This window comes from Bidens hawaiensis, unplaced genomic scaffold (genome assembly GCF_021521415.1).
Source record: "Bidens hawaiensis isolate Kalapana, Puna unplaced genomic scaffold, B.hawaiensis_p1.1 tig00006365_1, whole genome shotgun sequence".
Taxonomy (NCBI): Eukaryota; Viridiplantae; Streptophyta; class Magnoliopsida; order Asterales; family Asteraceae; genus Bidens; species Bidens hawaiensis.
In genome coordinates this window covers 1235020-1307108 of record NW_027491425.1, presented here as the reverse complement: position 1 = coordinate 1307108, position 72089 = coordinate 1235020, and the positions used below count along the sequence as shown (strand labels likewise).

At 35.5% G+C, this 72089-nt stretch overlaps 2 protein-coding genes across 2 annotated transcripts; both read left to right on the top strand.

Annotated features, from left to right (window-relative positions):
• The first annotated feature begins 47792 nt into the window (after positions 1-47792).
• Positions 47793-49944, top strand: LOC143632164 (large ribosomal subunit protein eL18x-like). The gene is made up of 5 exons (XM_077100740.1): positions 47793-47864; positions 48275-48364; positions 48431-48559; positions 49347-49529; positions 49648-49944. Exons 1-5 carry the CDS (start codon positions 47793-47795, stop codon positions 49801-49803), a joined length of 630 nt encoding a protein of 209 aa, XP_076956855.1. The 3' UTR covers positions 49804-49944.
• A 9394-nt stretch (positions 49945-59338) lies between these two features.
• On the top strand, positions 59339-62545 carry LOC143632163 (protein FAR1-RELATED SEQUENCE 5-like). Its single transcript, XM_077100739.1, has 3 exons — positions 59339-61056; positions 61149-61221; positions 62372-62545. The coding sequence occupies exons 1-3, from the start codon at positions 59339-59341 to the stop codon at positions 62543-62545; spliced, it is 1965 nt and encodes a 654-aa protein (XP_076956854.1).
• The last annotated feature ends 9544 nt before the right edge of the window (positions 62546-72089 follow it).

Genomic DNA, 72089 nt, shown 5'->3' with positions numbered 1-72089 from the left:
CCCCTCTGGTCCAAGATCTCTTGGAGCTTTTTGGCGTCTTCCATCGCCAAGGCATCATGAGCCTGCTGGAGAGCCTCTAATTTGGCTTTAAGTTCTTCATTCTCCACGCGTAAAGGCTCAGCAACAGCTTCAGCCTTGGTGGCCTTTTCAGTTGCGTTCCTAGCAGTTTCCTTAGCCAGCCGAAGCTGTTCATTAACAGCTTGGGCAGCCTTGGAACGGGCCTCGAGACGGGCCTGAACCTCAACTTCAAGGGCCTTGAACGCCTTCTCCTTCTCCGCAGCCGCGGCGGAGAGCCTCCTATTCTCCTCCCGGACAGCCCGCGCCTGAGCTACTTCTTGAATACGAGCTGCTTTTAACTTGTCGTTTTCACGACAAAGCAGCTCGACGCGCGGCTGCATCCGGGCCAGGAGAACCCGAAGCTCATTGCTTAGCCTACCCTCCTGGTAGCTAGCCATGGCTTCCCCCAACGCACCACTGGGAGCAGCGTGACGAGCCCACTCCACGCACTCCACAGGTGTGCGAAGGGTTGTTCCTCGGCGGATGTTCCATCGTGGAACATACACTTCATTGGAATCCGACATTGCAAAAAACATAAAGCAGTTAGGAAAAGATGATAAAAAAATGAAAAGGGCCAAAAGAACCCTACGCACCTGTAGGGTCAACAACAGGCCGATAGCCGCCAAACCCATCACCTGAACCCAAGGGAAATCCATCCAAGAGGTCAGGCAGATGGGAAGGAGGCAGAGGTTGGCGATAAGCCCCATGCATACCTGAAGGATCGGCCGTCGTTGCCGATGACGGAGGAGGCATGGTAACAGCCGCCGCGGTCGCCGCTGCGGAATCCGCAGCAAAAGTAACCGCCGGCTCAGTGAAAGATGCGGTAAAAATGGCACTGACAGCCGGCGGTGAGGTCATCACAGCTGGAACAGTCGGCTCAACGGAGTGAGCAACTGAACCAGCGGAAGCAGGCGCAGGCGCAGCCGCCTGGGTCGTCGCCTCAGGTAGGCTGACCAAGCCTACCGTCATGGGCGGAGGGGTACTCCTCTGCGCTCCACCCTGGAATGCGTTAACATCCACGCCTGCACAAAGAAGATAAAGTTTTAATGACGAAAAGCTATGAAGTTAAAGATAAATAAAGTTTGTACTTACGGGTTTTCTTCAGCCTAAATGTACGGACAGGCGAGGATGAACCCGATGGAGCCGGCCTCTTCACGCCGCTCACCATTGTCATCCTGGGCTCTCCGGAGGTGACAGTTGTCGCAGCCTCCGGAGCGGTGGTCTTATCACTACCGGGATTCCCCGCCACCTCTTCGCTCTCGGTCTCCGAATCAGACCGAGGCACCAGATCGGCAGTGGAGGCCACCTTCTCCTTCCCCTTCCCGCCGGCAGCCTTCTTCTTCCGCACCAACGGAGGACCATCTGCGGATTCCCCATCAGAACATAAGATTAGAGGAATTCCAGCAGAGGTTTCAACATTGAGGGGTCGAGGGTTGAATAGCGCCTTACCTGGCCGCCTGGCGCTAAGGCTCTCGTGGCCTAACGGGTAGACCTCCACGAACCGATCCGCCGTTTGTTCTAGGATGGGCAACTCGTTCTCGTCTAGAGCGCGAGTACCCATCCGAGCGGGACCGTCAGCCTCCCGGGGGTACATGAGCGACTGCAAGTCGTTCCCCTCTGAAATAAACAGGAAAGAAGTTAGAAGAGATTCTAAATTAACAAAAAGAAACAGAGCATACCGTAAGGAACAGAGTTCGAACCGTATTCAAGGACGATTGGGATCTTTTGCGCATCCGCATCCTTCCACACCCGGCTCATCCCCAGCATCACCATCCCGGACTCCGCAAACCGGTAAACCGGAGATTGGACTCGGGATATCTTCGAGAACCATTCCGCCTCCTGGTAGTTGGAGGCGTGAAGGCTGGGAAGTGCTTGCCCATTCTTGAATTTCATGGCAAGGGGGATGGCGCGATCGGAGATGTAGAAGAACTCTCGCTTCCACGAGCGAAGACTGCGCTCGGTTGCGCAAATCTTCAAACCCTTAATCCGGGTTATCAGCGTATACCACCCCTGGATGCACCTCCAAGAGTAGAAGGTCATCAGGCGGTCGACGAAGGGCTCAATGCCCAGAATCCGGCACACCCACTCGAAGTGGCGAATCTTCGCGATCGCCGTCGGGTGCACCTCGGTCAGGTGTACACCGTGCCTCTCAAGGACACGGTAAACAAACTTTGTCAATTGGAACCTAAGATTCCCATAAACAAAGAATGCAGCATATACCCCGATCTTGCCTCTGGGGGCATCATACATCGTCTGATGGGGTTCAGAAAACTCAGGCTCGAGAGACTCGAGCATGAACTTCCTGACAATGTACTGATACAGATCGACAGGCAGTGCACACTGGCACTCGCCAGCAGTACTCTTGTCATCAGCGAACACCCCAGCCTCCTGGGCTGTAGATTCGAGATCATGAGAAGACATCTTGCAGATGAAAGAAGAAAACGATTTCAAGAGAATGCTCGACTGAAAGGTGAGTATTCGCCGGAAATCGTTTTGAAGATGAAGAGAAGAGTGAAAGTGTGGATTACAAAGAACCCTCTCCCCCTTTATATACTAATCGCAATTAATGCGATGAATTTAATGCGGAGGAGAGAGAAATCGAAGGTGCAATGAAACTATGACACGTGGCAAAAAGCAAGCTGGCAACAGCTGTTGAAAGGACGCGTACCATTAATTTCGCGGCCACGCGCCCGAAAAATCGCGCCCACGCGCCTGAAAAAGCGTCTGGAATGACCATGTACTGTCACGTCACCATAACTTCCTGCACGTCCTGACACAGTCAGAAGAAACCGTCGCACGACGTTTCAGAGGTTTGGACTGTTCTTATCCTTTCACCAACTCTTCGAATTTCAAAAAAAATCAAAAAGATTCAAAAGTAAGCGGGAAAATACCCCTTACCTTGGCAACCAAGTAACCATAAGACGGGTGCGGGTACAGTGTTAAGGCAAAACCCTTCACATACTTAGCACCTGCAGGGAATTGAAGCCAAGAATACCTCGGCAACCAAGTAACTATAAGACGGGTGCGGGTACAGTGTTAAGGCAAAACCCTTCACATACCTAGCACCCGCAGGGAATTGACGCCAGGAATACCTTGGCAACCAAGTAACCATAAGACGGGTGCGGGTACAGTGTTAAGGCAAAACCCTTCACATACCTAGCACCCGCAGGGAATTGAAGCCAGGAATACCTTGGCAACAAAGTAACCATAAGACGGGTGCGGGTACAGTGTTAAGGCAAAACCCTTCACATACCTAGCACCCGCAGGGAATTGACGCCAGGAATACCTTGGAAGTAAAGTAACCGTAAGACGAGCGCGGGTACAGTGTTAAGGCAAAACCCTTCACATACCTAGCGCTCCGCAGGGAATTGAAACCAAGAAGGATCTTCTGGGCAATGCTTGCGGAAACAGAAATAACATCCCCGCATAGCGGGAACGTCGAGAACTACATTGTTTGAAGCTCCAGGATGGAATTGGTGGTTTTAACATAATTGATCACTATGTTCAAAACTACCAAAACCTCATGGAGAATCCACACAAGTGAGACTCAACGCTCCTGACTTGCGAGGAGGTTACAGACCTACCCGCATCATACCCAAAGATCAAGCAGGAAAGTCGGGAATTTCTGCAAGTGACAAGGACTTCCGCGGGAAGAATCCCCATGGAAAACCTTAAAACTAAACCCTTTTCAAAACCCTTTGCTTAAGTCCAAAAGTTCACCTCACTTTATTAAACATTCATGAGAAGAACATTGGACTGGGGGACTTGAAGAGGTAGGTCCCAGCAGAGCCCAGTTGGACCCGCAAGACTCACCTTGAAGAGGGACGTCTGCGCAGAAACCAACTGGATCCGCAGGACCAACCATGCTCAGAGACGTGACGTCCTTACGCGCAGTACGCAAGTTGTTCCCGCAGGAAATGCCTCCCAATGGTGAAGTAATCTGCCTGTTCCCGCAGCTGCGGATACAAGCCGTCAGGGAAGGCCACCCGCGCAGCAAGGCTACACGCACAAGGCACTTAGCTCTCAATCACTCAGTGTCACCTGAAGGAATGAGCAAAGCCGGGAACAATCCCGCACAAAGGCGGGAGGGGGAATACTCCCGCCCAACTAAGCCAGTCCGTACGATACGGGAAGATCTTCTGTACTGTACCTGACGAGGTATGGGCAAAAGATCTGACCAAAGATACGACAGCTTATTGACAACAGTATGGCGAGCAGCATGCTCTTGTACTGAATGTCACTATTAGCCGCTGCCTACTCACCAACTTCTGTCATACCACGTGCATAGCCGGCAGTTGGTGGAAAAGGAATAGTACACAGCAGGCCTGGTCACTGTCAGCCGCTGCCTACCCACCAACTACCAGCAGGGCACGTGCGTAGGCCACAGTTGGTAGAACAGGAATACTATTCAGCCGGCCACACCTCCCTGGAAACCTACCTTCGGCTATAAATACCCCAAATGGTATGATCATCTCATCTTATCATATTATCATCATATTATGCCTGATATCTGCTCTAGCAATCTCTTAATATACATTTATATTTAAAGAGCAATCTAGTCTGATTCTCACGCCGGAGGGTGGTCACAAGGAGGAACCCCCCCTTCTCAGTGACAAGCTCACGGTGTCTGTTTTGCTGGTTATCAGAAGAACCATCTTTACCGGGTCTAACCCCTCGTGGGAAACATCTATCTAACCCCCAGGTTATCCATAATCTGCCCGGGGTCCGGTTAGTGTTTCTTCATTTACGTACATTATTAATGGTCTAGACTCGAGGATGTTAGTAGACTTGGTAGTAATTGAATATGAGTAGACCTAATTACTTAGTTCCCGTATGGGATGATATATATATAGATATATATGTATGTATGTATGGATGTATGTATGTATGTATGTATGTATGTATGGGTATGTGTTACCTTATAGCCTACGGTTGTGTGATGATATTTAGTTCCTCGCGACTAAGAATGATGTGAGTAGGCTTATTGATGTGTGTGTGCACGGTGATTCACGGCCGGGTCAAATATATTACTCGGGTTGTACCCGTGGTGGAGAGGCCCGTGTGACGTGATCATCATTTTGGCGGGTCAAATATATTATTCGGGTTTTAAAATCCCGTGGTGAAGAGGCCCGTTGGATGTTGAGCCGTGATCGGGTCAAATATATTACTCGGGTTGTACCCGTGGTGGAGAGGCCCGTATCACATGCTTGGATGTGTGAGCCGAGATCGGGTCAAATATATTACTCGGGTTGTACCCGTGGTGGAGAGGCCCGTATCTCTTGCTTGGATGTGTAAGCTGTGACCGAGTCAAATATATTACTCGGGTTTGACTCGTGGTGGAGAGGCTCGTGTCACATGCTTAGGTCTTACCGCGTCCGGGTTAAATATATTACTCGAGTCTTGACTTGTGGTGGAGAGGCCCGTGTACGTGTGTTCGACGATGAATGTATTACTTGGTGAATTATATTATTTATTTTATTTTATCCTCTCTATTGTTTATAACTATAACTTTGAAAACAAGTATGAATTATTGTTTATGAAAACTTGAACTCACTCAGCTCAAGCTGACTTTGTGTGTATGTTAGATTGACTTTCAAGTTAAGAAGTGGATGCTACCGCTTGGACGTGCTGGATGCTACTCGGGAGGTTGAAGGCATTTCTGGTCGAGGAATTCAAATAAAACAAATATTTTATTTACATTTGATTTGGTCACCTGTACCCGTGTTTGGGATTTTTATTACTTAAATTTTTTCCGCTGTTATTCACTCTGAACTGGTTTTAAATACAAAGAATCGTTTGGTTTTAAATTTTTGTGAAATTGTGGATGTGATTACCAACTGTAGGATTCCCGGGATTCGGGGTCTTACAGATAGCTCCTCTTTATACTTCCGGTTCCATCCGAGCTCGCATTTTTACAATAAATTATTTTGAATAATAAATATCCATGGGAATTCAAATACAATTACAAAATAGATTGTAATTATCTCGTTAGTCAACATTGTAATCTCTAAATATTATTATGTACATTTTCAATTAAATAATTTTCACTAACGAGTTACTTTTTCCTTAATGAGATAATATAACGATTGGTCAATTAATATGAACGAAATAAATTATTAACTGAACTTGTTTTAAGTGTTGGGTTGATCTTCACTTAATTATAAACTATTTAATTCCTTCACCCTTCTTTCATACTATATAAGTTCTTACTTTATTTCTTACATTCTATTTCAAACAAACAACATTGCGTATTAGTATCAAATCCCAATCAAAACAATAATTGTTTATGAGTTTGTTACAAAAGATTAAATGCTAATTTTTATGTTCTGTAAACCGCGTTAGCGTGAGATAAGTACATGCATATAAAAAAAAATCAAAAATTATATATATGGTAACTTATAAAATTAAAAACGTAGCGTATTACATTAAATAAAGAGGAATTTAATTTACACTTATAATTTATAAATTATAAACAAATCATAAATCTTTAAAAGTTTCCTTAAAAAATACACTACAAAATGAATGGAACAACATTAGGTACCTAGATATTGGGATTGTTATGATAAACCTAGTGGATTATGTAAGGTCCCGAAATCCTGGGAGTCCCACAGTTGGTACTCATACATAATACTTATAAAAATACTTAAACTTGAAAACAGTTCATCCCATTGAAACAACCAATTCAGTGTATAATTCAGTGGAAAATCATAATTAATAACACAAGTTCTCAAAACCCGGGAATTATGCCCAAAACTAATTTAAATATATATTTGATAAAACTATTAAAAAGAAATGTTTAATATTTAAATCTTTCATCCAAGTATGCCCTTCGCCGTCCAAGTAGCTTCAAACACGTCCAAGCGATAAGACATCCTCCTCCTAACCTGAAACTCACACTAACATGCATAAAAAGTCAGCTTGAGCTGAGTGAGTTCAAGTTTTATGTACATTTTCAATTAAATAATTTTCACTAACGAGTTATTTTCCTTAATGAGATAATATAACGATTGGTCAATTAATATGAACGAAATAAATTATTAACTGAACTTGTTTTAAGTGTTGGGTTGATCTTCACTTAATTATAAACTATTTAATTCCTTCACCCTTCTTTCATACTATATAAGTTCTTACTTTATTTCTTACATTCTATTTCAAACAAACAACATTGCGTATTAGTATCAAATCCCAATCAAAACAATAATTGTTTATGAGTTTGTTACAAAAGATTAAATGCTAATTTTTATGTTCTGTAAACCGCGTTAGCGTGAGATAAGTACATGCATATAAAAAAAAATCAAAAATTATATATATGGTAACTTATAAAATTAAAAACGTAGCGTATTACATTAAATAAAGAGGAATTTAATTTACACTTATAATTTATAAATTATAAACAAATCATAAATCTTTAAAAGTTTCCTTAAAAAATACACTACAAAATGAATGGAACAACATTAGGTACCTAGATATTGGGATTGTTATGATAAACCTAGTGGATTATGTAAGGTCTCGAAATCCTGGGAGTCCCACAGTTGGTACTCATACATAATACTTATAAAAATACTTAAACTTGAAAACAGTTCATCCCATTGAAACAACCAATTCAGTGTATAATTCAGTGGAAAATCATAATTAATAACACAAGTTCTCAAAACCCGGGAATTATGCCCAAAACTAATTTAAATATATATTTGATAAAAGTATTAAAAAGAAATGTTTAATATTTAAATCTTTCATCCAAGTATGCCCTTCGCCGTCCAAGTAGCTTCAAACACGTCCAAGCGATAAGACATCCTCCTCCTAACCTGAAACTCACACTAACATGCATAAAAAGTCAGCTTGAGCTGAGTGAGTTCAAGTTTTATGTACATTTTCAATTAAATAATTTTCACTAACGAGTTATTTTCCTTAATGAGATAATATAACGATTGGTCAATTAATATGAACGAAATAAATTATTAACTGAACTTGTTTTAAGTGTTGGGTTGATCTTCACTTAATTATAAACTATTTAATTCCTTCACCCTTCTTTCATACTATATAAGTTCTTACTTTATTTCTTACATTCTATTTCAAACAAACAACATTGCGTATTAGTATCAAATCCCAATCAAAACAATAATTGTTTATGAGTTTGTTACAAAAGATTAAATGCTAATTTTTATGTTCTGTAAACCGCGTTAGCATGAGATAAGTACATGCATATAAAAAAAACAAAAATTATATAAATGGTAACTTATAAAAATAAAAACGTAGCGTATTACATTAAATAAAGAGGAATTTAATTTACACTTATAATTTATAAATTATAAACAAATCATAAATCTTTAAAAGTTTCCTTAAAAAATACACTACAAAATGAATGGAACAACATTAGGTACCTAGATATTGGGATTGTTATGATAAACCTAGTGGATTATGTAAGGTCCCGAAATCCTGGGAGTCCCACAATTGGTACTCATACATAATACTTATAAAAATACTTAAACTTGAAAACAGTTCATCCCATTGAAACAACCAATTCAGTGTATAATTCAGTGGAAAATCATAATTAATAACACAAGTTCTCAAAACCCGGGAATTATGCCCAAAACTAATTTAAATATATATTTGATAAAAGTATTAAAAAGAAATGTTTAATATTTAAATCTTTCATCCAAGTATGCCCTTCGCCGTCCAAGTAGCTTCAAACACGTCCAAGCGATAAGACATCCTCCTTCTAACCTGAAACTCACACTAACATGCATAAAAAGTCAGCTTGAGCTGAATGAGTTCAAGTTTTAATAAATAACATCAATAATTAATAACTGATGTGCTAAAAGTAGTTTAATAATTATTAACTAAATTAACTAAAAATAAACACTAAGTAATACTCTAGACTCTCTAAAACTTGACTAAACTACTAACCGGCAAGCGACTCGATCGACTCTAGTAAAGCTAAGTAAGTCCGGATATCGAACCCACTAGACTCTCTAAATTACTCGACTACAAACACGACTTATTAATTTATATTTGTTTGGGGGGGTTTTATTTAAAATACTAATTTAATACTATAACTAAAAACTAATTAAGAAGACAAGTAATTTAAACGAAAACAAAGTTTGTTGTGAAAATAAGATGATGATGAGAAAACTACCTATGCTAGAATCCCCTAAATTTCAGTAATGAATTAACCCGGGAAAATATTTAGTTATGGACTGGGATCGTAAATAGACACTTAAAAGAAAAATCGAACAGGACCCCTGATCCTTCTCAAGAGACACCTATGGATTTCTAACAAGTTTTAACGCACACCAGTATTAAAAATCAAGTTCCCTTACGGTCACCTAATTAATTATGATATAGTTCGTTTATACGAAATCCTACCTTACAGTGCGGAAATCAAAGGCAATTTAAAATATTTAATTGATTCAATAGACAATAATAAATAATTAACCCTAGACGGACTCCTTACGAAGAACTAAATCTAGCAAGATTAAAAAATAAAGATATATCAATAACCTAGCACTTTACAGATTTTAGGTTAGCAGCACACTTAGGTTTATTTGACAATATTATTCCTATGATCTTATCATGAAATCAACCATAAAATAATCAAAACACGAAGTAATTGACCTAATAGCAATCCTATCATATAACAAACAATAATCAAGGAAAGCTATGGAACAAAACTCATCAAACAATCCTAAGCATCCATATGCATCAATTTAATATAAATAAATCTTTTACTAAAACATAAAAACCATAACGATAAATAATCCCAAGTCAAATCAAAACATCAAAGTAGGTTCATCATAACCTAGGCAGTATAAGGGTTTAGCCAACAACCATACTCAAGACCAAAAGATAATAAATAGGTTTAAACAATAAATTCATGACGAAAATAATATATTCAAACCAAATAATAATGATTCTTGGATGAGTCGGTGTTAAACCCGGACATTATCTGGTTAAACAAAAGGCTTTCTATCTTCTCTCTAAATCACCAGTAGAAGCCTTCTTTCGTACGTGGGGATTTTTTCTCTTTTTTTTCGTCTGAAAGCTTCCCTTCTGACTTCAAAGCCCCTCCAATATATAATGATGTCGTGGACTTGTTTCTTTTGTGGTTTCCACTGATGCGGCTCCTAACCTTCTAGATCCCCCCAAGATGGCGGCTGCTATCTTTTCAATTTTTTATATTTTAGGTTTCCACCAACAAACAAAATAAAAGTAACAATGATTTCTTCTTGACCTTATTGGTGGGCCCTGCCCAATTACAACATAAACGTAAAAAACCTAAACATGATACATAACTTAATTATTGTTATTATTATATATTATTATTATTACATATTATGAGACGACTTTCTTTATATATATATATATATATATATATATATATATATTTCTTTTTATTTTCATATCATTACTAATATTTTTAGTACTACTATTATTAGATAAATTATGTTAAACTTTTCAATCGTTGGTCTCGTAGTGAAATTACCGTATTTTAGTTCATTTTCTCTTGAAACCATTAAAACCCACATATGAGCCAACTGATAATATTATTCACTAATATCTAGCTCAAAAGTACTTACAAGTGTAGGATATATTTATATAATAATATGTATACTTTAGATCACATCAATAATCATAATAGTCATTCCAAGGATTTCAAAATATAAAAGGGATACATCAGTTAGGCCATCGTCATCAATAAATAATCATCCTTATATATATATATATACACACACATACATATAAACATCTTTATATATATATACACATACATATAAACATCTTTATATATATATATAACATCAAAGTAATAACATCAGGGTCGAACAAACGTACAACCCAAACACGTAACATCTTATCCAACGTATGCAAACACAAAGTAGGCATACGTAACATCCGTAGTCGACAACGAATACTAACATTGCCAAATATTGGCCATACAATAATACATACATACGATAATATCATCTCAAGACCTACCTTATACAAGTAAGACCATCCAAAATAATTTTAAATAATACATCAAGCAAAATCGCTTAGGTGTGCATGCTAGCCCAAAATCTTAAAAGAGTAAAAAGGGGCGTCATGAACTCACCTGACACAAGAAACGTATTCACCATGAGCTAGAGAATCCCTAAGTAATCCCAAAACTCAAACACCTGTCGGTTTACATCCAAACATTACTAACGACATCGAAAGGACTCGTTTATCCTACGAGATGTCCTAACATGATTCGAGTTACCTAAAGCCTCGACCTCATCGAACTCAATCATAACAGCCCCCGGGGCCTTACATTCACCAACACGACCCTTAGATACTCCCGGGAATAAAGAATTCCCAATTTACCCCTGGAAGCACTAGGTGACGCTAACACACGCATTTAAGAGTCGTTTAGGCCGTTAACATCCAACTCAGCCCCGTGTGGACTCAATATGATAAAATCACAGCCAACAAGTCCACACGATGCTACACGAGTCAAATGGGTCGGTAACTCGCAAATACAACGCACCAACTATTCAATAAACGCAATTGCGCGTTGTACCGACCCGTTTGAGTAACCGACAACCAATTCAGCCCCATAACTTATAAAAATGATTTTTCAACAGACCGTACATCAAACCAAGTTCCCCCGAGCTGAATTGGTCGTTAATCACTTCAACCCTCGCGTTAAACGCACCAAACTACAATTCTAGTCAACCGAATACAATCTTTCAAACTACAAGTAGTTGACCAACCTAACGAACACCAATGAACATGATTTTTTGTATGATATACTAGACATACCTAGGAGGATTTTGGTGCAAAAGCCTCAACCAAAACAGTCCCGAAAAGGTTAGAGTTGACAGCCACCCGGTAAGCCTACAACACGCACTTTAATGATCAATACGCGTGATATAACGATCAATTAAGGTGTAAAAGACTTGGGGAACATAAAACTAACCTTGAATTGAAGTTTTATGGCTTGACTTTGGCTGCACAGAAGAAAATCGCAAGAGGGGGGGTTCTTTGGTTCGATCGGCTATGGAATGGGGCTAGGGTTTAGGTTTTATTTTTTTATGATATAAATAAACATGTTACACTCAAGCCCTTCTAATTTAAGGGATATGGCAACTTGAGAGGAAAGATTAGATGACTTAACGTACCGGGAAGATGATAGGGTCAATATGCCGGATAACTCCCGAGAAGTATACATACTTTACATGATTTAAATCCTTAAACCAGAAATTAAAGTGCGTTACAAGTCCACCCCCTTACAATGGGATTCGTCCCCGAATCTCGATACGACAGGAACAACTGCGTATAGAGTTTCCTCATCTCGTCTTCGGACTCCCAAGTAGCCTCGGAGCCCCAACGGTGCCTCCACTGCACCTTCACCTGCCTAACCACCTTATTCCTCAAACGTCTTTCCTGACGATCAATTATAGCAACCGGTTCTTCAACGTAGTTCAACTTACTATCGAGTTCAATGTCATCAAGAGGCACATGGGCCTCTTCATAAGCTAAACATTTCCTCAAATGGGACACGTGGAAAGTAGGATGAATCCCCGCGAGCTCATCGGGCAACTCCAGTCTATACGCCACCTCACCAACACGGGACAATATACAAAACGGACCAATGAACCTCGGACTAAGCTTCCCCCTCTTACGGAAACGAATAATACCCTTCCAAGGAGAAACTTTCAACATAACTCGATCTCCGGCCTCAAACACAATAGGTCTTCGCCTTTTATCCGCATAGGACTTTTGACGATCCTGAGCGGCCTTCATAAAAGCCTTAATATTATCGAGCTTCTCAGTCGTAGCCTCCAAACTACCCAACTGTTTCTGACCAATGGAACCCCAATAAACTGGAGTCCTACACCTCCTACCATACAACATCTCAAACGGTGGCATTCCAATCGTGGCGTGATAACTGTTATTATACGAGAACTCGACTAACGGTAAGTGACGATCCCAACTACCACCAAAGTCGATAACACAAGCCCGCAACATATCCTCAAGAGTCTGTATGGTCCTCTCGGACTGACCATCTGTTTGCGGGTGATAAGCGGTACTGATGAGAAGTTTGGTACCCATCTCCTCATGAAACTTCTTCCAAAACCTGGAGGTAAAACGCGTATCCCTATCCAAAACAACAGATACCAGCACCCCGTGCCTAGAAACGATCTCACGAATAAACACATCGGCTAGCTGCTCAGAATTAAATGTTTCTCGAATTGGCAAGAAATGAGCGCTCTTGGTCAATCTATCAGCGATTACCCAAATGGTGTCATAACTACCCCTAGGAGTACGAGGCAATTTAGTCACAAAATCCATCGTAAGATGTTCCCACTTCCACTCAGGTATTTCCAGGGGTTGAAGTTTCCCGAACGGCTTCTGATGCTCGGCCTTAACTTGCAGACACGTCAAACACTTACTCACGTACTGAGCCACCTCATACTTCATCGCAGGCCACCAATAATTCTTCTTTAGGTCCTGGTACATCTTGGTCGCACCCGGATGAATGGAATAGCGCGACTTATGTGCCTCATCCAATATTTTACCCCGGAATCCCCTATACCTGGGTACCCATAAACGCCCATCTTTATACTTCACCCTATCACCGACGTCTTCCAACAACTTCTCTTGACCCCAAATACGCTCTGACATAATCCATTCCACCTGTAAAGCTTCATTATCGACGTTGGCTATCTGTCTCAAAATATCGGGTTTAAGAATAAGCTGATAAGATTTCACACTAATAGGTTTCGGTCTCTCCTTCCGGCTCAACGCGTCGGCTACCACGTTAGCCTTACCGGGATGGTACATAATCTCCAGATTATAATCCTTAATCAACTCCAACCACCAACGCTGTCGCATATTCAGTTCCTTTTGTTTGAAGAAATACTTTAAGCTCTTATGATCGGTATAGATAATGCAAGGAACACCGTACAAATAACTCCTCCACAACTTAAGCGCAAACACAACCGTCGCCAGCTCCAAATCGCGAGTAGGATAATTCGCCTCATGAGGCTTCAACTGCCGTGAGGCATAGGCGATGACTCGGCCTCGCTGCATCAGAACACACCCAAGCCCCTGGTAAGAGGCATCAGAATAAACCACCAAATCATCAGTGCCATCGGGTAAAGCTAGAATCGGGGCATGCGTCAACTTGTTCTTCAACTCGAGAAAAGCCTCCTCCTGCTCAGTACCCCAAGCAAACTTAACGCTCTTCTTAGTCAACTTGGTCAATGATGAAGCAATTTTCGAAAAGTCAGGAATGAAGCGGCGGTAATACCCCTCCAAGCCCAGAAAACTACGAATTTCGGACGGAGACTTAAGAGATTCCCACTCGTTCACGGCTTCCACCTTCGCAGGGCCAACCAGAATACCACTCGGGTTAATAACATGATCCAAGAACTGAACCTCGCGTAACTAAAAGGAACACTTAGAAAATTTCGCATACAACTTGTTCTTTCGCAGAGCTTCCAAAACTTCCGTGAGATGACCGGCGTGATCGGATTCGCTTTTGGAATACACAAGAATGTCGTCGATGAACACAATAACCGAACGATCGAGCATCGGCCTACACACCCGGTTCATAAGATCCATGAACGCAGTCGGTGCATTGGTCAAACCGAAAGACATCACTAGGAACTCATAATGCCTATAACGAGTGCGGAAGGCAGTCTTAGGAATATCTTCCTCCCGAATTTTCAACTGATGATACCCGGACCTAAGGTCGATCTTCGAGAACCAACTAGCTCCTTGGAGCTGATCAAATAAGTCGTCGATCATTGGGAGGGGGTACCGATTTTTAACAGTGATTTTATTCAATTCACGATAGTCAATGCACATCCGCATGCTACCGTCCTTCTTCTTAACGAATAGGACCGGGGCACCCCAAGGTGAGATGCTCGGTCGAATGAAGCCCTTGTCGAGCAAGTCTTCCAATTGAGCCATAAGTTCTTTCATTTCATTTGGTGCTAGACGGTAAGGGGCTCGAGCAACGGGTTTGGCGCCCGGTACAAGGTCTCTCTGGAACTCGACCTCGCGATCCGGCGGCACCTCTGACAAATCATCTGGAAATACATCCGGGAAATCCCGAACAATAGGAACATCACCGACGGTAGCCACCGCGGTATTCACGTTTATAGCATGCGCCAGATACGCCCCGCACCCCCGCTGCATCAACTTTCCCGCCTTAAGCATGGATATGATATGTGGCGTCGCACCATTCCGATCACCGAAGACCGTAATTCGGGTCCCATCCGGGGCCCTTAGACCTCCAAGTTTCTGACCACAAACGATCTGAGCATCAACACTTGCGAGCCAATCCATCCCAAGCACCACATCGAAACAGCCAAGCGGCATCAAGTACAACCGCACCGGAAATCTATACCCAGACAACTCGATGGAACAACCCTGAATAACCCTAGAAACGGAAATGGACTTTCCTACGGCAACCTCAACCTCAAACACATTGACTATGCACTCAGGTGATTTATTTAGCGAGGAACAGAAAGCGGTAGACACAAAACTTCTACTGGCACCCGAATCAAATAAGACCGATGCTTGTAGTTCATCAAGTAAAAAGGTACCTGGGATAACATTACACTACTACTTAGCTACACGATCATACATACGATCCCGAAGGAATGAGAAATTGTAACGTCAGAATATAAGAATAGATAAGGAGAAAGTACCTGAAACAACATCCGCATCATCTTTCGCCTCTCTCTTGGAGATGTTGAAGGCCCTCGCCCTGGCCTTCGGCTTCTCTTCCACCTTCCCCCTCGAGGAAGTCCCCTGACCGGACCCCCCCCCCCCCCGCCTTGGTAATAGGACAGTTCGATGCCAAGTGGCCGACACCCTTACAGCGGAAACAAGTCAACGTCGGACACTCGAAATGGGGGTGTCCAACCTTATCACATCGAAAACAAGAACCAGATCCACTCTTACATTCCCCCTTGTGCGGTCTCCCGCACTTCTTGCAATTTCCAAACGCCGCATCCCTCTTAACATCAGAAGTCTCGGTCTTTACCCTCTTCTCAGACGAATTAAAATTGCTTCCCCTGGGTCGCTTACCGTACGAATTTGTGTTCCACGTCTTCCTAGTCTCGGTCGGCGGTAATTTCTCCCTCTGATCATATAATGTACCTGCTAGGGTAACCACCGAGTGAAAAGAGTTCACGTCGGTGGTCACCACACCCTACGAATATCTGCCAGAAGCCTCTTCACATACTTTTTAATCCTCTTGGCTTCGGGAGTAACCAAATCGGGACATAAACGGTCCATCTGGTTAAACTTTGTGGTATACTCCCGATGCGTCAAACTACCCGCCTCCAAGGTCAAGAATTCCTGTTCCATCTTATCCAATTCATGCGGAGGACAAAACTGATCAAGAACCAATTTCTTCAGCTCAACCCATGTCATCCTCCTAATCGAAAGATCACCCATTGCCTGCGCCAGATTATCCCACCAACATAGCGCCTCGGAACGAAACGAGGCAGTATCATAGATCACCATGTCATCCCCCTGCACTTACTAACTCTCAGAACTGCCTCCATCTCCCTCACCCACTGATGTGCTGCCAACGCGTCCTTAGTACCATCGAAAGAAGGAGGGTCACACTTCTTAAAGTCTCCATAAGAGCAACCCCTGGTAGATACACTAATAGTCCGCACCTCATCTTCATCCCCATTCGGCACATACACTTCCTCTTCCTCTTCGACCTGCACCTCCTTACTCTTCCTTCCCTTATCCGAACCTTTACCAACCAATGACTCCTCCATGGCCCTAACGGCCTCAGCAACGATCTCGGGAATGGCGCTATGAAGCACCTGGTAAACCTCATCCTCGATTTCCGCGGGCATAGTAAGATCTAAGGCGGGGTTATCCCCCTCCTCATGAATCAGGGTTTCCTGCAGGGGAGTAGGGATTTCACGCTCGGCTTCGGCACGTGGCTTACGACCACGACCACGAACACTAGGACGGCCTCTCTTAGCTGCTCGAGTATTAACCATGACTTATCCCTACAAAGACAGAATTTTAACACGGTCAAGAACAAGTGGCATTTAGAACATGTAAGGTAAGGGTAAACTGCTAATGACATTGATCAAGTGTAATTAGTCGTTTACTTTACCCGCCCGTCCTAATCACCCCTGCCCCTAACCCCATTAGCATTCTATCTAACACTTAAACAATTAATCACATACTGGAAACTTTAAAATTCAAAGGGATGACTAAAAAATTTAAAGTTACCTCTTGGCATGCAGATACTCCCAGTGGGTATACTAGTTTTTCTCTTACAGTTCGAGTCCAAGCATTCGGAGATGCTCGGATCCCTCGAACCATGGCTCTGATACCAACATGTAAGGCCCCGAAATCCCAGGAGTCCCACAGTTGGTACTCATACATAATACTTATAAAAATACTTACACTTGAAAATAGTTCATCCCATTGAAACAACCAATTCAGAGTATAATTCAGCGGAAAATCATAATTAATAACGCAAGTTCCCAAAACCCGGGAATTATGCCCAAAACCAATTTAAATATATATTTGATAAAACTATTAAAAAGAAATGTTTAATATTTAAATCTTTCACCCAAGTATGCCCTTCACCGTCTAAGTAGCTTCAAACACGTCCAAGCGATAAGGCATCCTCCTCCTAACCTGAAACTCACACTAACATGCACACAAAGTCAGCTTGAGCCGAGTGAGTTCAAGTTTTAATAAATAACATCAATAATTAATAATCATAATAGTCATTCCAAAGATTTTAAAATATAAAAGGGATACATCAGTTAGGCCATCATCATCAATAAATAATCATCTTTATATATATATATATAACATCCAAGTAATAACATCAGGGTCGAGCAAACGTACAACCCAAACACGTAACATCTCATCCAACGTATGCAAACACAAAGTAGGCATACGTAACATTCGTAGTCGATAACGACTACTAACATCGCCAAATATTGGCCATACAATAATACCTACATACATACGATAATATCATCTCAAGGCCTACCCTATACAAGTAAGACCATCCAAAATAATTTTAAACAATACATCAAGCAAAATCGCTTAGGTGTGCATGCTAGCCCAAAATCTTAAAAGAGTAAAAAGGGGCGTCATGAACTCACCTGACACAAGACACGTATTCCTCACGAGCTAGAGAATCCCTAAGTAATCCCAAAACTCAAACACCTGTCGGTATACATCCAAACATTACTAACGACATCGAAAGGACTCGTTTATCCTACGAGATGTCCTAACATGGTTGGAGTTACCTAAAGCCTCGACCTCATAGAACTCAATCATAACAGCCCCCGGGGCCTTACATTCACCAACACGACCCTTAGATACTTCCGGGAATAAAGAATTCCCAATTTACCCCCGGAAGCACTAGGTAACGCTAACATGCGGGATTAAGAGTCGTTTAGGCCGTTAACATCCAACTCAGCCCCGTGTGGACCCAATATGATAAAATCACAGCCAACAAGTCCACACGACGCTACACGAGTCAAATTGGTCAGTAACTCGCAAATACAACGCACCAACTATTCAATAAACGCAATTGCGTGTTGTACCAACCCGTTTGTGTAACCGACAACCAATTCAGCCCCATAACTTATAAAAATGAGTTTTCAATAGACCGTACATCAAACCAAGTTCCCCCGAGCTGAATTGGTCGTTAATCACTTCAACCCTCGCGTTAAACGCACCAAACTACAATTCTAGTCAACCGAATGCAATCTTTCAAACTACAACTAGTTGACCAACCTAACGAACACCAATGAACATGATTTTTTTGTATGATATACTAGACATACCTAGGAGGATTTTGGTGCAAAAGCCTCAACCAAAACAGTCCCGAAAAGGTTAGAGTTGACAGCCACCCGATAAGCCTGCAACACGCACTTTAATGATTATACGTGTGATATAACGATCAATTAAGGTGTAAAAGACTTGGGAAAACATAAAGCTAACCTTGAATTGAAGTTTTATGGCTTGACTTGGCTGCACAGAGGAAAATCGCAAGGGGGGGAGGGTTCTTTGGTCCGATCGGCTATGGAACGGGGCTAGGGTTTAGGTTTTATTTTTTTATGATATAAATAAACATGTTACACTCAAGCCCTTCTAATTTAAGGGATATGGCAACTTGAGAGGAAAGATTAGATGACTTAACGTACCAGAAAGATGATAGGGTCAACGAAATATGCCAGATAACTCCCGAGAAGTATACATACTTTACATGATTTAAATCCTTAAACTAGAAATTAACAGGCGTTACAGATTAGCACAAAACATATGATTCAAAACGAGTTAACGTTTAAGTGAGTGCATTATATTTATAACATGATGGAGCTTATAAAATGTTATGAATTTTGTTTACATTAATTCTTTTCAAAAATAAGCTTCAACTATTTAGAGGAGAGATTAAAATGTACATGGAAAATGATTAAAGTGTAGAGAAAAATAAGAGCTTTACAAAGTAAATTATTAATTTAATTTTCAATTAATAAATTGCTAAGAAATTTTAAGAATCCTAGTTATTTTTAGAAAGCAGTAAAATTAACCAATAGAAAGATTGTATTTATTTAATAGTATATATATAAATTTAATGACATTTGGTTAATATTTATATAATGCACTTGATGCTTTATGTTCATACTATTGAATGCTACCTAAAGATGGTAGTTTCAAGTTTTATGATCAGTATATTAAGTAACTAATTAGTTATTAGATTATGGCCAATATATTATACATGTGATATATGAACTTTTCAAATGGATTTCTCGTATTGAAATAATGCATAACCACATTATATGGCACGAGCATCACAAGATGTTTGTTTAGATTATTTACATAATATAGTTGTTATGGTATTTATTAGATAAAAATGATATAGTTATGACACTTGCTAAATTGCTATATAAATGAAATGTCTCGTAACTTGATTATTTAATATCTACATAAATAAATTATTGTGTTAATTTGTTTAATTGTTTTTTATAAAAGCAAATTGTAACATAAAGATAATGAATGGGTGTTAAATTGATATATTAATTTATATAAGTTGTAATTAACGTTGAATAGATTTTATTAAATTTATGAGTTGTAAAAATATTAAAAGATGTCAACTTATTATCGTATATCAAATTATTGTCATTTCCATCAAATTTATAAGTTGTAATTGATGGTTGGGTAAAACTTAATTAGTTTTATATATTAAATAGTTATATTTAGGTTAATAAATGAATGAACATTGGTACTTCAAGCGTTGTTTACGTGTTTTCAGGATATTGGAACCTATGGAGCTTAACGAGGATATTTACGGGCTTGGAACGAATATCGAGAAGTGAGAGATTGGACGTGCATGCATCACGAGGCATTCAAGAAAAGAAAAAATGAAAAATCTGAAGTTTTACATCTTCGCGATACGCGAAGATGCAAAGAAGGTCAACTTCATGATACGCGAAGTTGCAGAATTACGGCCGCGACTATTTTGTCCTTCGCGATACGCAAAGAAGCACCTCTTACATCTTCGCGATACGCGAAGATGCTTAAGTCGGCCAAAAATTTAGGTTTTGCCTTATATAAACCCCTTAACCTACCCATTCGGCTAATAACGATTTCCAGGGGCAAAAGAGGCTGTGTTAGACGACTTCTCACTATTCCAAGGCTTCCGGTTCATCTTGGGTTTGCATGTTCATCAAAGATAAGTGTTTTGACATTATGATTATGTTCGACTAAGTCCTTTGTTCATTCTAGGCTAAGGTTTTGTGTAATTCCTCTTGAGACCAGATTTGCTATGCTTAAAATTATGAACTTGATTTGAGTTATTGATTTTGTTTAATTGATTGCTTGGTTGTTTAAACAATTTATATTTGCGATTATTGATTGGTGCATCACTTGTTTGGTTTTGTTCATCAACACTTAGGGTTAGGCTCTTGTGTCATTGAACTTATAATCATCGGTTCATGTTACTTAATTAGTTGTCATAAAACATAAATTGGTAATTGTGTAGATCGAGTTCAACTGTGTCAACAATTCGGTTAGGGTATCGTTTGTCATCACAATCAAACTACTAGGTCTAGTAATTACTGTACAATCAAGACAAGTAAATCTGTGATTAAGTTGAATGTCACATTACCCGAACCTGGAGTGAATGCTTTTTAATTAATATTTTTTACAACTATTTTCAAGTAATAATTAATTTTAATTAATCTTTTTCTACAGACTGCTTGACATCGTCTGTTCGCCTTAGTTAATTAATTAATTTAGTCATATTAAATTAGCACTTTCCTTGAGTCATTGTGGAGACGACCTTACTTACCCGTACTAGTTATAGGTATTTAAGTCCTTAATTAATTGTTTTTGAGTAGACCGCGACAGCCTACGTCAGTAATTAGCATTTTTTAATTATTATTGCACTAACAGTACTAGACTAGACTGTGCCGATCTTAGAGTAGTATCCAAGTAAATATCTTTTTTTATTGGCAAAATACGATTACAAACCTTTTCTACTCTACGACAATGAAAAACTGGAAACTTTATTTAAACGGTTATGTTTGCAAAGTACCTTTTTTTATAAATGCTTTAAAAGTGTTGTTTGTGTTTATAAAAATTTTAGAAGTGGTTATTGTAAACTAAGTTGTAAATAAAATATAAAATACTTTATTTTTATCATAAACTAGTAACAAACTTTTTCTTATCAAATACTGTGATCGTACTTGAGTCAAAAGAAACTGACAATGATACTAATTAAAATAAAATTTGTATGGAATATCCATTTATTTATATAAAACCCTATTTTTTAACGTATAATTTATTATTATTTTATGTAGCAAAAATTCACATATTACAAAAATATGTTCATGAAAAGAAGTCGAGAAGTAAACATTGTATTCTTATAAAGATTAAAATATATAATTTTGAATATTAGATTGTTATATTTTTTTTAATAAAAATAGGTTTTGATTTATTTAAAATTTAATCGATGGTATTCCAATGATGACTCGTGTAGATTCATCTAAGCGTCGATGTCTGGATTGGGTAACACGAAAAAAAATAATTATAGGCATTGCGAAGGGACTTTTTTTTATCTTCATGAAGACTCCGTCTTCAATATTGTCCATCGTGATTTGAAATCATCTAACATATTGTTGGATGGCCAATTAAATCCCAAGATTGTAGATTTTGGTACTACAAGGCTGTTTAATCTTGAGGAAACTCACGAGAATACAGTACGTGGTGCTGGAACCATGTAACTATTATATGTGTTTGCCAAAAAAATATAGGAGTCTAGGTTATTTTATTAAATTTATTTATACTTTAGATAGCTCATATATTGCCAATGCTTACACTTTTTTTTTCTTGAATAGTGGATATAGGGCTCCAGAATATAACATGTATGGTGAATTTTTAGTAAAATCGGATGTATTTAATTTTGGGGTAATAATGTTGGAGATGATAACAGGTCAAAAAAACGTGCATTTTCATATAGGAGGGAACTCAGAACACTTGATTAGCTTTGTAAATAACCACCTTCCATTTTTAAATTATATAATATTTGTAATATATATATATATATATATATATATATGATTAAAAATGAATTTCTTTTCTCACTTGTAGGCATGGAAATGTTGGCAAGATAGGACAACGGCTAGACTGATTGACCCTTTAATTAAGAATATGGCATCATCCTCGTTGCACAACATTCGTAAAAGCATCTACATTGTATTGTTATATTTATAAGAAAATGTTGTTGATAGACCAACTGCGAGCTCGGTTGTTAAAATGCTTGATAGCTCCTCATTTGTACTTCCGGTTCCATCCGAGCCCGCGTTTTTACAAAAAATTATAACGAATAAGAAATATAAATGGGAATTCAAATACAATTACATAATAGATTGAATTATCTCGTTAGTCAACATTGTAATCTCTAAATATTATTATGTACATTTTCAAATAAATAATTCAAGTAAGTAATTTTCCCTAATGAGTTATTTTTTCCCCTATTGATATAATATAACGATTGGTCGATTAATAGGGAACGGCATAAATTATTAAATGAACTTGCTTTAAGTGTTGGGTTGATCTTTACTTAAATATAAACTATTTAATTCCTTCACCCTTCTCTCATACTATATAAGTTCTTACTTTATTTCAAGCAATTTATTTCAAACTAACAACATTGCATATTAGTATCTTATCCCAATCTAAACAAATAATTGTATGTGAGTTTGTTATAAAAGATCAAATGCTAATTTTTATGTTCTATAAACCGCGTTAGTGTGAGTTAATTACATGCATATAAAAAAATTCAAAAAATATTAATTACTCATGTCTTAGGTTAAAAGAATAAATATCACATCTATTATACATGACACACCGCCATAAGATCACAGTTGTCAATCCGCTTCTTGAATTTTTAACTCATTTAGATCTTATCGATCTTGTTGTTGCGTTTAGCCATCATCTGACCAGAGTCAAGCCGTCGCCCATTTGTAGGACTACAGTCCTCCGTTGCGCCCCTTGCAAAATTATGAGATTAATGACGTTGAAGAATATGAGTTATTCTGATGAACTCAAGAAAAGTATAGATTTTTGACAGATTTTTGTACTAATAATAAGAACAGAGATTCAGAATATTTATTTTATATAATTGTTCTTCTTTTATGTATTTTTTATTGTTTTACTGTCTATGCATATGATCTTAGACCAAATGTATATGAGCATCGAGGTTTATTAGTATTGAGCTTACAGACCCGGTTTACATATCTATATATTTTAAGATGCCCCGAAACCTAGTGGTTTGCAATGCACAATGTTTATTGTAAATATAAGACATTAGAAACAGTAGTTACTTAAATGTCTTTTTAAATTATGTTATACGCATAATTAAAAGGTTATTTTTTTTATCAAAAAGAATTATTTATTGGTTTTAACATTTTAAAATGAAATTGATACCACACCTTCTGTATAAGTTGTTGGAGATGTCACTTTTGACATCTCCTAACAAATATCAAGAATTTTAGTTGCAAACTTTTTACCATAAAAAGGAAACTAATATGCATACGTTTAAACTAACATAAAACCAAATGTGTTATATTCCATTTTAAACTTCTACGAAATGATAATTATCATAAATTAGTAACTTAGGTTCATGTCAACTTTTGACGAACTCAATAATTTTCTTCTGTCTCTCTCATATTAAATAACTCTCGCTTCTACTAAAGTAATAATTCTTAAATTGATAAATATATAAGTTTATTTATATTAATATTTTATAAAAACTTACTAAATCATAAGAACATTTCAATTTTATATATATATCTTACTTCAAATATAATTAACTTTAGAATTTTTAAATTTTCAATAATTTTTATTTCACAAATGACTTATGGCATCTAAATACAAATCTGCATAAAACTAATGATTTGCAACATGTTGGATTCATTCAATATGCATAATACAAAGGTGTCTAACCTAGTACGATAATTAATATATATTGGTTTATGGAAAGACTCACATTCCAAAATCTAGATGCACAATTTTTAATAGATTCACATATCATACACAAAGCAAGTCCTAAAGAAAAAATATAAACTTAAGACCGTACGTTGTGGGGAGGTGAACATGGGCACGAGTCCCTTCCCACGGCCATGCCACTCGCGAACACCGTAAAGGCATCCAACGAAGGGGGCGCCTGTCACACCCCGTTAAGCGATTTGTGGAAGCGTAAAACGGAAATACAACAGATACAACTGGTATCAAATACATTGTTCATAAAAAACATTACTAACTAATTTACAATATATTACATCGTTCTAACATCTTTTATAAACTAAGTGATACAATCAAAACTAGCTCTTCAATTACTTTACTTCTAACTCAAATGCTCACAACATCGATCACAATCCAACAAGTAACACATAATCAATCTACTCCACCTTTCTGATTACCTGAAAAGCATGTTTAAAAAAAAGGTCAACTACGAATAGTTGGTGAGTTTCATAAGTTTTAACGAAATCAGTTCTACATACCACACAGTCGTAGTTTGCATGTACGCGCGTATATAAAAATTGTATTTACGTTTGTATATATGTACAGCTGTGTCTCTGTGTGTACATATGCATGCATGTAAATTTATAATATAAATTCGAAATTACGATAACATCGTGATTGTTTGTTCATACTACGTGTTTCCAATTTCCGTGTTTAATCAACCACTATGGACCCCCTTTCGCCCACATCGGTTCCACATAAAATCAACCGCTGTGGCCCCCCCTTCCGCCCACAACGGTTCCACGTAACATCAAACACTATGGCCCCCCTTCCGCCCACAACGGTTCCATGTGAAATCCAACATTACACAGTGTATACACAAATAATTAGTATTTCCTACACCACATATTTTCTACGCCTATTCACATAGCATGTAGATAGACATACACATATATACGTATTTATGCACATATATAGTATTTATCACGTATCACCAAACACTGTGGCCCCCTTTCCGCCCACAATATCCTTGTGGCCTCCATTGCCCATGTTATTCTCATGGTCGTCACAGACCACATCATCTCCATGCCCGTTATAAACCACGTTATTCCCCTATGGCCATTACAGACCACGTTATTCACCCATGGCCATTACAGACCACATTATTCACCCATGGTCATTAAAGACCACGCTGTTCACCCATGGCCATTACAGACCACGTTATTCACCCATGGCCATTACAGACCACGTTATTCACCCATGGCCATTACAGACCGTGTTATTCCCCCAGCTTGTTATGTTTAACAGTACACAGCGTATTTGTATAAACGTATTGTCATGTGTAATTTCATTATGTTTTGGTATTCGTACCATGTCCACTTAATTTTTCATTCAACAATACTATTCACCATTCATTCACACGTAATCAATCAGTATGTTCGTAGGGACTTTTTGTATGTAAACGTTCAGATAATTTATATGTTGAACGGTTTTCAGATAGAGAACGTATATAAATATGCTTTTCACCCCAAAAGGTTCGTAAACAGTTCAAAGAGAGGGGTCATGAAACTCACAGTTTTGTAGGCACTCAGTGCGAGATCAGTTCGGGGTTCGTTTCCCTTGCTATCAGTTAGTCCCCATAGTCAATATTATAATAATATTAATATTTTAATATTATTATAATCTTTATACTAAGCTGGGCTGTATAACTAGTCTGGGTGTGGCTGTAACACCCAGAAACTGTCAATAGGCTTAGATTGTGATGTTGTTTCATGTCTAATGTTTAAAATCGAACTTGGCTTAGTTTCCCCGTTTTACCAGCTGGGCCAAGTTGTTCGTTTACGCGTTTGGAAAATAGTTATGGGGATGTAAACTTAGGTAAACGTGTTGGTTGATAAAATGATTAAGTTATAAAGAAGGATAACAATTTAGGGGTCTGGATTCGCTACGGGGCTCGCTTCCGTTTATTCATTTTGGTTTGGAGAAAAACGCGCACATTTCACCCAAATTGTCCGGATTTCTCACAAAAAGTTCGTTTTTACTTAATTAGTCTAAAAGTATGGTTTTTGTTCACTCTTGATGTTCTGATATTTCAACAGGTTCGTTAATCACGAACTCGTTGGTTTTAATCAGAATTGAATTTGTTTAATCTTCATATTAGCGCAATTAATTATCCGTTAATCGTTAAATTATGAGAACTTAACCACTTGTCAATTAAAATATGTAGATTTTTATAAAAATATTTCTGGAATTATTTAATGATTTATATATTTATAAAAAATCATTTTATATGCTATATTTAGCCCGAAAATCGTCCGTTTATACCAAACGATTTCCAAAAAATCCGCCAAAATTTTTTTTTGATCAAAATACCTCCCAAAAAAGCCTGGAAAAATTCTAGAGGCTAAAAATTATGCCAAATACCATTTTCGAGCCAAAAACGAGTATAAAAATCCGAATAAACGCGAATGCACAAAACATACTTAGGGTTTTTCAAATGACCCCAAACTTCATATGTCATCATATTATAGCAAATCTAATTTCCCCACCAAATTTCATAATTTTTCAAGCATTTTAGATATTTTCCCAAATAAACGTCCAAATTCGGTAATAAATTCGCCAAATATTCTCGGATGGTCAAAAAATTACCAAATTTGGACAGGGACTCAATGATATGGTCCTAATATCCCTGAAAAATTTCTTGACCTAAAAATATGCGCATCACAACCTTAACCAAAACAGCCCGTAATCGAACCTTTCGGCATTACCTTTGCGGTTTTCGTCCGTTTTCGCCTTCCTAATCCAATTTCTGGATTCTCGTGCTTCTATATAAGCTAGGTACAGGTCCTATATCACAAACCAAGCATGCATCATCAAGAGACCAGCCATGAAAGTTAGGGTTTCGGTTAGGGTTCTAAACCGAACGTTTGAACCTTAAAAACGTCGTTTATACCCTCTAATCCGTGTTTATGGCCAAAAAAGATATCAATTCAGATTCCTAACCATGTGTAGGATCAAAAAAATGTTTATGAATCATTTTTAGGGTTTTTGAATGGCTAGGAGTGATTTTTGGTAATCATAGTTCAATATTTAGGCATAAATCATGTTTAATTCTTGTTTAAATGATCAAAATAAGGGTTGTTACCTAGAGTTTTGGCTGGAATTTCATGAACTCAGTTAAGAAGCTGCAAGGATGTTCAAATTGATCTCTTGGAACCTTTTAGAATGTGTGGAAATGAAAAAAATATATAAGGGGGTGTTGGTACTAACTTGCGGCCGAACAAGGGAAAGGCCCCCCTTGGGCCCATTTTGGCCCAACTTTCTCAATTTGAATGCACTAGCGTGAAAGACCGAGTCTAAATTTATTTCGGGTTTGGTTTTTAGCACGAAAATCTTATCGGGTACGACAAACAGTGCGAAAACGAGTGTTTTTCGGCTAACTTATTGAAAATTTGGAAAAATATACCATTTTTTTTTTGTAAAAATCGAAAATATTTTCACGGATCGCTTAAAACATCCCCAAAAAGTGTTTAGTAAGTCTTTTTCGGCTTAACGTATGATACAATGCTTGTTTCGTAACTATCTTCGCGTTAAAATCCATAACGGGTAGTTAAATGAGCATGTTTTCGTTTAACTAGTTTGCTATCATACTAAGGCCTTAATATCAATATGTTGGCTTATAATAGACATATATCACTTATAGATGGCCCTTCGGGATATCTGAGTCATAACCAGACCCGTTCGGTTAATCGTTTGTTCGCTACGCAATAAGCGGTTAATCGCTTATTCGATAAACAAATACTAAGGAATACTCGATTTTGTCACGGATGTCACAGCGCTAGCGCTCACATGTGAGCCGGATAGCGCCAGCAAAGGGAGGTCTCGTTCTTGAATGTGGTGTCATTCACTCATGTTTTCTTAAAGAGCCTGCAAATAAACCCTATTTTTTGAACGGTGGTTTTTTGCTTGTTTAAAAAGTATAAATGAGTGTGTTGTGCACTTGATGAAATCATAATGTAATTGGATTTAGGCGAATTGGCTAAGTATTTATAATGGACCCGAAAAATACTGTCGATTCTGCCGAGGAAAGCAAACTAACGCGGTGTTAAAATTTGTAGAAAATAATATATTTCTAAAACTTCATAACTTCAATAGAGATATCTAAACAATATATTTTAAAATGCATTATGGATGGGTAAAGACCGTCACCTACAACAAAACTGTAACCTAATACCTTGATGTTTCTATTAAAATTATAGTAGAATTCCCCGAAACTCCATGTTGACGTTATCGCAAGTGATTAACCTAAGACCATGTAAAAGCATGTTGTAGAAAAAAAAAGAACGAACATAAGATAATATTTTAGTTTTTTAATTTATTTACTTATAAATGGGATGATATTTATTTTGGCAAGTGTGCATGAAACCAAAGTAGGCTCGTAACCGAAATAACCCACATAACCCAACCCAACCAAAAATTGAATGAGCCAATTTTAGCGGATTTAAAAATAATAATAATAGTAATAAATGTTTATTTTGGCCCATCAACATGTTACCAAAATCGGTCATTCACTAGTAACCGGGTTGAAATTGACACTTTTACTCAAAACGTGATGACCATATTGAAAGACTCAAGGAACTATTATATCTATACTTTCCTTAAGTAAATTTTTTTCTACTTACATTGGTTAAACCATTAAATTATATAAGTGGTAACTTATAAAAATAGAAAAGTAGCATATTACATTAAATAAAAATGAATTTAGTTTACACTTATAATTTATAAATTATAAACAAATCATAAATTTTTAAAAGTTTCCTTAACGAATATACTACAAAATGAATGGAACAACATCACATACCTAGAATTGGGATTGTTTTGATAAACCTAGTGGATTAACACAAAACATATGATTCAAAACGAATTAACGCTTAAATAAGTGTGTTATATTTATAACATGATGGAGCTTATAAAATGTTACGAATTTTGTTTACATTAATGCTTTTCAAAACTAAGCTTCAACTATTTAGAGGAGAGATTAAAGTGTAGATGAAAAATGATTAAGGTGTAGAGAAAAAGAAGAGCTTTACAAAGTAAACTATTAATTTAATTTTGAATTATTAAACTGTAAAGAAATTTTACGAATCCTAGTTATTTTTAGAAAGCAGTAAAATTAACTAATAGAAAGATTGTATTTCTTTAATAATATATATATATATATATACAGATTTAATGACATTTGGTTAATATTTATATAATGCACTTGATGATTTATGTTCATACTATTGAATGCTACATAAAGATGGTAGTTTCAAGTTTTATGATTAGTATATTAATTAACTAATTAGTTATTAGATTATGGCCATATATATTATACATGTAATATATAAACTTTTCTAATCGATTTCTTGTATTGAAATAATGCATAACCACATTATATGGCATGAACATGATTGTTAAGATTATTTACATAATATAGTTGTTATGGTATTTATTAGATAAAAATGATATAGTTATGACCCTTGCTAAATTGCCATATATATGAAAAATATCATAACTTGATTATTTAATATCTACATGAATAAATTGTTGTGTTACTTTGTTTAATTATTTTTGTGAAAGCAATTGTAACAAAAAGATAATGAATAAGTGTTAAATTGATATATCAATTTATAAGTTGTAATTAGCCTTGAATAAATTTTATTAAATTTATGAGTTGTAAGAATATTAAAAGATGTTAACTTATTGTCGTATAACAAATTATTGTTATTTCCATCAAATTTATAAGTTGTAATTAGCATTTTTTAAATTATTATTACACTACCGGTAATAGACTAGACTGTGCCGATCTTAGAGTAGTATCCAAATAAATATCTTTTTTTATTGGCAAAATACGATTATAAACTTTTTCTACTCTACGACAATCAAAAACTGGAAACTTATTTAAACGGTTATGTTTACAAAGTACCTTTTTTATAAATGCTTTAAAAGTGTTTAAAAAAATTTTAGAAGTGGTTATTTTAAATTAAGTTGCAAATAAAATATAAAATAATTTTTTTTATCATAAACTAATAACAAACTTTTTTCTTATCAAATACTGTAATCATACTTGTATCATAACAAATTGACAATGATACTAATTGAAATAAAATTGGTATGTAATATCCATTTATTTATATAAAACCCTATTTTTGATCGTATAATTTATTATTATTTAATGTAGCAAGAATTCACATATTACAAATTATGTGCATTAAACAAAGTCGAGAAGTAAACATTTTATTCTTATAAAGAATAAAATATATTATTTTGAATATTAGATCATTATGTTTTTTTATAATAAATATAGGTTTTTATTTATTTAAAATATTAATTGATGGTATTCCAATGATAACTCATGTTGATTCATCTAAGCGTGGATATCTGGATTGGGTAACAAGAAAAAAAATAATTATAGGCATTGCGAAGGGACTTTTTATCTATCTTGATGAAGACTCCGGCTTCAACATTATCCATCGTGAATTGAAATCATCTAACATATTGTTGGATGGCCACTTAAATCCCAAGATTGCAGATTTTGGTACCGCAGGGCTGTTTAATCTTGAGGAAACTCACGGGAATACAATACGTGCTGCTGGAACAATGTAAGTATTAGGGGTGTACAACAGTTTGGAACCGCGAGAACTGAACCAGAACCGGAACCGAACCGGAACCGTTAAATGCTAAATATAAGAACCGGAACCGAACCATATTTGAAAGGTTCCGGTTCATTTCGGAACCGAGTTAAATGGTTCTTGTGTAAACGGTTCTTGCCAGAATCAATTTTCAATTAAAATTCCAAATATGAAACATTAGAAGGTGAAAGAAACAAACACCATCCCATGAAAAGTATTATCATATCAACATATTATATTTTAATGTATGAGATTGAGAATAGATTAGAATGGCTCAAATATTTCAGAAAACAATTGTTATTTAAAACATATTTAGGGCTGTAGAAGCTGATTATCGTTTATGCTATTGTAAGGGATTAAATGTAACTAAGAAAGTGAGAACATGGATGATTGCTCGTACATGGAAGTATGAAAGCCAACTAAATAAATAGGATTTTAAATGTAATCTTCAAAGTTTAAACCTAACCTGGTTCTAGTGGTTTAATAACTAGAACCGTCGGTTTTAACCGAAACCGAACCAAGAATCGTTTTCATCCAAATTTAAGAACCGGAACCGGAACCGGACCCGTAATACAATAATACAGTTTGGATCTAGCGGTTTGGTTCTGGTTCCCTGGTTCTCGCGGTTCAGAACCGCGAATTGCTCACCTCTAGTAAGTATTATATGTGCTTGCTAGAAAAATACCGGAGGTTAGGGTATTTTATTAAATTTATTTATACTTTAGACAGCTCATATATTGCCAATGCGTACACTTTTTTTTCTTGAATAGTGGATATAAGGCTCTAGAACATGGCATGTACGGTGAATTTTCAGTAAAATCGGATGTCTTCAGTTTTGGGGTGATAATGTTGGAGACGATAATATGTTAACAAAACCTACATTTTCATATAGGAGGGAACTCGGAACACTTGATTAGCTTTGTATGTAACCATTTTTAAATTATAAAATATTTACAATATATATATTTATATATATATATATATATAGGGTAAGGATCCTAAGAGAACCATTGGCAAATTGAGAGCTTTGAGAACTATTTTGATCCACTAAAAAAACCCTCTAAAAAAATATTAAAAAAATTATAAAACAAACAAAACCGAAAATTTTAAAAAAGTAATAAAACCAAAATTCTTATATTTCATTCCGGTTTCATTAAAAAAAACCAATTTTTTTTAATTCTTATTATACCTATACACATATGTATACTTTCATTTAATCTCTAGTTACGTTGTATACACATATGTACATTATCATTTGCCTTAAATTATACATATGTGTATAGGAAAAAACATGTGTGTACATATTATACATATATGTATATTAAAAAAACCGATTTTTTTTTCTTTTTAATTCGTATTACATCTATACACATATGTATACTTTCATTTAATCTCTAGTTATGTAATGTACACATATGTACATTATCATTTACCTTAAATTATATATATGTGTATAGGAAAAAAACATGCGTGTACATATATGTATATGTATAATTTAGCTAAACCGAGAATTTTATTTTACGTTTTTTTAGAAACCGGGATGATAAATAAGAACTTTGGTTTTTTTACTTTTTTTATTTTTGTGTTTTTTTTGTTTTATGATTTTTTTTATTTTTGGGTTTTTTTTGTGGTCCAAAATGGTTCTCATAGTTCTCAATTCCTAAAAAATTCTCAATGATCCTGATCTTATATATATATATATATATAGGGGAGGGATATTTTGAGAACCATGTTGAGTTTTAAACACTTAAGAACTTAATTCTTGGCCACACATTTAATTAAATGGATTGTAATATGTGGTTGAGATTAAATCTGACAGAGAATAAAGATGTAAGTGTAACCTAACTTTTACGTCCGTTACACATGTGTAAAAAGTCAACTCGGTGCGTAAAAAATTTTGTAATTTTTTTACGTGTATGTAACCTACATGTATTACGTATGTGTAAAAAAAATTAAAAAAAAAAACCAAAGTTCTTATTTACCATCCCGGTTTAAAAAAAAAATTCTTGGTTTAGCTAAATTATACATATACATATATGTATAATATGTACATATATGTACACACATGTTTTTTTCCTATACACATATGTATAATTTAAGGTAAATGATAATGTACATATGTGTACATTACATAACTAGAGATTAAATGAAAGTATACATATGTATAGGTATAATACGAATTACAAAAAATTGGTTTTTTTTATTATACATATATGTATAATATGTACACACATGTTTTTCCTATACACATATGTATAATTTAAGGTAAATGATAATGTACATATGTGTATATTACGTAACTAGAGATTAAATGAAAGTATACATATTTGTATAGGTATAATACGAATTAAAAAGAAAAAAAAATTTCAGATTTTTTTTAATGAAACCGGAATGAAATATAAGAATTTTGGTTTTATTACTTTTTTAAAATTTTCGGTTTTGTTTGTTTTATAATTTTTTTAATATTTTTTTAGAGGGTTTTTTTAGTGGTTCAAAATGGTTCTCAAAGTTCTCAATTTGCCAATGGTTCTCTTAGGATCCATACCCTATATATATATATGTATATATATATATATATGATTAAAATTGAATTTCATTTCTCACTTGTAGGCTTGGAAATGTTGGCAAGATAGGACAACGGCCAGACTGATTGACCCTTTAATGAAGAATATGACTTCATGCTCATTGCACGACATTCGTAGAAGCATCCACATTGTACTGATACGTCTACAAGAAAATGATGTTGATACACCAACTACGATTGTTAAAATTCTTTGATAGCTCATCTTCTGTACTACCGGTTCCATCCGAGCCCGCATTTTTACAAAAAATTATTACGAATAATAAATATCAATGGGAATTCAAATACAATTACAGAATAGATTGTAATTATCTCGTTAGTTAACATTGTAATCTCTAAATATTATTATGTACATTTTCAAGTAAATAATTTTCCCTAATGAGTTTTTTTCATAATTAGATAATATAACGATTGGTCAACTAATAGGAATGAAATAAATTATTAACTGAACTTGCTTTAAGTGTTGGGTTGATTTACTTAATTATAAACTATTTAATTCATTCACCCTTCATTCAGACCATATAAGTTTTACTTTATTTATAACATTCTATTTCAAACAAACAATATTGTGTATTGGTATCATATCCCAATCTAAACAATAATTGTATGTGAGTTTGTTACAAAAGATCAAATGCTAACTTTAATGTTCTGTAAGCCGCGTTAGCGTGAGTTAATTACATGCATATAAAAATTTTCAAAAATTATATAAGTGGTAACATATAAAATAGAAAAGTAACGTATTACATTAAATAAAGATGAATTTAATTTACACTTATAATTTATAAATTATAAACAAATCATAAATCTTTAAAAGTTTCCTTAACGAATACACTACAAAATGAATGGAACAACATCACGTACCTAGATATTGGGATTGTTTTGATAAACCTAGTGGATTAGCACAAAACATATGATTCAAAACGAATTAATGTTTAAGTGAGTGTATTATATTTATAACATGATTGAGCTTATGAAATGTTATGAATTTTGTTTACATTAACACTTTTCAAAACTAAGCTTCAACTATTTAGAGGAGAGATTAAAGTGTACATGAAAAATGATTAAGATGTAGAAAGAAAAAGAATAGCGTTACAAAGTAAATTATTAATTTAATTTTGAATTACTAAATTGTAAAGATATTTTAAGAATCCTAGTTGTTTTTAGAAAGCAGTAAAATTAACCAATAGAAAGTTTGTATTTCTTTAATTATATATATATATATATATAGATTTAATGACATCTGGTTAATATTTATGTAATGCACTTGATGCTTTATGTTCATACTACTGAATGCAACATAAATTAAGATGGTAGTTTCAAGTTTTATGTTTAATATATATTAATTAACTAATTACTTATTAGATTATGGCCATATACATTATACATGTAATGTATAAACTTTTCAAATCAATTTCTCGTATTGAAATAATGCATAACCACATTATATGGCATGAGCATCACAAGATGATTGTTAAGATTATTTACATAATATAGATGTTACGGTATTTACTTGTTAAAAATGATATAGTTGTGACCCTTGCTAAATTGATATATGTATGAAAAGTATCATAACTTGATTATTTAATATCTACATGAATAAATAATTGTGTCACTTTGTTTAATTGTTTTTTATAAAAGCAATTGTAACATAAAGATAATGAAAGAGTGTTAAATTGATATATTAATTTATTAGTTGTAATTAGCCTTGAATAGATTTTATTAAATTTATGAGTTGTAAGTATATTAAAACGTGTCAACTTATTGTCGTATAACAAGTTATTGTTATTTCCCTCAAATTTATTAGTTGTAATTAGCATTCTTTAATTATTATTGCACTACCGGTACTAGACTAGACTGTGCCAATCTTAGAGTAGTATCCAAATAGAATATCATTTTTTATTGGCAAAATACGATTACAAACTTTTTCTACTCTACGGCAATCGAAAACTGGAAACTTTATTTAAACAGTTATGTTTACAAAATACCTTTTTTATAAATGCTTTAAAAGTTTTAAAGATTATTTGTGTTTAAAAAAATTTTGAAAGTGGTTATTGTAAACTAAGTTGTAAATAAAATTTAAAATACTTTTTTTTATCATAAACTAAACTAGTAACAAACTTTTTCTTATCAAATCCTGTGATCGTACTTGTATCATAACAAACTGACAATGATACTAATTAAAATAAAATTTGTATTGAATATCCATTTGTTTATATAAAACCCTATTTTTGATCGTATAATTTATTATTATTTAATGTGTCACACACCAACCTAAGGCGGAAATGTCGGGGCGTGATCCGATTGCTCACAGCTCGAAGATACTATCATGATATAAATATGACAATATCTAATTAATTATTTTATTTCAATTATACACATAATATCCAAATACAACAAACAATTTAAACATACAAATATAAGCTCAAATAAAGATTAACTTGAATATGTCCTAAGGTCTTGTCTACATGTCCAAACTTCAATCTTCAACACAAGCAACCTACATATGCGTATAAAATGGAGTTTTATCAACATAAATTTAGTGAGAATATCACCAGTTTTGACACAACAATATAAATAAGCATAACGTGATAAATGCGATAAATATAATCAAACCATAAACAAGTATGTAGAACGTTGCCAAGCGAATCGGCCATTGGTCACCAGCGGGTACACCCACTATATGATTGATTGAATAGTAATCCCAATATACGATTGATTGCATGGTAACACAAGTAAGCAAGTAGCACGTATGTTTGATTAAATCACTCACAATAACACGTATGCATTTGTTTGAATATATATAGTACGAAATACAGATACGTACGTATATGTCCCTAAAACTTTTAGAAAAGTTGGTAAAATAGGGGAATGATAAACTCAACTTAGATTAATGGATAACGAATGTAAATACGATTAAGCGATATTAATGAATAAGCAAGTTTTCCACTACACGTCAAATGATATATATGATTCAGAATCTAAGCGTTTAGTATATGATAATATAAATAAAAACGAACTCGTTGCCACTGGAATCAATCCAAACGGACATTTAGAACTCAAGTTATGTTAAATTTAAGATTTAAGCGAGCTGTTACTGACCAAAATCCGAACAGCGATTCGGAAGTCAGGTTTTGGTCAGTAACCTTAAAATTTTGTTACGAGAATAAAAGTCTTCTGGACCGAACGTTGAATCCGACCAGAAGTATGAGAAAACGTTAAGTCAAACTAGTTGACTATTTTGTCTTTTAACGAGTTTTAAACGATTTGACAGGTCAACACCCTTCAACCATCGAAATTGATTGAATTTTATTGACTAGAGAATATATACGAATGATTTCAATGTTTACAACTTACCCGTAAAGTGAAAGAATCAACAGAAACGATGAGTTAAAGGTCCATACGTATGCAAAGTCAACCGGTTATGAACGTATCTTCAACCAATAAGCAAAAACCGAAGAGTTTGATGAGGTTCAGAGGAGGGTGACGGCTGAGAGTAGTGCTTTAGGGTTTAGGGATGATTTGTGTTTAACAAATAATGATATGTTTATATAGGATACACTAAATCGATCTAAATATGGTAACTTACTCGTTTAAGAACCGAATGGGCCTTTAATGATTAAATCAATGTTACAAGCTGTAAATTTCGTTCTTGATCAAGGGGTTATGTAAATGGACATGTATTTTAGTTATATTAGTTTTCTTGGAGCTTAATTCACCCGATTTATGCCTAAAATAAGTGATTTGCATGCTAAAAACAAATTAGGAAACAAAATAATCAATTAATAACAAAATCGAACCAATTAATAATAAAAATTCGTTTTTAATATTTAAGTAAGAAAATGGACATGTTATAATATTATATAACTTATCTTGGGGCATAAGTTTCGAGATTTGGGTCAAAAATAGTCCCTGTACTTTTATAAATACGAGTTTTAGCCGTTTTAACTGATTTTAAGGGTTTTTTTTAAGAACTATTTGGCATAAATGAAAGTTATGAAATTATAAAATAATTTAAACCAAGTCAAATACCAATAAATACAAGTTTTAAATAGTTCGAAAGATCCAAATTACGTTCCCGAATCGGTTTAAACTTAAACGAATAAATACGAAAAATCTGAGATATTATAGTCTCCCCTACTTTAGGGAATTTCGTCTCGAAATTAAGGAAAACCTAAACATTATCGTTTTGAAAACTATTAAACTTTTTAAGGAAAATATCATAACATAGAACTTTCAATAACCAAAGCAATGCTTCGAATGACAATCTGATAAGGGCACTTATATATAGGATGTACCAGCGGCGTATCCACCATATCCATGTCATTTCGTCATTCGTACCGTTACCCAAGCTATCTTAGGTTCTAAATCATGACACAAAATTTTATGTTTTATGATTTCCATGCGAGGACTTAGATAATTATGTTCGCGACCATAATTACTCTTATCGTCGCATGGTCCGCATAATTCGTTTCATCATGTGGGTTATAAAATATTTAAAACCATCATTTTGAAAGAAAGAAAATGTTTTGATAATTTTTAAATATAAATTCAAAAGATAATTAATACATGTTCGAGTAGAATTTGTTAAAACCGTGAAATTTCTAAACACCATTTATAGGAAAGTTACAAATTTTAGAGTTTTGAATGGATTTCGTGAAACAGGCATTTGAAGTGAATTATGACAATCGAGAATAAGCTAAGAATGGAATATGAAGTTAACTGTGATAGATAAAGGAACTTGATTCATGAGATGATATGCGCAAAAGTTTAACTTATTCTTAAGATAGTTAATAACATGTGGAATCTTTAAAGATCGTATTCATTAGGATGAAATTCTTAAGATCGAGAGTATATGTTTAAACATAGTTAATAAAATTTTGACGAGTCGAGTTTGATTAGTTCGAGAACTTATGGGATTTTAAAGAGAAGTTAATATAAAGTTATAGCTTTTCAAGTTGGAAATTTTGAGATTAGATTAATTCGATTAAGATATTCTGAAATATTATAATAGTTAGTAATTAATAATTTAAATATTAATGATAATGCGAAAATATTCATATTTGAATTACATTGTTAATAGATTAAACTGGGAAGCAGATATTCCCGAATCACCGAGATAGTCCTATTCCAATTAAATTTTTATTTTTTTTATATATTTTTTTAAATTAGATAAACTATAAGATGGGTAATTGAAGATATTAAATTAGATTATATTGGGAATTCATGGATTTTTTCTTTTTCACAAAATCGTTATAAATATTATATGAAATAGGTAAGTTGAATTATCGGTGATTTATAATGGAAATTCAAGTAAATAACAAATATTAAATTAATTGTGATACCAAAATGAGATGTGAAGTAATATAATAAAATAAGATAAACGCGAGACTAGAAATGCATGAACCACCATGACTATTCTACCAACTACGAATTTATCATTAAAACGTTCAAAAATGTTTAAGATGTATCAAAAATTCAAAGTTGAGAATTGAAATATTTACGAACCAACGTTTAGTTTCAAATAACGACTTAATTAATAAATAAAGTGAGTGATGGGTTTTAATGGGGATTTATCAAAAAGTCAATTTTAATGGTAAAAATTTAATTAATGGAAGATTTAATTTAACAATGAAAATTGAATTTGAATGATGAAAAATTTAGTTTAATATCAATAAAATTTACAATATTTGAATTTTAATAATAAATATTTATAAAATGGAAAGTAACTTGTGAAAAATAACATGAGAAAAAAAAGAGGTAATAAAATATTTATAGTTTAAAATTGAGGGTAAGTATTTAAATACACTTAGAAATTTATAGTTTGAGAATATGAATATAAATAAGAAAAGATGATTTAAATAATATTTTAATGGATATGAGTTAGTATAAGATTTTTTGTTCGGTGTATTTTAGTTTTGTCGAGATTGACGGTGGTTTGGTTAACGGAATACAGCAGCAAACTCCTTGTTGATTCTTGTAGTCAAACAGCAATCACGAGAAACAGGTGAGCGATGTTGATTATGATAATGATTTCCTAGGGAAGACATTCAACGAGGACCAAGGATGAAAATATGTAAAATGACAGGTGAGTTATAGGAATAAGTTGATATGAAATAATAAAGATGCGTATGTATATGTATATGTATGTATGTGAATTAGTGCTAGTGAAGACTCGAGGACGAGTCGGGATTTAAAATAATATGTATGGGTATGAAACATTTAAGTAAATGAACAATGTTTATGAAATTTTTCCAAGAATAAAATAATCAAGCATATCAAACAAGTTGACCTCCCATGAGCTTTCCATGGCAATTTGAATGGCCCAACTTAATAAAGCAACATAAAGTTTGTGAATTGGCCTCCCATGAGCGTTCCATGGCAATTTGTTGGCCCAATTCAAATAACGAGTAATAAACAATTGAGTTGGTCAGCCCATGAGCGTGTACATGGCATTTAACTGACCCAACTAATTAATGAATTATCGAATCAATGGAGTTGTTCAGACCATGAGCGTTACATGGCATTTAACCGACCCAACTAAATATCGAATCAACGAATCAAATATAAGTAGTTGGTGTATCTCGGGAACCACCCCGGACGATACGCTCCAACCAAAAATCAAATAAAAAATGGTTTAAGAAATGGATAGTTGGAGTGCCCATGGATTTCCATGGATGTTTCACCCAACTAAGCATTTAAAATAATTTAAAAACACAATTTGGAAGTATAACCGTTTAGCCAGTTATGTTTACCACGCAACCGTTTAGCCGATTACAGGTACCACTTAAAGTTATGGTTGTACGACATTTGTCATACCCCCATGTTTCAAGGTGAATGAACGAAACAAAACACGGGAATTCTTAAGAAATTTCCCACAATAAAAGATAATCTACCAAAATAAAAGATTTAGAAAAATATTTGGAATTTGAGGCATAGCCTTGGAATTTGTGTGTGTGTGTGTGACATTTGTCAATTTTCGATTCGTGTTCGTATTGTAAACTCGACCCGTTGGGTCGTTTCGATGTATTAAATATATTTTAATAAAGTGATTCCCGACATTTAATGTTCATTATTCGTTGTTCGTTGTTATTTAAATGTTTATAAAACCCCGAGCCTTAAACGTTAAGCGAGTTAAAACGCGTAAATAATCCAAAGCCAAAAACCATTTAATTCGATTATTAAGTTTAGGGTCAAAAGTGTAAAACTTGAAAACTTATTTTAACTTAAAAGAATTTAAATTATATTTAATAAGTTTGTTAAACATAAGGGGCTGAAACTGTAAATTTTATTTAAATTATTATAACAAAACCCTACCCCCCCTCCCTCCTTCCCCGTTTTTCCGGCCGGCCGCCGGTGGCGGAGCTAGCAAATCCCAAATAGCCTCTAAACTCTGATCTTTGACCCGAACTTTCAGTTTAACGCGTTTTATCGTCAATATTATAGTATGTCCAACTAATTAATTGTGTATTAACACCCTAAAACCGTGATTTGCATCCACGATACCCGCTGGAAAATCCGAGTAATCAAATCAAGGCATTTAACGCTTAGACGTTCATTCCCTTAGTATAAATAGGTGCCTAGACCTCTAACCAACTCGCTCACACTTCTCAATCCCCCTCTAATACACCGATTTGTCTGTAATTAGGAGCTCTATTTCTGTTTTTCCGGCAAACTTAATATCGGCCAAACCAAAACGTATAAAGGTAATTGTTATATGCTTATTATTGTCAATTAACCAATAAACAATAACCCTAAACTAATTTGAACAAACATAAAACAGAAACCCCAATTGATAAAATTAGGGTTTATGTTCTTGATAAAGGAAGAAGATGAATTTTCATTATTATTTTATATATATATATATATATATATATATATATATATATATATATATATAATATTTTTCAAGTTTAATCTGAATTGCTCTTTAGACCAACTGGTTAACATGCTAGGATAACAAACAAGAGACCCGGGTTCGAAACCCGGGTCACGCATGCCTTCCTTCTTTTTTCTTGATAACATGTTATTACTATTATTATTTAACCAAAATTATTAGAAACTGGTATTATATTTAAACAAGGGAAACCAAGCATAAACGAATGTTTATCCTAGCTCAACTGGTTACACATTGCACATGTAAACCTCAGGACCCGGGTTCGAAACCCGGGTCAGCCATATTCTTTTTATTTAATTTTCCACCTAATTAATAAATCCTTTTTAATCATTAAAAATCAAAATAAAATTATAGAAACCTTTTTAAGTTAAAATTTTTTTTAATAAATTAACTATAAAATATATCTTACCATTTTACATTTAAAAATCAAGTTTCTCGTTTTCGTAAGTCATTATTAAAAATCGTTTACTAAACGTAAAGTAAACTTTAATTTTCTAAAAAATCGTTTCGTTAAAGCATTATTATAATTACGACTTATTATCAATAGTTCAAGTATTTCCAATGTTTAAACTTCGTTTTCGTGCCATTAAAGTGCGTAATTAACATTAACAACCAACCTTTCGGAAAACTTAAATAATAATAAAATAATCTAAGTGCTATAGAGTTAGTAATAAATTATAATAAAATAATAACTAACTTTTAAAGTTATTCATACAATTAGTCACCATAAAATCCCACTAGAATAGTCGTTAAAGTCGTGTTTATTCTTATTTATAGTTCGTACGGATTGACCGCTTCGGTTTCCTTTGACGTTTCGAGTTATTCTTATTCCTTTTTCACTTCAATTACTAAGGTGAGTTTTTCACCACCCATTTTTTAATGTTTTAATGTTTTGGGGTAGCATATGTATCCTTATAAAAATTCAAGTATTATTTCTCCTATTAAAAAACTACAATTCGTATATGGACTTGTGTGTTACTTGTATTACTTGCACGAATATTACTTGCACGATTGGGAAGCCTCATTAAGTATGATCATACGCCCCCCTTTGCACTCTGGTCCATTTGTAAAGAGTAGAAAAGGGCCTCATTATCCAAGTACGTTGGTTGTTACCAATTGGAAAGGACCTTACTTGCGCGATTATCCAAGTACGTTGGTTGTACCAACTGGAAAGGAATTACTTGCTCGTTTACCACATGTCTATGAATTGTATGGTTTTTATGTACGTATTTAAACTGTGGAAACTCACCAGCTATATTTATAGCTGACCATATTTTATACATATGTTACAGGTACCGTGATTAGAGGATGAAGGACTAGAAGACACTTAGAATACTTAGGTTATTTAATAAACGAGACATTTGTTTTGATTATTGTCTATCTTTGATTTAAACTCGTATTATTTACTTGATTGAACTTGTGTACTTGGCTATTTAATGAATTAATGTTATTATGGTCACTTAATAGTGCCACGTGTGTTTGAGCAATCTGTACGTCACACTCGGGCGTTTCCGCTTAAGCCGGGGTGTTACAGTGTGCAACAAATAGATAAGATAAGTACAACAAAATAATTAATCTAAGCATGCTGTAAACAATTTATTAAATAGCACATAAGGCAGTTCAGATAAGCACGTATAGGGTTCCTAACATATGTTTAGGACAATTTCTAACGACCTATCTTTTAACCTTCGGCTCTGATACCAATCTGTCACACCAAACCTAAGGCGGAAATGTCAGGGCGTGATCTGATTGCTTACTGCTCGAAGATACTATCATGATATAAATGTGACAATATCTAATTAATTATTTTATTTCAATTATACACATAATATCCAAATACGGTAAACAATTTAAACATACAAATATAAGCTCAAATAAAGATTAACTTGAATATATCCTAAGATCTTGTCTACATGTCCAAACTTCAATCTTCAATACAAGCAACCTGCATATGCGTATAAAATGGAGTTTTGTCAACATAAAGTTGAGTGAGAATATCACCAGTTTTGACACAACAATATAAATAAGCATAACGTGATAAATGCGATAAATATAATGAAACCATAAACAAATATGTAGACCGTTGCCAAGAAAATCGGGCGTTGTCACCAGCGGGAACACCCACTATATGATTGATCGAATAGTAATCCCAATATACGATTGATTGAATGGTAACACAAGTAAGCAAGTAGCACGTATGTTTGATTAAATCACTCACAATAACACGTATGCATTTGTTTGAATATATATAGTACGAAATACAGATACATAAGCATATGTCCCCAAAACTTTTAAAAAAGTTGGTAAAATGGGGGAATGATAAACTCACCTTAGATTAATGGATAACGAATGTAAATACGATTAAGAGAGCTTAACGAATAAGCAAGTTGTCCACTACACGTCCAATGATATATATGATTCAGAATCTAAGCTTTTGGGATATGATAATATAAATAAAAACAAACTCGTTGCCATTGGAATCAATCCAAACGAACGTTTAGAACTCAAGTTATGTTAAATTTAAGATTTAAGCGAGCTGGTACTGACCAGAATCCGAACAGCGATTCGGAAGTCAGGTTTTGGTCAGTAGCCTTAAAATTTCGTTACGAGAATAAAAGTCTTCTGGACCGAACGTTGAATCCGACCAGAAGTATGAGAAAACGTTAAGTCAAACTAGTTGACTATTTTGTCCTTTAACGAGTTTTAAACGATTTGACCGGTCAACACCCTTCAACCATCGAAATTGATTGAAGTTTATTGACTAGGGAATATATACGAATGATTTCAATGTTTACAACTTACCCGTAAAGTGAAAGAATCAACAGAAACGATAAGTCAAAGGTCCATATGTATGCAAAGTCAACCGGTTATGAACGTATCTTCAGCCAATAAGCAAAAACCGAAGAGTTTGAGGAGGGTCAGAGGAGGGTGAAGGCTGAGAGTAGTGCTTTAGGGTTTAGGGATGATTTGTGTTTAACAAATAATGATATGTTTATATAGAATACACTAAATCGATCTAAATATGGTAACTTACTCGTTTAAGAACCGAAAGGGCCTTTAATGATTAAATCAATGTTACAAGCTGTAAATTTCGTTCTTGGTCAAGGTGTTATGTATATGGACATGTATTTTAGTTATATTAGTTTTCTTGGAGCTTAATTCACCCGATTTATGCCTAAAATAAGTGATTTGCATGCTAAAAACGAATTAGGAAACAAAATAATCAATTAATAACAAAATCAAACCAATTAATAATAAAAATTCATTTTTAATATTTAAGATAAGAAAATGGACATGTTATAATATTATATAACTTAACTTGGGGCATGAGTTTCGAGATTTGGGTCAAAAATAGTCACTGTACTTTTATAAATGCGAATTTTAGCCGTTTTAACTGATTTTAAGGGTTTTTTTAAGAACTATTTGGCATAAATGAAAGTTATGAAATTATAAAATAAGTTAAACCAAGTCGAATACCAATAAATACAAGTCTTAAATAGTTCGAAAGATCAAAATTACGTTCCCGAATCAGTTTAAACTTAAACGAATACAAATACGAAAAATCTGAGATATTACATAATGTAGCAAGAATTCACATATTACAAAAATATGTTCATGAAACAAAGTCGAGAAGTAGACAATTTATTCTTTTAAAGAATCAAATATAATATTTTGAATATTAGATCGTTAAGTTTATTTTTTAATAAAAATAGGTTTTGATTTATTTAAAATATTAATTGATGGTATTCCAATGATGACTCATGTAGATTCATTTAAGCGTGGATGTCTGGATTGGGTAACACGAAAAAAATTAATTATAGGCATTGCGAAGTGACTTTTTTTTTATCTTGATGAAAACTCCGGCTTCATTATCCATCATGACTTGAAATCATCTAGCATATTGTTGGATGGTCAATTAAATCCCAAGATTGCAGATTTTGGTACTGCAAGGTGGTTTAAACTTCAGGAAATTCACGTGAATACAATGCGTGATGCTGGAACCATGTAAGTATTATATGTGTTTGCTAAAAAAATATAGGAGACTAAGGTACTTTATTAAATTTATTTATACTTTAGACAGCCACATATATTGCCAATGCTTACACTTTATTTTTTTGTATAGTATATATATAGGGCTCCAGAATATGAATATGGCATGTACGGTGAATTTTCAGTAAAATCGGATGTCTTCAGTTTTGGGGTGATAACGTTGTAGACGATAATATGTTAAGAAAACCTAAAAATTTCATATAGGAGGGAACTTGGAACACTTGATTAGCTTTGTATGTAATCACCTTTCATTTTTTAAATTATATAATAATTGCAATATATATATATATATGATTAAAAATGAATTTCTTTTCTCACTTGAAGGCATGGAAATGTTGGCAAGATAGGACAACGGCCAGACTGATTGACCCTTTAATGAAGAATATGACATCATGCTCCTTGCACGACATTCGTAGAAGCATTCACATTGTACTGTTATGTCTACAATAAAATGTTGTTGATAGACCAACTGGGAGCTCGATTGTTAAAATTCTTTGATAGCTACTCTTCTGTACTTCCGGTTACATCCGAGCCCGCTTTTTTACAAAAAAATTATTACGAATAATAAATATCAATGGGAATTTAAATACAATTACATAATAGATTGTAATTATCTCGTTAGTTAACATTGTAATCTCTAAATATTATTATATACATTTTCAAGTAAATAATTCAAGAAAATAATTTTCCCTAATGGGTTATTTTTTCCCTAATGAGATAATATAACGATTGGTCAACTAATAGGAATGAAATAAATTATTAACTGAACTTGCTTTAAGTGTTGGGTTGATATTTACTTTTTTGTTCATTCACCCTTCTCTCAGACTATATAAGTTCTTACTTCATTTTTAACATTCTATTTTAAACAAGAAATATTGTGTATTGGTATCATATTCCAATCTAAACAACTATTGTATGTGAGTTTGTTACAAAAGATCAAATGCTAATTTTAATGTTCTGTAAACCGCGTTAGCGTGAGTTAATTACATGCATATAAAAAATTTCAAAAATTATATAAGTGGTAACTTATACAATAGAAAAGTAGCGTATTACATTAAATAAAGATGAATTTAATTTACACTTATAATTTATTAATTATGAACAAATCATAAATCTTTAAAAGTTTCCTTAACGAATACACTACAAAATGAATGGAACAACATAACGTACCTAGATATTGGGATTGTTTTGATAAACCTAATTGATTAGCACAAAACTGTAAGATATTGGTAAATACTAGGTTGTCTAATGCATTACAATATATAGAGAATGATATGTAAACCCTAATTACCTAAGGTAGGCTCGTGGGCTAACACTACATAATATAATCCAATACTCCCCCGCAGTCAGAGCGGAAGGAAACCAGAAGCTTAGATTGAAAAAAAAAACTAAAAACATAAAACATTAATAATAAGATAAATGTGCTTTGATCAACTTAGAAATCCAAACTTTTGCCAACAAATCCATATTTTGCTTGATTTTATCATCCACGGGCTTCAATGATTTATTCGTAATCCTGCAAGAAACATGTAATGCGGCGGCGCAGCTACCAAAAGAAAAAACTAACAAATTAGCAGTGTAACGGCAGACCGTAGTCTAGCAGGCGGCGCGACAGAGGACCAAAGTCCAATAAGCGGCGGACCGAAGTCGGCGGCAATAGTAGGGACCGTAGTACAATTAGCAGTGGACCGAAGTAGGCTGCAATAAATAAAACAAAAGAGTTCGGCAGCGCGAAAACAAGGAGCGGCTTGAGGAGTACGATCGGGGAGTGGAATGGTGGCTGAGATGCTGTTGTAGCATCATCAAAAGCTCAAAGTACATGTTCATGTCATGGTAGCCATGGAGAAACCTTAAAATTGTAAAACAAACACCAAAAATAAATTCGACCCGTGCATGGATCACTTCTGCTTTGTTTGGGAATCAAGATTTAATTCAAAACAATCTTGTCTTGTTGTGCAAGAATGGACAGAGCCTCACGTAAACCAACAAGATATTAAACCTTTGAATAAAATGTGCGGCTAATAAAAGGATGGTTTTGATGGCGGCGATGGACGAAAACACTAAGGGGGTGTTTGGTACAGAGAATTGGGGGGTGAGAAATGTAAATGGAAATAATTCTCTTGTTTGTTTACGAAAGAAAGAGGTGAGAAATGGAAATAAACCATTTCCATTTCCCTGATTTCTTTTCTCTAAAAAAGGCGGAGAAATCATTTCTCTAGGGTTTCATTTCTCACTTCCATTCTCTTCCTTTTCACTTCTATCACCATCCTCTAATCTCTATCTAATTACCCACCCACGCACACCACCACCATCCTCGCTTGATTTCTGCTCGAACCAGGTATGATTTTTGTTTCCCTATTCCTATTCCCTATCCTCGTAGATTTTCTGTTTCCTCTTACTAACTAGCCACCGCCGCCGCCATCGTTGTCATGGTATCGTTCATTCACCGGAACCTAGTTTCCATATGAGTTACATAACACTGCTAATCCAGTTTTTGTTTGATGATCCCAGGGTATCGATCTTGTTGCCGGAGGTAAGAGCAAGCGAACCAAAAGAACCGCCCCTAGATCCGACGATATCTACCTCAAACTCCTCGTCAAGGTATCAATCAATACACAGCTCAATTCTCATCTATTTGTTTTAATATTTTGTTTTTATTATGAACAGCTTTATCGGTTTTTGGTGAGGAGGATTGGAAGCAACTTCAACGCTGTGATATTGAAGAGGCTATTCACGAGCAAAGTTAACAAGCCTCCGATTTCACTTTCTCGTCTCATTCGTTACATGTCCGGAAAGGTATTTGTTTTTAACAGTTTATTGTAAATAGTTATTGTAACAGTTTTATTATATTTTGTTTATTAGATTTGTAAATATGAAACACTCTTCATAATGTGGTGTTATGTCTAAAATTTTGGGTTGGAACATATGAAGGTAATGCGGGAAAATATAGCCTTTTAACACTAACAATTCAGTATACTTTCCCTGTATTAATAAATTATCCTTTTGCAACTTGCAAAATTGTACCACGCATGAACTGATAAAGACTCAAAACGTTAACATTAAACACTAAAAGTTGACTAGTTTGGCTTAAAACACTTATATTGGGAGTATCGGTGTAAATTCTGACCGATATTCTGACTGATATTATACATGATGACCTATAATCGAGATACCACAGAAATTGATTCCATAGGTTGCAACGCTTCTTTTCATTTTTAATCATAGACATTTTAGTTTCTTCAAATCAGAATTATGTGAGTGTGATTTGTTTTTGTTTAAGAGTTTTATTCTATACAGAGTTAATTAATTTCTGGCTGTTAATAATAGTTGAAAAGTAATTGTATGATCTTCTAAGTATGCTAGATTGTTATTGGAACATATTGAATATGGTGAATGTCTGAGGTTTTTGATTTCTATGATTTGGTGTTGCTGCCATATAAAATTATAGTTGGAACACTTGCTTCGAAGTTTAATGTAGGTCAACATTTTAGTTTCATCAAATAGTAATGCTGTGAATATAATTTGTCATCTAAACTGTTTGTTTCTTCCTGTAGCATGATTCTGATTTTTTTTGTTTAATTAGGATGACAAGATTGCTGTGGTTGTGGGAACCGTTACAGATGATGTTAGGGTTCATGAAATCCCATGCTTCAAGGTTGCCGCACTGAGGTTCACCGAGACTGCAAGGGCAAGGATCGAGAAGGCAGGTGGAGAGTGTTTGACCTTTGACCAGCTGGCTCTTCGTGCCCCTCTTAGCCAGAACACTGTATGTGTTATTTTTTAATTTATATTGTTTTAGAATGGCAAATTGTATTTTTGTAGTCTTTATTAAGATTCATTGACTGAAAGATAATTCATGTTGACAAATTGGTTGTGTGATGCAGGTTCTTCTAAGAGGTCCAAAGAGTCGTGAAGCACTTAAGCATATGGGTCCTGGTGCTGGTGTACCACACAGTCACACCAAGCCCTATGTGAGGTCAAAGGGACGGAAGTTTGAGAAGGCGAGAGGTAGAAGGAACAGCAGGGGATTTAGAAACTAAGTTATTGTTTCTAAATTTTAATTTCCAGATTTCAATTATTGTGTTTTTGATCATCAGACTTTTAGTTGTTTGCATACTTATGAAAGTTTTGCTGTTGACAATTGACATCCATTTTTCTTTTGGTTATGAAGTTGGAGATTTTGGACTTCTGGTTTAGGCTGCTATTTTTTATAAAATTATTGGAATGGTTTAGGCTGCTACTTTTTATGAAGTTGGAGATTTTGGACTTCTGGTTTAGGCTGCTATTTTGTATGTGAATTGGTTTGATCAATGCATATTTTGGTTGGAATTTATGCATCTTTTTATATGTTTTTTTATTTTTTAATAAATATTTGTTATGAATAAAATACTTGTGCTAATGATAAAGTTGATATAATTCTCTGTTTATTTTCTATGTACCAAACAAGAGAAATGATTCTCAGCTATATTTCTCTACTGAAATCTCTGTACTACCAAACAGAACAGTCAATTCTCATTCTCCAGACCAATTCCCTTTCTCTGCAATTCCATTTCTCTATTCCATTTCTCTACAATTCCATTCTCTGTACCAAACACCCCCTAAGATAAGTGATAACAAAGCTTTATTTGAATGAAAACTAAATATAGAAAAGAAGAAACGAAACTGATAAACGAAGGTGGGACAGGGAGGCGGCGATGGTGGCACGCCGCCCTGTCTAGGGTTTGAACTCGATGGCGACAGCTAAGGTTTGTTTGTGTTTGGGGCAACGAAAGTGGTAGAGGTTGGCTGTGATACCATATAAGATATTGGTAAATACTAGGTTGTCCTCATTAATAATAATGCATTACAATATATAGAGAATGATATGTAAACCCTAATTACCTAAGGTAGGCCCATGGGCTAACACTAAATAATATAATCCAATAAAAACATATGATTCAAAACGAATTAATGTTTAAGTGAGTGTATTATATTTATAACATGATAGACCTTGTAAAATGTTACGAATTTTGTTTACATTAATGCATTTCAAAACTAAGCTTCAACTATTTAGAGGAGAGATTAAAGTGTACATGGAAAATGATTAAAGTGTAGAGAAAAAGAAGAGCTTAACAAAGTAAATTATTAATTTAATTTTGAATTATTAAATTGTAAAGATATTTTAAGAATCCTAGTTATTTTTACAAAGCGGTAAAATTAACCAATAGAAAGTTTATATTTCTTTAATAGTATATATATATATAATGACATTTGGTTAATATTTATATAATGCACTTGATGCTTTATGCTCCTACTATTAAATGCTAAATAAAGGTTGTAGTTTCAAGTTTTATGTTTAGTATATATTAACTAACTAATTACTTATTAGATTATGGCCATATACATTATACATGTAATATATAAACTTTTCAAATCGATTTCTCGTATTGACATAATGCATAACCACATGTTTACAACGATCGAAAACTGGAAACTTTATTTAAACGATTATGTTTACAAAATACCTTTTTATAAATGCTTTAAAAGCGTTAAAGACTATTTGTGTTTATAAAAATTTTGAAAGTGGTTATTGTAAACTAAGTTGTAAATAAAATATAAAATACTTTTTTTTTATCATAAACTAGTAACAAACTTTTTCTTATCAAATCCTGTGATCGTACTTGTATCATAACAAACTGATAATGATACTAATTAAAATAAAATTTGTATTGAATATCCATTTATTTATATAAAACCGTATTTTTGATCGTATAATTTATTATTATTTAATGTAGCAAGAATTCACATATTACAAAAATATGTTCATGAAACAAAGTCGAGAAGTAGACATTGTATTCTTTTAAAGAGTAAAATGTAATTGTCGGGGTATGGTACTAAGAACCCTAATTTATTGTGTTTTGGGCTTATTTTATTATATGGGCTAATACATTTGTTTTTGGGCTGAGGGGGTTTTGTGGAGGTAACCCTAACTGGGCTAGGCCCATTAGGGTACCATGATGGTGGCCATGAGGCTCCCTATATAAGGAGGTCTCCACCTCCTTATCAAGGGTTGGCAAATAGCTCAATAAGAGCCACCACCATATTTTTGTGTCTGTGAACAAGAGATCCTTTGGATTTCTTAGCGGTCACCTCCACACCCCCAAAAGTCACAGCAGATCACAGCAGTGGTCGGAGCAGAAGCAAGCAAGTCGTGGTTCGTTCATCTCGAAGTCCGTGGAAACATCGTCATGGGTCAGGTCAGATTCATTTCACGTTTCTACATTTGGCGCCATCCGTGGGACGGCAATGAACCACACTTCGCTTCTCGTTTCGGCCCTCAGATCTGTCCATCAGCATCTCAGATCTACGGATCTGTTCATCAGATCTACGGATCTGTTCATCAAGATCTACAGATCTGTTCATCAAGATCTCAGATATACGGATCAATATTCCAGATCTGTTCATCAATATTCCAGATCTGTTCATCAATATCTCAGATCTGTTCATCAATATTCCAGATCTGTTCATCGATATCTCAGATCTACGATTTCTTCTCTCAGATATGTTCTTCCGTAGATCTAAAAAATATTTCCAGATCTGGAAATACTATCAGATCTGTTGGAAGAAATACACAGGAAGAAATACTATCGGATCTGAACAATGATCTGGAAATACACAGGAAGAAATACCCGATATTTTGGGGAAAACCCTCATATCTGTGCTGAATCAGATCTGGGTTCGCTCACGCATCAAGCATGCTCACGCATCAAGCATGCTCAAACATCAAGTATGCTCACGCATCGATGCTCAAGCATCAAGCATGCTCACGCATCGATGCTCAAGCATCAAGCATGCTCAAGCCTCAAGTATGCTCACGCATCGATGCTCACGCATCGATGCTCAAGCATCAAGCATGCTCAAACATCAAGCATGCTCAAGCATCTGAGTATGCTCACGCATCGATGCTCAAGCATCAAGCATGCTCAAACATCAAGTATGCTCACGCATCGATGCTCAAGCATCAAGCATGCTCACGCATCGATGCTCAAGCATCAAGCATGCTCAAGCCTCAAGTATGCTCACGCATCGATGCTCACGCATCAAGCATGCTCAAACATCAAGTATGCTCACGCATCGATGCTCAAGCATCAAGCATGCTCAAGCATCAAGCGTGCTCAAGCATCAAGTATGCTCACGCATCAAGCATGCTCAAACATCAAGCATGCTCAAACATGCGCGCAGGCACCGAGCGCGCGAAAGGTCAACCCACAAGATACAGACCGAGGCTTAAAATCAAGATGTCATGGACAGCCAAAACCTATGCTCATGGCGCATAGCACATGCTCAAGCATCAAGCATGCTCAAACATTTGCATGCTCACGCATCGATGCTCAAGCATCAAGCATGCTCAAGCATCAAGCGTGCTCAAGCATCAAGTATGCTCACGCATCAAGCATGCTCAAACATGCGCGTAGGCACCGAGCGCGCGAAAGGTCAACCCACAAGATACAGACCGAGGCTTAAAATCAAGATGTCATGGACAGCCAAAACCTATGCTCATGGCGCATAGCACATGCTCAAGCATGCTCAAGCATCAAGCATGCTCAAACATTTGCATGCTCACGCATCAAGCATGCTCAAGCATCAAGCATCCTCACGCATCGATGCTCAAGCATCAAGCATGCTCAAACATCAAGCATGCTCAAACATCTAAGTATGCTCACGCATCGATGCTCAAGCATCAAGCATGCTCAAACATCAAGCATGCTCAAACATCAAGCATGCTCACGCATCACGCATGCTCACACATCACAGATGCTCACGCATTCAAAATCTCTAGATCATGCGCGCCACCGCGGATCAACTTCGGATTCCGCATGCGCGCTCCCGGCGATCACTCTTCGCCACAGCGGTTTGCATTCGCGCCACCGCATACATGTTTCACACTTCCTTTTATTAATTTGAGCAATATGACAACATTATATTGACATCAAACTAAAAATAAAACGAAGTAAAACATACATGCGCGAGCTTCAAGCTCAAACGCGTTGACGAGTCTTAACTCTAAAACGTCAGGGCCTTAGCCCAAAAATATGAGCCTTAGCTCAAACTTAAAAGTTGGGAATCCTCTTAAACCCACAGGCCTCGCGCCAAGGGCGGAATACTCATAAACCCACAGGCCTCGCGCCAAGGGTGGAATACATAGACCCACAGGCCTCGCGCCAAGGGTGGAATACTCAGACCCACAGGCCTCACGCCAAGGGTGGAATACTCATAAACCCACAGGCCTCGCGCCAAGGGTGGAATACTCATAAACCCACAAGCCTCGTGCCAAGGGTGGAATACTCAGACCCACAGGCCTCGCGCCAAGGGTGGAATACTCATAGACCCACAGGCCTCGCGCCAAGGGTGGAATACTCATAGACCCACAGGCCTCGCGCCAAGGGTGGAATACTCATAAACCCACAGGCCTCGCGCCAATGGTGGAATACTCATAAACCCACAGGCCTCGCGCCAAGGGTGGAATACTCATAAACCCATATGGCTACGCGCCATACTAAAAGGTTCGGCCACGAACCGCGCAAGCACCTGTGACATCATTATTATTATCTGGCCGTTTGTGCCTCCATTATTATTTTGAAGACAAGCCGGGATAGTCATCCTGCGCAGAAGAGGCCCTTGTCGGCCAGTCATTATCATCATATTACAGCTCGTAAGCCGTCTTGCGCGCCAGCTTAATTATTCTACAAGCTCGTAAGTCGCCTTGCGCGCCAGCTTCATTATTCTACAAGCTCGCAAGTCGCCTCGCGCGCTAGCTTCTTTATTATTACAGCTCGTAAGTCGCAATGCGCGCAGGCTCTCATTATTCTACAAGCTCGTAAGTCGCCTCACGCGCCAGCTTTATTATTTTACAGCTCGTAAGCCGCCTTGCGCGCCAGCTTCATTATTCTACAAGCTCGTAAGTCGCCTTGCGCGCCAGCTTCATTATTCTACAAGCTCGTAAGTCGCCTCGCGCGCCAGCTTCTTTATTATTACAGCTCGTAAGTCGCCATGCGCGCAGGCTCTCATTATTCTACAAGCTCGTAAGTCGCCTCACGCGCCAGCTTTATTATTCTACAGCTCGTAAGTCGCCGCGCGCGCCAAGCTTTATTATTCTTAGCTCGTAAGTCGCCGCACGCGCCAGCTTTATTACTCTCAGCTCGTAAGTCGCCTCGCGCGCAGGCTTTTATTATTCTCAGCTCGTAAGTCGCTTCGCGCGCAGTCTTTTGTTATTATTATAGCTCATAAGTCGCCTCGCGCGCAAGCTTTATTATCAGGCCCCGCGCCACTATTATTATGATGCGTGCTATATCTTATTCATACTAGTGCACCATCATCATCGTAAGGATCACATGTCACCATCATGGAGAAAACCTCCCAAAACTCAAAGACAAGGCCGAAGAAAAGGGAAGAAACCGCCTCACGATCTAGCACACCTTATAAAGTCCAGTGCTCCACCTAAACGCTTGCACGCCTAGGAGCAACACTGGACTTGGGGGGCTTGTCGGGGTATGGTACTAAGAACCCTAATTTATTGTGTTTTGGGCTTATTTTATTATATGGGCTAATACATTTGTTTTTGGGCTGAGGGGGTTTTGTGGAGGTAACCCTAACTGGGCTAGGCCCATTAGGGTACCATGATGGTGGCCATGAGGCTCCCTATATAAGGAGGTCTCCACCTCCTTATCAAGGGTTGGCAAATAGCTCAATAAGAGCCACCACCATATTTTTGTGTCTGTGAACAAGAGATCCTCTGGATTTCTTAGCGGTCACCTCCACACCCCCAAAAGTCACAGCAGATCACAGCAGCGGTCGGAGCAGAAGCAAGCAAGTCGTGGTTCGTTCATCTCGAAGTTCGTGGAAACATCGTCATGGGTCAGGTCAGATTCATTTCACGTTTCTACAGTAATATTTTTAATATTAGATCGTTAAGTTTTTTTAATAAAAATAGGTTTTGATTTATTGAAAACATTAATTGATGGTATTCCAATGATGACTCATGTAGATTCATCTAAGCGTGGATGTATGGATTGGGTAGCATGAAAAAAAATAATTATAGGCATTGCGAAGGGACTTTTTTTTTCTTTTATCTTGATGAAGACTCCGGCTTCATTATCCATCGTGACTTGAAATAATCTAACATATTGTTGTATGGTCAATTAAATCCCAAGATTGCAGATTTTGGTACTGCAAGGCTGTTTAATCTTGAGGAAACTCGCAGGAATACAATGCGTGCTGCTGGAACCATGTAAGTATTATAGGTGTTTGCTAAACAAATATAGGAGGCTATGGTACTTTATTAAATTTATTTATACTTTAGACAGCCACATATATTGCCAATGCTTACACTTTATTTTTCTTAAATAGTATATATAGGGCTCCAGAATAAGGCATGTATGGCGAATTTTCAGTAAAATCGGATGTCTTCAGTTTTGGGGTGATAATGTTGGAGACGATAATATGTTATCAAAACCTACATTTTCATATAGGAGGGAACTCGAAACACTTGATTAGCTTTGTATGTAACCACCTTTCATTTTTTAAATTATATAATATTTGCAATATATATATATATAATTGATTAAAAATGAATTTCTTTTCTTGCCTACATTTTCATGCCCGCAAGTGAGAAAAGAATTTCATTTTTAATCATATATATATATATATATATATATATATATATATATATATATATATATATGGGAGATACCTTTGAGTTTTAAAAACTCGAAAGAACTCAGTGTAACGTTTTTTTTTTCGAATTTTTTTTACACATGCGTAATATATGTAAGTTACATACACGTAAAAAAATTACATAATTTTTTACGCACCGAGTCGACTTTTTACACATGTGTAACGGACGTAAAAGTTAGTGTAACCACTTATATCTTTATTCTCTCTCCTACTTTGACTTGTTTGTCAGATTTAATCTTAACCACATATTCCATTTTATTTAATTAAATGTGGCCTAGGATCAAGTTCTTAAGTTCCTAAAACTCAACATAGTTCTCAAAAAATCTCTCCCCTATATATATATATATGTCGGGGTATGGTACTAAGAACCCTAATTTATTGTGTTTTGGGCTTATTTTATTATATGGGCTAATACATTTGTTTTTGGGCTGAGGGGGTTTTGTGGAGGTAACCCTAACTGGGCTAGGCCCATTAGGGTACCATGATGGTGGCCATGAGGCTCCCTATATAAGGAGGTCTCCACCTCCTTATCAAGGGTTGGCAAATAGCTCAATAAGAGCCACCACTATATTTTTGTGTCTGTGAACAAGAGATCCTCTGGATTTCTTAGCGGTCACCTCCACACCCCCAAAAGTCACAGCAGCGGTCGGAGCAGAAGCAAGCAAGTCGTGGTTCGTTCATCTCGAAGTCCGTGGAAACATCGTCATGGGTCAGGTCAGATTCATTTCACGTTTCTACAATATATATATGTATGTATAAAAGTGAAAAATGAATTTCTTTTCACACTTGTAGGCATGGAAATGTTGGCAAGATAGGACAACGGCCAGACTTATTAACCCTTTAATGAAGAATATGATATCATACTCGTTGCATGACATTCGTAGAAGCATTCACATTGTATTGTTATGTCTACAAGAAAATGCTGTTGATAGACCAGCTGCGAGCTTGATTGTTAAAATTCTTTGATAGCTCCTCTTCTGTACTTCCGGTTCCATGCGAGCATGCATTTTACCAAAAAATTATTACGAATAATAAATATCAATGGGAATTCAAATACAATTACAGAATATATTGTAATTATCTCGTTAGTTAACATTGTAATCTCTAAATATTGTTATGCACATTTTCAAGTAAATAATTTTCCCTAATGAGTTATTTTTTCCCTAATGAGATAATATAACGATTGGTCAACTAATAGGAATGAAATAAATTATTAACTGAACTTGCTTTAAGTGTTGGGTTGATATTTACTTAATTATAAACTATTTAATTCATTCACCTTTCTCTCAAACTATATAAGTTCATACTTTATTTCTAGCATTCTATTTCAAACAAACAATATTGCGTATTGGTATCATATCCCAATCTAAACAACAATTGTATGTGAGTTTGTTACAAAAGATCAAATGCTAATTTTAATGTTCTGTAAACCGCGTTAGCGTGAGTTAAATACATGCATATAAAAAATTTCAAAAAATTATTTAAGTGGTAACTTATAAAATAGAAAAGTAGCTTATTACATTAAATAAAGATGAATTTAATTTACACTTATAATTTATAAATTAAAAACAAATTATAAATCTTTAAAAGTTTCATTAACGAATACACTACAAAATGAATGGAACAACATCACGTACCTAGATATTGGGATTGTTTTGATAAACCTAGTGGATTAGCACAAAACATATGATTCAAAACAAATTAATGTTTAAGTGAGTGTATTATATTTATTACATGATGGAGCTTATAAAATGTTATAAATTTTGTTTACATTAACTCTTTTCAAAACTAAGCTTCAACTATTTAGAGGAGAGATTAAAGTGTACATGGAAAATGATTAAAGTGTAGAGAAAAAGAAGAATTTTACAAAGTAATTTATTAATTTTGAATTATTAAATTGTAAAGATATTTTAAGAATCCTAGTTATTTTTACAAAGCAATAAAATAACCAATAGAAAATTTATATTTCTTTAATAGTATATATATATATATATATAATGCACTTTATGATACTTTTCATACATATAGCAAATTAGTAAGGGTCATAACTATATCATTTTTATCTAATAAATACCGTAACATCTATATTATGTAAATAATCTTAAAAATTATCTTGTGATGCTTATGCCATATAATGTGGTTATGCATTATTTCAATACGAGAAATCGATTTGAAAAGTTTATATATTACATGTATAATGTATATGACCATAATCTAATAAGTATTTAGTTAATTAATAAATACTAAACATAAAACTTGAAACTACCATCTTTATATAGCACTCAATAATATGAGCATAAAGCATTATATATAGGGGATAGTGAATATGGGGCTGTTATATACCCAAGTTAAATGTAAAACTATCAAAACTATGTAGTTTTGATTAAATCTAATTAAACCCCTTATTTCCCATTTTTCCTTTTATCATTCCAACCCTAATTTTCCCCATCGATGATGTTTCTTCTACACGGTGGCCATCTTCTTCTTCTCTAATCCTCCTCTGCGTTTATGATTAAGGTTAGTGAAAAACGAATTCTAAATTAATTATGTATGTGTAAACAGAACTACGAAACAGTTTTGTTGATTTGCATTTGAATAGAGTTTTTTTCGTCATTACTAGAATATCAATTTTATGCATGTTGGATCGTGAAGAATATGGTTCACTTTCTTCTGAATAGTTTTGTCATCATTATTATCACGTTTAAATAATATTCACTTTCTTGTTTCTAGTTGGATGTGAAGAATATGGTTCTTCAATTATAGATATCAATTTTCTTTGCTTATTTTTTCATACTATTAATTCGTTTCACACAAACTAAATATAAGTTTTTTCTTTTGTTAATGTATGATAGATACAAATCAATGGATTTAGAAGTCCATGAGGAAGCTTTTGAAACAAATCTAATTGATCGTATTAATTCAGAAAGGCTTTTGGTCATTAATAGCGATTCAAATGTTGAAAGAGACATTGATTCTAGGTATGAGAAAGAGGCTAATGATGTAAAGGGAATGGTTTTCGATACTCCTGACGATGCTTATGATTTTTACAATCGATATATGTTTTCACATGGATTTGGAATACGTATTCATGCGGTTTATAAAAATAAGACAACAAATGAGCATTACCGAAAATACTATGTATGCAACAAAGAAGGTTTTAAAGATTTGAAGTGTAAAAGTTCCATGGAAAATGCTAAAAAACGTCGTAGGGATTTAAGGACCGGATGCAAAGCATGCATTCGGATTTCAAAAGGTAAAGATGGGAAATGGTTCGTGGATATTTTTAACAATTCACACAATCATGAACTGACTATTACTCCAACCAAAGTAATGAAACACCGGTCTCATGGGAAATTTCACCGCTCATTGGTTTGCAAATCTCTAATGGCGGAACTAAGTCAATCAGGGTTGAAACCTTGTCAAATCAAGAAAGTCATAAATACCATGAAAAATCCAGATGAAAATGATGTTACATCAAAGCAATGTTCCGACGTCTTAGCCAATCAACGAAAACAATACAAAGGTAAGGAGTTTTACGGGCTTATTAAACATTTTCAAGATAAATTACTAGAAGATCCTAACCTTTATTTTGTTGTGGATTTATTTGATTATGGGTCTCCACGAAATATTTTCTGGGCTGACGGGAGATCAAGAGACTCGTATATAAAATTTAGGGACGTTGTGGTTTTTGATGTCACATACATGACTAACAAATTTAAGATGCCATTTGCACCATTTGTCGGGGTTAATCATCATGGCCAGTCTATACTTTTTGGTGGTGCACTATTGGAGAACGAAAAACAAGATACTTTTGAATGGTTATTTCAAACTTTCATAAAGTGCATGTTTGATAAGCATCCATTAGCGATAATTACAGATCAAGATAAAGCTATTTGCAATGCAATCAAAACAGCTTTTCCAAACACTCAGCATCGTTATTGTTCATGGCATATTAAGAAACATGAGACCGAACATCTTCGAGGTCTTAAAGTTCATTATAGTGACTTTGAGGAAGATCACAAACAATGGAAAAAAAGTGATACAATTGAAGAATTTGAAACTCGTTGGGAATCTTTATGTGCTAAATATAATTTTGAAAGTGGAAGTTGGTTAACAGAGATGTATAAGCAACGCAAATTATGGGCTAAAGCCTTCTTGAAAGATTGTTTTTTTGCTGGCATGACATCAAGTGGAAGAAGCGAGAGCATTCTTTCTTTCTTTGATGGTTATGTGAATTCAAATACCATGTTGAATGAGTTTGTAGTACAATATGATAAAGCTGTTGAGGCTCGAGGGGTTACCGAAGAAGATGAAGACGTTGGGTGCATGAATTCTAAGCCGAATTTTTCATCTGTGAATCCGATAGAGGCAAAAGCAGGTTCACGTTACACTAAACAGCTCTTTAAAGTATTCATGAATGAATGGACCCAAGCTACCTTCAATTTAACTCATGAGACAATAAGCAAGAGTTTAGAAGAAATCAACTATAATGTTGGACAACTGAATATTGATAAAATATATTGGAGGAATGTTAAGTTTCGTCTCTCAGATAAGTTAGATGTTACTTGTTCATGTTCAAAGTTTGAAACATATGGGATGTTATGCAAAAATATCTTATATGTATTGAAGAAAAAAATGTCCAAACCCTTCCTGATTATTATATTTTACCTAGGTGGACACTTGATACTAGATATAAGTTGACTGATTGCACTATTGGGATCGAAGACAGACATAGTGGGAATGAGGTCAGTGCACTATTGCAAACTTTTTCTACTATACAACGATCGAAAACTGGAAACTTTATTTAAACGGTTATGTTTATAAAATACTTTTTATATAAATGCTTTAAAAGTGTTAAAGATTATTTGTGTTTAAAAAAATTTTGAAAGTGGTTATTGTAAACTAAGTTGTAAATAAAATATAAAATACTTTTTTTTATCATAAACTAGTAACAAACTTTTTCTTATCAAATCCTGTGATCGTACTTGTATCATAACAAACTGACAATGAAACTAATTAAAATAAACTTTGTATTGAATATTCATTTATTTATATAAAAACCTATTTTTGATCGTATAATTTATTATTATTTAGTGTATCAAGAATTCACATATTACAAAAATATGTTCATGACACAAAGTCAAGAAGTAGACACTTTATTCTTTTAAAGAATAAAATATAATATTTTGAATATCAGATCGTTATGTTTTTTTAATAAAAATAGGTTTTGATTTATTTAAAATATTAATTGATGGTATTCCAACGATGACTCATGTAGATTCATCTAAACGTGGATGCCTGGATTGGATAACACGAAAAAAAAAATTATAGGCATTGCGAAGGAACTTTTTTTTTATCTTAATGAAGACTTCGGCTTCAACATTATCCATCGTGACTTGAAATCATCTAACATATTGTTGGATGGCCAATTAAATCCCAAGATTGCAGATTTTGGTACCGCAAGGCTGTTTAATCTTGAGGAAACTCACAAGAATACAGTGCGTGCTGCTGGAACCATGCAAGTATTATATGTGTTTGCTAGAAACATATAGGAGGCTAGGGTACTTTATTAAATTTATTTATACTTTAGACAGCTCATATATTGCCAATGCTTACACTTTATTTTCCTTGAATAGTGGATATAGGGCTCCAGAATATGGCATGTACGGTGAATTTTCAGTAAAATCGGATGTCTTCAGTTTTGCGGTGATAATGTTTGAGACGATAATATGTCAACAAAACCTGCATTTTCATATAGGAGGGAACTCGGAACACTTGATTAGCTTTGTATGTAACCACCTTCCATTTTTTAAATTATATAATATTTGAAATATATATATATATATATATATATATATATAATGATTTAAAATGAATTTATTTTCTCACTTGTAGGCATGGAAATGTTGGCAAGATAGGACAACGGCCAGATTGATTGACCCTTTAATGAAGAATATGGCGTCATGCTCGTTGCACGACATTCCTAGAAGCATCCACATTGTACTGTTATGTCTACAAGAAAATGCTGTTGATAGACCAACTACGAGCTCGATTGTTAAAATTCTTTGATTGCTCCTCTTCCATACTTCCGGATCCATCCGAGCCTGCATTTCTACAAAAAATTATTATGAATAATAAATATCAATGGGAATTCAAATACAATTACCGAATAGATTGTAATTATCTCGTTAGTTAACATTGTAATCTCTAAATATTGTTATGTACATTTTCAAGTAAATAATTCAAGTAAAAATTTTCCCTAATGAGTTAATTTTTTCCTAATGAGATAATATAACGATTGGTCAACTAATAGGAATGAAATAAATTATTAACCGAACTTTCTTTAAGTGTTGAGTTGATATTTACTTAATTATAAACTATTTAATTCATTCACCCTTCTCTCAGACTATATAAGTTCTTACTTTATTTCTAGCATTCTATTTAAAAAAACAATATTGCGTATTGGTATCATATCCCAATCTAAATAACAATTGTATGTGAGTTTGTTACAAAAGATCAAATACTAATTTTAATGTTCTGTAAACCGCGTTAGCGTGAGTTAATTACATGCATAACTGGACCATCTTGCCATTGTATCCATAACTGGACCATCTTATACATATTATTCTAATCAATCAATTCATTATATATATAACTAGACCACATTACTATCACCACACGTGCCCGAACACACTATAGGCTTTTAGTCCTTTATTGTGCTCATGCATGTGCCTTCCCTTCCATAGCACTATGTCGATCCCATAAGTATAGTATCTATCTATCGCATACGTGTCTGCATACCACTCCCGAGTACTCGTGATGTGGACAGGTATAAGTTACTACGACCCCCTGATGCCCACATCATGACTTACTCACGTTCATAATACAATCTTAACATTAGTACATTAGTAGTTAAATAATTTTATTACTAATCTACACATTTGCTTTCTCTCTTAAAACATATCTCGTTCTTCTTTTATCTTCTTTCTTGAGTATGCATATAGCCCCATAACGTTTAAGGAAAAAGGGGGCTAGAACTCACCTGTAGTCGGTTCCGCTCAGAGTTAATTGTAATGTCTCTCTTCAATTGTGCTTGGCTAACTGTTAATAACGTACACGTATTAATTCTCTATCTTTATTGTTATTTATCTTCTTAAATTAACGGATTTAACTTTTAAGTTAACTAAACCGAACATGTGACCTGCTTAGACCAATCATATTAGTTTAACACACTTGTCCTTATTTTATTAAAGAACCGACTTCATTAATTTGCATTCTTAAGAATCGTTATTATTATCATATATATATATATATATATATATATATATATATATATATATATATATATATATTATACTTATTTCATTATTATAATTTACGTTCTTAACGCGTCTAAGAGTTAACGCTTCTTTAAGCGAGTTCGGCTTCACGTCAGGTTTATATTTGACTCTTGCTTGGTTTAAGCCCTCATATTCATATTTATTATTGTCACATATACATATCTATATATATATATATATACAAGTTTACACTCATTAATGGATTCCTTTCTTAGCGAGTTGGTTGCTCGGTTCTCCTTCTAATCGTATTCTTTTGCTGGAAGCGGGTTACGAGTTCTAAGCGAGTAGGGTCTCGGGTCCGGGTCTCGTTTCAATCCTCGGATCCATATTACTCTTCTATTATTATTATAATAATTATTATTATTATTATTATCGTTTTAATATCATTAAGTATTATTATTACTAATATTATTAAAGTCTTATTATCATTATTATTATTATCAATTTACTATTCTACCCCTCCCAACCCTGCATATATAAACCAAGACCCACACTCCCCTTCCTTCCTTCTCTTTCTTCTTCACCACACCTCCTGCACCACCGTCGCCGCCACGCCGCCTCCGGCCACCCAGGCGCCGGCCATCGAAATAATTGAGCCTCTCATAGGTTCTATCGCATGGAGGTTCCATTCGAGTCGCACGAGACGAATCACATAAAAAGTGATTGCACTAAACAAATCGCACCAAAACGAATCGCACGAAAATGAGTCGCATGCCGCGCCATTTCATTTGTGAGAGCAAATCAAATGCAGTGCGATTGGTTAAATTGAGTCGCATAGGGACTCGTGTGACTGGTTCTTCTTCGATGAGTCGCATACCGGGCGAATCGCATACAGGGCCAAACAAGTCGCATGAAGGCTTTGATCTGGGTGCAGGGTATCCCGTCTGACCAGTGGCAATGGGTTTCGCTTGCTTAACTAGTTCAACTTGAATTTGGTTTTCACGTTTATACCAAATTCACTTGAGCCGATTAGTGGGTTTCGCTCACGTCGCCGAACATGACCAGTGGCAGCTGGGTTTTGGATTCAAGACCCATCCGGGTCAACCCGGGTTCTAATATGGGTCCGAACAGCCATATCACCCTCGACTCGGATCCGGGTTCCTTTAGTTTGTTTTGTTATATCCAAACGCGTTACTCGTTTCTTTACACATGTATTTTTGTTAATCATATAATACTATAACCCATTGTTACAGATTTGAGTTAAGTTCATAACCCGAAGGATCTATCTTACTTATTTGGTTTGGTTCGTTATTAACTTTTGAACTTGCTTTGTTCATTTGTTACTAATTTAAATGAAAGAGGATGAAATGAAAATGAATACAATGTTTACCTTTTTGGTGAGATTAACCTAGATATTGAATGGAAAAAGAAATGTGTGCACAGGAGGTTTGTGTGTGTTTGGATGTGTGTATGATAATGATTGGGAAATAATGAGAGAATGATGAGGATAAGGATAGATTTAGGGTTTTAGGGTTTAAATAGGCAAGCCCAAAGGCTTTTAGTCCCATAATCACTTTCAAGTCCAATAACCACCATAGCCTTATTCTTTCCTCTTATTATTTAATTAATTTACGTAACATCACACGACATTTAAATGAATGAAAACCTATTTTATTTATTTATTTAATTACTCTTAAAATAGGGACGTTACAAGTCTTCCCTCCTTAAAAAGGTTTCGTCCCCAAAACCTGCTTAATCCTTGTAAAAACGAACGCTCCTTGTATTCACTCCCTTTTCTTGAACGGCCCTAGCTTTCTGGCTTACCAGTTTATCCTTCTTACTCTCGAACTTGCAATCACCGAGTGGCGTTTGTGGGTGTTAGTTGTTCAAGGTAGCTTGTCCATGAAGCTCTCGATGATAGGCTTCTTGTCCTAACTTTACAAGACTTGTCTCCTCTTTTAAGTGACATTGTATTATACTATTCTAACACTACCGTTTACTTAGCTTATATGCTCATGAATCACATGGTTGGCGTTCGCAAAGATTCATGCATATCATAATTCAATCTATAAACATCACATTCAAACATGAGTCTAAATTTTAAATTTAAACAGTAAGCACGAAATCTTTAAAGCCATACAAAACATAATACTTAATGACCCAACCTTCTCGAATGCTCTCCTCTACTGTGATCAGGTAACCAGTGAGCTCTATGCATTCTTCTTACCTCCATTTCCTGTCTTCAGCTTCTTGCATTCCTTCACCTCATGACCACCAGCTCAACAATTGAAACATTTATGGTTGTTCTTGCATTCCCAGGAGAAATTTCCTGCTTTCCCGCATCTGTAGCACGCATTCGAACCAGCATTGAACTCTCCAAGATGCAATTTGCCACACACCTTGCATGCCTCTTTCCCTTCCATCCGATGTTTCTTCTCCCCCACATTATCCACACTATCTATAAGTTGTTTAGCTGGAGCAGTTCCTTTCTTTTCTTTCTTTTCTTCCACCTCCACAACATCTACAACCAGATCGTTATAAACCATCTCTGCTAGATCAACGGCGGAGTCGAATGTGGCAGGTTTGCTGGTTTTGACTAAGGTGCAGACCATCTGCGGAAGTCCCCTAACATAACACTTGATTCTCTTAGGTTCAGTATTCACCATCTTGGGCACAAGTCTTGACATTCGGTTAAACTCATGTAACATCCAACTTTTTGTTAAATAATAAATAACGGAAAGTTTTGTTATTAACTGTGTGTCGTTAAGTTAGTCGTGTGTTAAATGTTTGGATAAGGATTTGAAATGAGAATGGAGAGTGGTTGGTGGGACCTATACCCCACTATATAAACCCAACCCTCCCACCATTTCACCATTTTTGTTCTCCCTACCCACACACTAAAAACACATACACACTTCTTCTCTCAAGCACCCGGATCTAAATTCCGAGCAAAAGAAGGGCGGAATCTCGTGTTTAACATCGTCAAGCAACAAGAATCACGTCCAGATCAACGTATTGTCCGGATCTGAACTCGAACCCGAAGCAAAAGGTAGGTTTCGGTTTAAATGGTTAAGTTTTATGGTTAGAATCGTCATGCAAACAGATATAATGATAGATCGGGTTGTAAAATGTAAGAAAAATATAAACTTGGTAAGTTATAACCTCTTGTGTACACTCTAAGATGAAAAGGTGGCGTGGACTATGAGAGATATGGGTTCAGGATCAGGTGCATGGGGTCAGAATGTGTCGAAAGTTGGGAAAGAGTAAAAATCAGGTCCTTAGGAAGAGCCACGAAGTAAAATGGCTTTAAAATGGTAAAAGCAAAGAAAGGCAGACATTTCGCTTCGCTCAGCCATGCGAAGCGAAACAGGCATTTCGCTTCGCTTAGCCATGCGAAGCGAAATGCTTCCATGCGAAGCGAAACAGTTTCTTGCGAAGCGAACGCTTCCATGCGAAGTGAAACTTTATGCGAAGCGAAACAGTCCCATGCGAAGCGAAATTCTTCCATGCGAAATTTTATAAAATTCATTTTCTGATGCATTTTTGTTAAAGGACTATTATTGAAAATAAATCTTTTCAATAATAGCCAGGGGCGCTGCCCCTTGGACCCTGTTAGGGGCTGCCGCCCCTAGACCCCGCTACCAGGGGCGCTGCCCCCGGACCCCCGTTAGTGGAGGGTGTCATTGACTTAGATATAAGAAGTAGTAGTAATGGATATTTGACACTCGTAATGCGTTATACAGTTAGCCGTGCACAGCTAAAGAAGGGCATAACTATTAACGACGAGAGAAACCGATTTCATGTGAGTTTCTAGCCCCTTTATCCGTTATGTTTTTGGGGCTGTGTGCATACTCCTTTGTGATAGTTGTTAATACACTTAACTTAAGTGGTAAGTGTATGATATGTGTATGTATATGTATGACTAAGTATTGAATGTTATTATGGAATGTTTTTACGAATGAATATGTACATATACGTATATACATGACCAGGAGATATGTACAGTATGCATGAATGAAAATGAATGTATGATCGAGTGACGTGACAGGTATGGTTATAGGAGACAAAGGGACCAGACCCTAACAACTTGTAACATCCCGAAATTTCTAAGTAATATTTAATATATTATTTTGTCGGGTGAAATAAACGAGTTAGTGGAACAGCATAATATGAAGACTTAGTAGGATAATTAGATGGGTTTGGATATGGACCAAAAGGAAATATGGGCCTTCGGTCCATGGGCTTGAGGGAGTATAAATACCCCCTTAAACCCCAATCCTTTCCATTCCATCCATTTATCCATATCTCTACACACACCCAAAACACACACACCACATACACCGCCGGCGGCCGAGGAGAGAAACGAACAAGATCCGAGAGAGGGTGAGCGATTAGTTGTGATTAAACAAGTTAAACGAGATCCAAACAAGCTCAAAAAGGTATGATTCTTGATCTTTGAAGTTTAAAGATCCAAGCTTTATAGTGTATAAACGACCGAAAACGGTTGGGGAACGTAGTGGGTGATGTTGAACCATAACAAGGGTGTTAGTGGCAAAACGTGAGCGCGTGATAGGGAAAGCCTGTACGTGCCATCGTTATTACGTGGGTATGAATGCTATGATGTGACTTGCTTATTATGTAAATGAAATGAAGTGTGATATAGGCAGGCAGAGGTAGAGTGTGTTAGAAGTGGCAAGAGTCTAAGGGTGTTAGTGGCATAACGTGAGCGCGTGATAGGGAAAGCCTGTACGTGCCATCGTTATTACGTGGGTATGAATGCTATGATGTGACTTGCTTATTATGTAAATGATATGAAGCATGTTGTAGACAAGTAGAGGTAGAGCGTGTTAGAAGTGGCAAGAGTGTAGTAAGAGTGTTAGTGGCATGACGATAGTACGTGGTAGGGTAAGGCTATACGTGACTACGTCATTAAAGTGGCAAAGTGGCATAACGTTATACGTTATTAAAGTGGCAAAGTGGCATAACGTTATACGTTATTAAAGTGGCAAAGTGGCATAACGTTTTACGTTATTAAAGTGGCAAAGTGGCATAACGTTATACGTTAATAAAGTGGCAAAGTGGCATAACGTTATACGTTATTAAAGTGACAAAGTGGCAAGGTGGTAGGTGTAAATAAGAGGCTAAGTGGTAAGGTAAGTAGGTTAGATGTGAAAGTGTGAATACATTTACCTTAAGTGGTAAGTGTATAGATGTTATACAAGTAGCTATTATGTAATGCTTGTTGGTACGTGAACGATCTTCGGATATTGCACGTATCGCCAAGGATAGTGATTGTCAAGTGGTTGTTAGTGTGTATGTATTCTATGATGTGACTTGCTTATTATGTAAATATTGTATTGATATAAAGTGTGTTGTAGACAAGTAGGGGTAGATTGTGATAGAAGTGGCAGAGTCTAGTAAGAGTGTTAGTGGCATGACGATAGTACGTGGTAGGGTAAGCCTATACGTGACTTCGTTATTAAAGTGGCAAAGTGGCATCAAGTGGCATAAAGTGGCATAAGTGGCTAAGCTGTATGGGTAATTAAGAGGCTAAGCTATAGGGGTAATTAAGTGGTTAAGCAGTGGCATGTTAGACTGTGGACTATGAGTCTTCGGATACGTATATATTGTATGTAGTGGTTGTATGATAAGTTGCTTGATTAACTAGAACTCACTCAGCGTAGCTGACTTTTAGTATGCACGCAGGTGAGTAGAATGAGACAGCTAGCTTGAGCGGGCACATGGTGGGCGAATAGGAGACTGGCATCTGAAGACTCAAGATGTTTTAATGTAATTGACGTTTATTTTGAAAGACAAGAATGTTTAATTAAGGCAAGTTTTGGATTGCTGTAACGTTTCATGAAAGTTTTTATATTCCGCGAAAGTTTTAATGAACTCTGATTTGTAAGAACTGTGTTTATGAGTAAATCCGACGCTAAAGTAGGGCTACCGGGTTCGGGGCCTTACAATATCTGAGACAGAAGGGACCAGACCCTGATAATATCTAAGACAGAAGGGACCAGACCCTAACAATATCTGAGACAGAAGGGACCAGACCCTAACAATATCTGAGACAGAAGGGACCAGACCCTAATAATATCTGTGATGGTAGAGATATAATAGCCTATGGTAAATTACAAGGCCTTATGAAAGAAAGTAAGTAAGTGCGTGTGCATGTATATAAAGTTGTATGAAAGAAGTAAGAGTAAATAAGGAATGAATATGTATCTTCGGATGCGTATGAGTAAGGGTATGAAAGTATTGTATGTTAAATGATTAACTAGAACTCACTCAGCGTAGCTGACTTTTAGTATGCACGCAGGCAAATAGGTTGAGGCAGTTGGCTTAAGGAGGGACACAGGGCATGGACTGAAGAGACTGGCATCCATGATGAAGTGTTATGACTGTTTTAATTAATCATTATGAAAAGACAATTTGTATGTTAAGACAAGAATGAATGTTTTGTAATGTGATGTATGAAGTTTTAAATTATTCCGCGAAAGTTTTAAATTAACTCTGATTTTAGAATTGTGTTTATGAGTAAATCCAACACCAAAGTAGGGTTATCGGGAACGGGGCCTTACAACTCAGTGGTGTACTCACGGTGTGTTATCTTTCCTGCTTTCAAGTTTAGGAATCTCATCTCTGCCATTTCAACTTCAGCATCAGCACAGAATTTCTTCATTACCATCTCTTTTAGATCATCCCACTTCATTGCCTTAATTTCGGCAGCCATCGTTCTTTGCTCAATAGTTTCCCACCATAACATAGCTTCATCACCAAATGACTGTGTAGCGAAGCCCACCGCTTGGTCGGGATGGCACTCGCTAATGCGGATAACCTTATCCATTGCGGTTATCCACTAAAGGGTAGCGATTGTGTTACCCATACCAGTCAACTGAGGTGGGTCACAACCTTTGAAGGTTCTATAGCTGCAACCACCTCAGCCTCGTTTTCCTTCGTACACCTTCATAGATCGAACCTCACTTGACGCCTTCATCTCAGTCTCAGTATCCTTCTTACTACTTTCCCCAGTTTTCTCAACAGTCTTGGTATGGCTTTCAGTAGACTTGTCTAGTTGGAGATTCTTCACTACAGCAGCAACTGCCTGTGTGATAGCAGCTTGAATAGTAGGATCGAGCTGATACTCTTCTTCACGTACGATCATGCTTCTGTCTTCACTAGGCTCAGTAATCGGTTCTTCAGAGGGAACTCGGTTGATACGGGGCCTACCACGGCATCCCGTGCACCCTCCTTTTCCAGTAGTAGCCTTAGCAACAGCCATCTGAATTCTAAATGAAAAACACAAACATCGTCACGTGAGGAACTATTTAGTACAAGGATAGTAAGGCTGCATGTAATAACAGTGGCCAACTGGGATTAGCTACTCACGTTACTCTCCATGGCCTATACACTTCCTTTCGTGAGTCTACTTGTGCTTGGTTATACTAAAAACAGTTAGAAAATCAAACATTTCAAATATAAGCAAGCAATCATATCTCTAACAATTCATATGATTTTCTTACTTATCCCTACATTATGCGTAAGGTATTTTACGTAGTAAGCTTGCTTGAGTGGCATACGGCTATCCATAATGTCTTTCTTCTTCTGTCACATTCTCTGTTTGAGTCTAAGCATGTAAGGATGCTTAAATATCTCAAACTTTTGCTTTGATACCAACTTGTAAGGCCCCGAGCCCGGGTGCCCTACTTTAGCGTTGGATTTACTCATAAACATAGTTTGTTACAGCGGAAGTCTATACAAATCGCAACGAAAATTTAAACTTTTATAAAATACTTCTAACTCTAGCTAGATCTTCAATATGGATAGCCTCGCGCGCACCTTAAGCTGGACAAGTCATCAATAATACCTGCATGCATACTAAAAGTCAGCTACACGCTGAGTGAGTTCTAACTTTCTTTCTTTTCATAAAATTTTGAATTATAATTAAATCACATTCTTTATTCATATGCAACGTAACACTCGTCTATAACTAGTCCCATGCGTACTTTCTCACAATCGAGCCTTCTATTCTTACTCGTAATCAAACTATATCAAGTTAGAGGGACTTGCCATCCTAACATGTTGCGTGTGCATGAGGCCCGAAGGCTCTACGCACGAACATGCAATCATCCATTCACATCAATATACATATTATTATTCTACGCAGGTATGTGATAGGACTTGTCCCCTACCTTCTTTCTGTTCTATCAACTAACTTTTACCCATGCAACTAGTATCCATAGCTGGACCTACATTCACACAACGTATATCTATGCATTTAAGATTGTCATGCCATGCAATTGTACTACATATACGCATATAATTAATAG

Bases quoted from the DNA above. Each gene is read 5' to 3' on its own strand.
- LOC143632164 (XM_077100740.1), top strand. From the start codon at position 47,793: ATGGTTTTGATGGCGGCGATGGACGAAAACACTAAGGGGGTGTTTGGT. The intron at 47,865-48,274 runs GTAAATGGAAAT...TGATGATCCCAG, and splicing joins AGAATTGGGGGGTGAGAAAT to GGTATCGATCTTGTTGCCGG. The intron at 48,560-49,346 runs GTATTTGTTTTT...TTGTTTAATTAG, and splicing joins TTCGTTACATGTCCGGAAAG to GATGACAAGATTGCTGTGGT.
- LOC143632163 (XM_077100739.1), top strand. From the start codon at position 59,339: ATGGATTTAGAAGTCCATGAGGAAGCTTTTGAAACAAATCTAATTGAT. The intron at 61,057-61,148 runs GTTTGAAACATA...TATTTTACCTAG, and splicing joins GTTACTTGTTCATGTTCAAA to GTGGACACTTGATACTAGAT. The intron at 61,222-62,371 runs GTCAGTGCACTA...TCTCACTTGTAG, and splicing joins ACAGACATAGTGGGAATGAG to GCATGGAAATGTTGGCAAGA.